Source organism: Nicotiana tabacum, chromosome 22 (assembly GCF_000715075.1).
Source record: "Nicotiana tabacum cultivar K326 chromosome 22, ASM71507v2, whole genome shotgun sequence".
NCBI lineage: Eukaryota > Viridiplantae > Streptophyta > Magnoliopsida > Solanales > Solanaceae > Nicotiana > Nicotiana tabacum.
The window spans coordinates 75,823,065-75,895,153 of record NC_134101.1 but is presented as its reverse complement, the minus strand read 5'-3'; the positions used below and the strand labels follow the sequence as shown (position 1 = coordinate 75,895,153).

Here is a 72,089-nt window from a genome sequence, read left to right as displayed (position 1 = left end):
CAAAACAGGTTTTCTATGCAGGTATGCACACAACTAGGACTTTACTACATTGAACACCTGTGGTAATAGCCTTACTCAGAGTTCCCAAAGAGAATACCAGTCAACTAAGTCAATAGAGATGTTAACATGAATAGGAAGGCTTAGTTTAGTTTCATTTAAACCTAAGGGGCATGGTATCTAATCATGACAATGCACAGTGTATCAAACTTTCAAATTATCAGAACCAGCAATACTCAGGTTCATGAGTGAGGGCCATCTAGACAATGTTATCAAATGGTCATGAAATAACAAGTAAAGACACTAATTTTACAGTTGACCATGGCAGGACAAACAGAATATAATAAGTTATCATTTTAGGCAAGTAAGCATGTGTCACGACCCAATTCCCGCAATAGATCGTGATGGCGCCCAACGTCGATGTTAGGGGTGAACTATCATCTGAATTATTCATTTTATTACTTTTGAAATCATTAGATTTTATTAAATAAAGAAATCTATGCATTGAAAATTACGGGTACATACATTATTAGTAAGACATAAAAATAAAAGGTGACAATATTATACAAATCCATAAACATCTACCAGAATATCCCAAAACCCGGTGTCACAATTGCATGAGCATCTACTAGAAATTACAAACTAATACAACATCTGTCTGGAATGTAAAATAAAAAAATAATATAAATAAATATGATGGAGACTCTGTGTGTTGTGGGTCGTAACATGGGATGCATCTTACCGTAAAGTCTCCTCAATAGTTGCGCCCTTGCGCCCAAATGACCTCCATAAATATACATGCACAATAAGTGCAGAAGTATAGCATGAGTACGTAAATTAACGCGTACCCAGTAAGTATCTAGCCTAACCCTGGAGAAGTAGTGATGAGGGGTCAACATCGACACTTACTAGTGGTCCAATAAATTAATGCATTAAATTATAAATGAATAAGAAACATAAAAGTAATAATGAGGTAAGAACTGTAACTAGCAAAAATCCTCCAACACTATGACAATATAAATTTTTCAAATCTCATATTTTATCTCAACAGATACGAAATGTCAAGTGCTATCTCAAATAGATAAGGAATATCATATAAATGCCAGGTCTTAATCAAAGGAAAATCTCATGAATATTCGGACTCCTAGCGATATTGCGCACGAGTTATGCCGAGGTCGTACTACCCGATCCAGAATAGTGTGTACACTATCGAGGGTCAACCAGTGCGAACCATAGATGCATCCCAATATACTGCTGAGGTGTTTGGCCCGATCCACAAGAAGAGAAGAAATTTATCGAATTACAGGCCACGTGTTTGCAACACAAGAACAGGAGCATAAAGTAAACATGACTTTTACCAACAATCAAATATCTTCCCAGACAACTCAAGGTAATGAAGCTCGGCCTAACATAATCCCAAATCAATTTTCAACTATAAATTCAATTAATAAAACTAACAAATTGAATTCAAATAATACAAATATTACATGATAAAATCCTAAGTCTACCCGGACATAAACATGTTGCTAGTTATGTACGGACTCTCGTCACCTCGTGCGTACGTAGCACACACAACTAGTAGCACATAACAATTTAATACTTATGGGATAGTTTTCCCCTCACAAGGTAAAACATGAGACTTACCTCACTCTGAAATCCGATAACCCGCTCTAACGCCTTTCTAACACATCAAACTGATGCCAAACTATCCAAAACTAATCAAACAACGTGCAAACTAATCAAAATATACTCTGATACTCATAATTTAATAATTAAAAATAAATTCCCAACTCCTCACGAAATGTCAACAAAGTCAACCCCCGGGCCCATGCATCCGGATTCCAAATATTATCGAAAATAAATATTACCCATAAATTATATAGTATATATCCAGAAAAACATCCAATTTTGTCCATGAATTGGCCCTCAAATCAAGTTACTATTTCATAACTTTGGAGCTTAAAACCCCAATTTCTACAATCCAAACATGGATAAATATGATAGCCAACAAAATTATCATGAAAAAATATCAAAATAAAGGTTAGATATTTATCCCCCTGTTGAGACGAGAACAACGCCGCAAAAATCACCCAAACGAAGCTTTAGAACTCAAGATATGCTCAAAATACTAAAATGCCCGGTATGCCCATTTAAAACACTTTCTAGGTGATTTTTGTTCTTCACCTTCACGGGACACCTTTGTGTTCGCGAAGTTTAATTTTTCGCATTGAACAGTCAACCCATAAATCCTTCTTCGCGTTCATGGGACCTCTCTCGCATTCACACCATAAACTAACAATCTTTTCTGACACGGTAATGGGCATAACTCTCTCATACGACCTCAGAATTCGATGATTCTTATTGCTATGGCTCCGTAATTATGATACGGATCTAATGGTTCAATCTAATCACAAATAAAAGGTCGTTTGATAAATATAGTACCCTTTATGCCCAAAGAAATGACGCTGAAACATCAAATAATAGTGTGACACACCCCAAACACATCTGAAATACACCCGAGGCCCCCAGACCCTGTCCAATCACACAAACTAGTCCCAAAACATAATACAAACCTATTCGAGGTCTCAAATCATACCAAACAACATCAAAACCATGAATCGTACATCAATTCAAGCCTAATGAACTAATGAACTTTTAAACTTCTAAAACTTATGCCGAACCATACCAAATCAACTCGGAATGACCTCAAATTTTTTATGCAAGTACCAAATGATACAACGGGCCTTTAACAATTCCCGAAACCATAATCCGAATCCGATATCAATAAAGTTAACTCTGAGTTAAACTTATCAACCTTCTAAACCTTCAATCTTCCAGCTTATGTCAAAAAGCATCAAATCAACCTACAGACCTCTAAATCCAAATCTGGTCATACACCTAAGCCTAAAATCATAATCGTAACAGAACCATCAAAAATCCGATCCGATGTCGTTTACTCAAAAGTTAAACCTTGATCGACTCTTCTAACTTAAAGCTTCAAAAGTGAGAATTATTCTTCCAAACCAACTCTGATCTTCCCGAAAATCTAATCTGACTACATGTTCAAGTCTGATCGAGGCCAAACCTACACCACTATATAGTAGCAAAGAGTGGTCGATGAAGTTTTACCCGATGAGGTCGGGATAGATTTCCACAGGGAGTTAATTTGGTTTGGAGTCGGGTATCTAACTAATCTAGATGTGCGTGTTATTTCCAATTGCACTTCCAAGCATTGTTGTGATTGGTTCTATTCTAAATTTATACTATTGTATGCCAAGTGTAAGCTAAGTACAATATTTTTGGTGAAAGTTTTCAAGTGTTAAAAGGCACTAGGGTAGTGACTTTCGCCTAGGTGAGTATCTAATGGATGTCAAGAATTTAGGACAATCTTGTTACGATTGGGGTCTTGATATAACCATCACACATAAGTGCTCACTCTATACCTCTCGGTAGTTTGAGTGACTTTGCCTGATTTGGCTTTCTCAAGCCCAAATGGGTGTTCGCGCAATCCAAATAAAATTGGCTCAAGTCGGGTATTACTATCTCTAGGTTTAACCCTTTAATCGGGGCTATCAATCTCTTGAGTTCACCCCAATTCCTTGTTAGCCTAATTTTCCTAGACTTATTCTCTCTTTCTCAAGAAGAGCCTAAGTCATAAAGGTATGAATCAGTGTTTGCAACCACTAATTCTACAATTTTAGCATGAATTAGGCTAAATATCACTAACCCATAAATAATTAAGCCCTAAAATTCAAGACCCATTAAATACCCACACTAGGATTGGGTCACCACCCTAGCTATGGGGTCTAGCTACTCATGAATACAGCAGAAATCAAAGGTGAAGATGAAATATGAGCCATAATATTAAAGTACAAGATGAAAATCTAAAGTTTGAAGGTAAGGGGAAAAACCAGCCGTTCGCGTGCTCTGCTCTACAAAACTTGACCTAAAAATGTCAAAAAGATCTATTTATACACAACTAAAATTTCTGGACAAAAATGCCCCTGCGGAGTATTCACAGACGCGTAATTCTGACCGTGTCCGTGCTTGAGCTTTCGCAGCCGCATAATAATAAGCGCGGTTCGTGTTTTTTCAATACTGGGCTTGGACTGGATTAGGTTTCGCGGACAGCATAAATACATTCGCGTTCGCGTTAGCTTCAATCGTGGCCACGATTATATTCGCGGACCGTGTTCTTCAGTTAGGTTTCACTTGCCAAGTCCTTGAACCTTTTATCACGCTCCCGGCAGAATTTCCACAGCGTCCGCGCCTGATAACTTTGTGGCCGCGTAATGTAGACGCGAGCAGCAGTGGTGTTTCTCTGGATTGCAGCTTCTCTGAACCTCTATCTCGCTGACCGCGGAATATTATCCGCCTCAGCGGTGAACCCTACGCGACGGCGCTTTTCCATCGCGGTCCGCGGTTCAGTTTTAGCCTTTGGCTTGTGCAAGTTTGACTCCTTCATGAGCTTATTTTGGCTTCTTTGCCTCATTTTGACTAAACCCTGCAAGCAAGCATATTATGTTTGTTTTTGGGACTACCTTTAGCATTTTTTTAACCCAAAACCAAAGCAAAAGAGAGCAAATAATAGGCTAAAATACCTAGGTGTCAACTCCCCCAAACTTAAGCTTTTGCTTGTCCTCAAACAAACAAGGTAATTCCCACCTCCATAAGAAAAAGAAAGGAAAATCTCAGCTGTCCTAAGGTGACTTCATCAACATCAATTGGAACTAACAATTACCCTCAACACAAATGCATTATCAACAACATTATGCTACGACTTTTTGAGTTTCATAGGTCTAATATGACACAAGAGCATCAAGAGTTGACTCAAGTCATCAAGGAACCTCGCTCTCACGTAGGTCGTTGTGGATCCTAGAATTCTTCTCCTCTAATCTCTATGAGCTCATCTCACCTTATAGAATGTTACACTCAAAACCGGGATTGTAAAGAAGTGCGCTCATCACTCTCAAAAGAATGCCACAAGTCCGACTCTAAGTACCATAGGCTTGCCCCTCATGTAAATCACCACTAATGTAAGCTCACTCAACTTGAAATCCTATAGGGCTTTAGCGAGATGTAATGAAGGCTTTTTTGATCAAGGTCAGACCTAATGAACTACGATGGTGTCATCTTTCCTTAAACACTCTATTTTCTCAATTCGGCTCATGCTTTCTTGACTCTTTGAGTTATTTTCTTCTTCCTTGCGGGAACTAGAGAGATACTTTGTCACTCTTTCTTCTTTATGATGATCATTTTTCTCCTTTTCTCATCATTCTAAGCCTTTCAACATTGTTTTCTTGAATCCTTTCAACCTTTGCTTTTCTTTTGACATACTTTTTTTTAATCATCATTTTTATATACTTTTCTTTGCCTTTTCTTTTCATCAATTCCTTTTGTTCTTTGCATTATTCATCACTTTGAGATTCCTCGTCTCTCCCCCAAATTTATATTTTTTTATTATTGTTCATCATGAATGCTAAGGAAAGATTGGGTGCCAAGAGAGGGTCATTATAGAATGGATGGAGTCTTGTAATATGGTTATTGAATGAAAAAGGCTTAGGCTCAAAGGGGTTGACTAAGGACATCATAGTGGCAGGATATGGAAGTTTCTAAATTCACATGGAACCAAGGAGAGACTATAATCACTTCTCAAGTCGAGCTACACTTAGAATTTCGCCTAGAAAAATATCCGGGGCAAGTTCTAGACTTGTTGGCACGGGACTTGGACTTGCAATGCAATACCTCACCTCTCAAGCTACTGGATTATTAAAGAGAATAGAGTCGATGCCCACAACAACCTTAGCTAAGATTGAAGATCACAGATGGCTCACAAAAACCATTTGATGATAGTTTTAGTCAACTCAAGAGTCTAAAGGTCACAACTAGAGCTAATCTCTTCAACCAACTTGTCTCTAACCATGAGGTCAAAGGTAAATGTGTTGGTACCAAGTGAAGCCTGCTTGAGACACTTTTATTCATTACTACTATATATCAAAACAGAAAAAAAAACAGACTCAATCCCTTAAGAAGGTTATCACGCCATCTATCGTTGGGAAGAGCCACCCGGTTCACACAAATTCCACCTTTGGAAAGAACCGTGGCATTAAGAAAACCAAAGGCTTATTGATCACGAAAAATTGTAGAAAAAAGCTACAAATTCAAAAAGAAACTACTAAATGAAATAAGAAGCTAAGCTATTAAGGATAATTTCAAAAGAAGTTATAAAGTAAAATATGGAAAGTAAACTGAATATGTACAATAGGGGATTGAAACGAATATACACAAAATGGGGATGAATATATACATGGAATGGTAATTTTATATACATACCAAAAGTGAAAAGTACGAAAATAAAAGTAGAATAAGTAGAGAATAAAGAAAAATAGTATCAAAGTTATTACAGACTAATCATAAAAATCATCATATCAAAATAAGGCCACCCCCAAAATAGAAATTAGCATTGTCCTCAATGCTAAAAGCAAAAATAGAATAGGGGAGGGATAGAGAGTAAAGAGAACTCCCTATGAGGCCTCTGTCTGTATGGGGTCACTGGTGGGGTCCTGTGGCTGGCCAGACTCATCACCTCCCTCAGGGTCCTCCAGCTCAATCTCCAAGTCCTCCGTCTGGGGTATCACCACTCTCCTCACCGGCTCTCTGTCAGCCTCCTGCTCTGGTACCTGTGCTGGCTGAGCTATCTGTGCTGCATGGGCAGTCTCTCCCATAAGGAGAGCTAGAGGAATATCGCTGGCGGAAGTGAGCTTTCCTTCTTCAACTCTTCTTGACCCTTCTTCACTTTCCTCACCTATTTACCCAGCTTCTTGATTACCTTATCATGCACACCCAGAGACTCCAGAATCTTCTTTTGGTTTTCAAGAATACTCTTCAATGATTCCTCCACTGATGGAGGCATCTAGAGCTGTGTTGGAACTGCTTGAGCTGCTGCTGCACTGGATAAGGCAGATAGCTTTGATGTAGCTACCTGCATCCAGTTGTTGATGCCGGCCAAAGTTTGATTTACCCTCAGTGCAGTCTGAGGGTAAGCTGGTGAAGAAGGCACTGATGGTGGGATAGAAGTGGATGGCCTGGAGGATGGATGTGACATGGCAGCAGATGACCCCTCGGCTGTGGAAGGCACGGACCCGGTGGCCACTACCCCTGGCTCTTCAAACTGGCCAGTAGAGGTGGTGGATTTTCCCTTGGACTTGGGGTTGCCTGGACCCTAAAGGTTGTACCAGGAGAAGGGACTTTTTGGCTTCACCTTCGTATCAAAGTGTCTCCTCTCAACCCGCTGGTCCTCTAGGTACATAGTGATGAAATTGGGGTAAGGGTAAGACCATTCTTCCTTCCCGGATGCCTTGGATATATTCTGGGCCATGAGGTTCCCCACATTTATCGGGTACCCTTCCATGATGGACGCTATGAGGATCGCTCGGGAAAGTGGAATGTCACTATCATGCTAGCACAGAACAAGGCGGCTGCAGACGAAGGTGGACCACCCTTTTGCTTGAAAGCTAAGGGTGTTTCTCGCAATTGAACTCCCGGTGTAAGCCAGGGCGGTGTTGTCCCTGGTATGGCTATTACCTCTATTAACCATGGATGGACTGCTTCATCTAATGCCAACTTCTGTATGTATAGAGCAGCGTCTACATCATCAAACCCGGCATATGTATTCAAAATTTTGCCATCGAACCGAATCTTCTTGTTTCGTACCTTAGTCACATGGTTGCCCTTTTTGGTGTGGGCAACATTGGCATAAAATTCCTTGACTAGGTACTCATTTGCTTCCGGCAACTTGCTAGTGAAGAATTTCCTTCCCACTCTTTCATAAAATTGTCTCTTCTCATTCGGTCTGTGAGGGAGAAGGTCTCTTTCTATGAAATGACGCTCAAGGGTGAGCGTCCTTTGTGGCCACCATTCCTGAAATTTGTGGTAGGCCTTCTCACTCACAAACCGATCTTGCCACACTGCCTGCTTCCTTGATCTACTCAACCCCCCTCATGTGTATCACCTCCTCTCTCGTCATCCGGAACCTCTTTTTCATCATCCATATCAATAGGAGCAGCTGTTGAGGCCGGAGTTACAGCAGGTGGGGGAGGAGGTGCTGAAGTCTCACTATCTCCTTCTGATCTATCATCCGACTCAGATGCGGAGGTGGGTTGATCGATGAGACGGAAAGGTTGAGATTGCACCTCGGGTTATTGTTCAGATTCTCCCTAGGAAATCTCCCGGGAAGGGAGGTATTCACTAATGTCCTAGGAGTCAGCCTGAGGTCTCACAGGTGGTGCTTTTTTGCCAATAGTCTTATGAGGTGCTAAGGATGCAATCTGCTTCTCTTTGCCTCGGCCGCGGGAGGATTCTCCCATCCCTTTGGATTTGTCGGGACTATCACGAGATCATACCATTATCTGCACACATATTTAGTGAAAGATCATTAGTATTGTGGTTCAATGAATTGGCAGAGGATAGCAGATGAAATGATCAAAGTGTTTCTCAAAATAGGATTCCGCTGACAGCGTAAAAGAGGCGCGGCCGCAGAAGGGTCAACGCGGTCCACGTAAAAATGAGCGCGGTTCGCGAAAGAGTTGGGATCAGACTACCAACTCTCTGAACATTGGATTCCACTGATAGCAAAAAAAAAAAGGGCGCGGCCGCGGAAAGGTCAGCGCGGTCCGTGTAAAAATGAGCACGGCCGCGAATGAGTTAGGATCAGACTACCAATTCTCTGAACAATTAGCACCAAACGGAGTCACGTGCACTACCTCAAAGGGACCACTCCAGTTTGACTTGAGCTTTCCCGGAAACAGTCGTAACCGGGAGTTGAATAGAAGAACCAAATCACCCTCTTTGAATTCTTTGTTCCGGGCATATTTTTCATGTAAGTACTTAATCTTGTCCTTATACAAGGGCGAGCTGGAATAAGCATGAAACCGGAATTCATCTAATTCATTGAGTTGCTCTATCCGAAGGTTGGCTGCTACGTCCCATTCAAGGTTTAACTTCTTGAGCGCCCACATGGCCTTCTGCTCTAACTCAACCGGAAGATGGCATGCTTTCCCAAATACCAACCGGTACGGAGACATACCAATTGGAGTCTTGTACGCAGTTTTATAAGCCCACAAAGCATCGTCAAGTTTCTTTGACCAATCTGTCCGGTTTGCATTTGACAGTTTTTGATAATATGCTCTTTATCTCCCTATTGGAGACCTCAACTTGTCCACTAGCCTGGGGATGATAAGGGGTTGACACCTTATGATTAACACCATACTTGGAAGGCAAAGTGTCAAAAGCCTTATTGCAGAAATGAGAACCCCCATCACTGATGATTTCCCGAGGGGTGCCAAACTGTGTGACGATATTTTTCTTTAGGAACGCCACCATACTCCGTGCCTCGTTGTTGGGCAAAGCTACAGCTTCAATCCACTTGGAAACATAATCAACAGCAACCAGAATATAAGTGTTACCACAGGAACTCACAAATGGCCCCATGAAGTCTACCGCCCACACGTCAAAAATATCGATCTCAAAAATAGTGGTGAGAGGCATTTCATCCTTCTTGGAAATTCCACCAGCTCTTTGGCATTCATCACACCTCTTAATAAGCTCACTTGCATCTTTATACAGGGTAGGCCAATAAAATCCACAGCTAAGAACCTTTGAAGCAGTTCTCGCCCCACCATGATGACCACCGTAGGGCGAGGAATGGCAAGCATCAAGAATATTCATTTGCTCCTCTTTCGGGACACATCTCCGAATCACACCATCATTGCAAATCTTGAAAAGATAGGGCTCATCCCAATAATAATCCAAGTTGTCCCGTTTGAGTTTCTTCCTTTGGTTAGAAGAGATCTCACTCGGGACAATGTCGGTCACAAGAAAGTTAGCCACATTGGCGAACCAAGGCATACCATTCAAAGACACGGAGAAGAGTTGTTCATCCGGGAACGAATCATTGATTTCGAGGCCATTGTGGGCCCTTCCCTCCTCTTCTAAGCGGGACAAGTGGCCCGCCACTTGATTATCACTTCCTTTTCTATCAATGTTTTCAAGGCCAAACTCTTGAAGCAGAAAGAACCCATCTCATCAACCTAGCCTTTGAGTCCTTCTTGGTCATCAAGTAACGGAGTGTCGCGTGATCGGTGTGCACAATCACTTTGGCACCCATGAGATATGGCCTGAACTTTTCCATGGCGAAGACAATGGCTAATAACTCTTTCTCGGTCACCGTATAATTTACTTGGGCATCATTCATCGTTTTTCTTGCATAATAGACTGGATAAAATATCTTGGTGACCCTTTGCCCCAAAACATCTCCTACCGCAACGTCACTAGCATCGCACATGAGCTCAAATGGTAAGTTCCAATTGGGTACAGTGATGATGGGAGTGGTTGTCAATTTATACTTGAGAAGCTCAAAAGCTTTCATAAAATCTTCATTGAACACAAACTTTGTATCCTTTTCTAGCAGCTTGCATAAGGGGTTCACCACTTTTGAGAAATCCTTAATGAACCTTCGGTAGAACCTCGCATGCTCAAGAAATATACTAACTCCCTTAACGGAAGTAGGAGGAGGGAGTTTTGAAATAACTTCAATCTTTTCTTTCCACTTCAATACCGTCCTTTGAGATCTTATGGTCGAGGACAATGCCCTCCTCAACCATAAAGTGGCATTTTCCCCAATTAAGCACTAGGTTGGTCTCTTCACATCGGGCCAACACTTTGTCAAGATTATCCAAGCATTCTTCAAATGAGTTCCCCACAACACTAAAATCATCCATGAACACTTCGAGGACGTCCTCCACCATATCCATAAATATTGCCATCATACACCGCTGAAAGGTAGCCGGTGCATTACACAAATCAAACGGCATCCGTGAGAATGCAAATATGCCATACGGACATGTGAAAGTGGTTTTCTCTTAGTCCTCCGGTGCAATGAGAATCTGGTTATATCCTGAGTACCTATCCAAAAAGCAATAGTAGGCACACCCGGCAAGCCTGTCCAACATTTAATCAAGAAAAGGCAATGGAAAGTGGCCTTTGCGGGTCACTTATTCAGCTTTCTATAGTTCATACATACCCTCCATCCGGTGATAGTACGAGTGGGGATCAACTCATTTTTCTCATTTGTGACCACAGTCATACCCCCCTTCTTTGGCACACATTGTACCGGTGAAGTCCATGAACTATCTGAAATTAGGTGCACAACCCCTGTATCAAGCCACTTGACAATTTCCTTCTTGACAACCTCTTGCATATCCTCGTTCAACCTCCTTTGATGCTCCACGAAGGGTTTGGCATCATCCTCTAGTATAATTTTGTGCATGCAAAAGGCGGGGCTTATACCCCGAATGTCAGCCAAAGTCCATCCAATTGCCTTTTTCCTTCTTTGAAGCACCGCAAGGGTGGAGTCTACCTGCATGTTAGTTAGGCAAGTAGAAAGAATAATAGGTAATATGGAAGAAGGGTCTAAGAATTCATAGCTGAGGTGTGAAGGCAAAGGTTTCAACTCCAATATTGGTGGCTCCTCGATTGAGGGCTTTGTTGGTGGAGTCTTTCGGTTTTCCAAGTCCAATGAAAGTTTATGGGGCCCATATAAGTAGTATCCCATTCTTTGCAACACATTTGCACATTCAACCAAGCCTTCATTTTCATCATCCTCATGGTTTAGCAATACAACTTCCAAAGGGTCTTCCACATTGATCATGGCATTCGTGTCATCAACTATCACCTCCGTCACAAGATCCACAAAAGAGCAAACTTCATTGCTATTTGGTTGCCTCATTGATTTGCACACGTGGAATATAACTTTTTCATTGCCCACTCGGAAGGTGAGCTCCCCTGCTTTCACATCCACCAATGTCTTCCTTGTTGCTAGGAAAGGTATCCCTAAAATTATAGGTACCTCATAGTCGACTTCGCAGTCGAGAATCACAAAATCAGCAGGCAAAATAAACCTGTCGACCCGGACTAGAACATCATCAATAATACCAAGCGGCCTTTTCATTGACCGATCCTCCATTTGTAATCTCATGGAAGTAGCTCTTGGTTGCCCAATACCTAGTGTCTTGAACACGGAATATGACATCAAATTAATACTTGCTCCCAGATCCCACAAGGCTTTTGCAAAATCGGCTCTACCAATGGTGCATGGAATTGTAAAGGCATCGGGATCTTCAAGCTTTGGAGCCATCGAGTGCACAATGGCACTAACTTGATGAGTCATTTTGATGGTTTCACAATTCATATATCTCTTCTTAGTTACCAAGTCCTTCATGAACTTGGCATATCCCGGCATTTGTTCAAGAGCTTCCACCAAGGGCACATTGATTGATAAACTTTTCATCATCTCAATAAACTTCTTGAATTGGTTTTCATTATTTTGCTTTGCAAGCCTTTGAGGATACGGTGGAGGAGGCCTTGGCAAAGGGGCCTTGGCTTTAGGCACTACCGTTTCCGGTATGTCTATCACGTGTTCCCTAGACGGGTTCACATCATTTTGAGTCTCCTCCATGTTGTCATTATTATCGATCCTCACTTCATCATTCACATTATCATCATTGGCTTGAACCTTATCATCTTCTTGCAACATAACATCTTCATTCACAATCTTCTTTAAATCAGAAGTACTTGCATCTCCACATCTACCGCTTCTTATGGTCACTGCTATAGCATGGCCTGTATGGTTCCCTCCCTTCGGGTTTACTACCGTATCACTTGGTAGTGCCCCCTTAGGGCGAGTATTCAATGCTTGAGAAATTTGACCCACTTGTACTTCCAAGTTGCGAATAGAGGTAGTATGGAAGGCTATTTGGGGATCAGAGTTAGCATTCCTTTCCAGCATTTGTTTGAACATATTCTCTATTCGCCCCATCTCATTGTTTGAAGAACTTTTCCCTTGAGACAAATATGGAGGAGGATTGTTTGGTTGTTGATACATCGGGGGCCTTTGGACACCCGACCCCCGGTTGCCTTGATTATTATTATTCCAACCCCCTTGGTTTCCATTTCCGCCCCAATTGTTATTGTTGTTCCCCCAATTCTGATTATTGTTGTTTCCATTATTCCAATTCCCTTGGCCTTGGTTGCCCCAATTTTGATAGTTCCCTTGCGATCTCCATTGTTGATTTGGAGCATTGCTCCGTTGACCTTGGTAGTTATTGACATATAACACTTCCTCACTTTGATCATCATAAGAATCGTCTTGATTGTCCCCACTACCACTTTGCTCATATTGATCTTGATTGTTTTGCACTTTTTGACCACGTTGTTTCCTCCTGTTGACCATGACATTTACCTATTCCATGGAATTTACTTGCTTTGTCCCTTGAACTTGCTGAACTTGGGCCTTTGCTAAGTGATTCATAGTAGTTGTCAACTCGGCTATGGCTTGTCCGTGATCATGAAGTTCCTCGTGAAGATGGATGACATTAGGGTCACCCTGAGGAACATTTGCCCGACTCTGCCAAGCTGAAGATGTGTCAGCCAACTCATCAAGTATGTCACAAACCTCGGCATAAGACGTCTTCATAAAATTTCCCCCAGCTAGCTGATTCACCACACACTGGTTGGTCGTGTAGATGCCCCTATAGAATGTTTGCTGAGTCATTGCTTCAATCATATCATTATTTGGGAATTCCTTGACCATTTTCCGGTATCGCTCCCAGATTTCATGTAGGGGTTCATTAGGTTCTTGTTTAAAGGCTAAGATCTCATCCCTCAATGCTGCCATATGACTCGGTGAGAAAAACGTGGCTGTAAACTTTTCTGCCAACTCATCCCATATGTGTATGGAGTGGTTAGGTAGCCTATCGAGCCAGTCCAAAGCTTTCCCTCTAAGTGAAAATGGGAAAAGTCTCAATCTTAGAGAGTCCTCCGACACATTCGTCTGCTTGCTCCCCCAACATGTGTCTACAAAACCCTTTAGATGCTTGTATGCGTTCTGATGAGGAGCTCCAGTGAAGAAGCCCCTTTGCTCCAATAGGGTCAGCATGACATTTGTAATTTGAAAATTGCCCGCCCAAATTCAGGGCGGGACAATTGCACTTGCGTAACCTTCGTTGGGTAGCACCTGGTGTGCTACTCGTGGAGGAGGTGGGGGAGGGTTTGGAATGTTTTCATTAGCCTGGCGGCCTCTTCTTTGGACTTGAGGTTCTAGATTAACCTCATCCTCACCATTCTCATCTACCTCCTCCCCCGGAAGAATATGTCCGAGAGCATCATTATGAGCCATTTGGTACCTAAAGCGATAGATACACAAAAAATAGAAAAACAGAAGGAAAGAGAAAAACAAAACAAGACATGCAAATAGTTAGATAGATAGTAAACACCATCTAACTCCCCGGCAACGGTGCCAAAAAGTGATCGAGGCCAAACCTACACCACTATATAGTAGCAAAGAGTGGTCGATGAAGTTTTACCCGATGAGGTCGGGATAGATTTCCACAGGGAGTTAATTTGGTTTGGAGTCGGGTATCTAACTAATCTAGATGTGCGTGTTGTTTCTAATTGCACTTCCAAGCATTGTTGTGATTGGTTCTATTCTAAATTTATACTATTGTATGCCAAGTGTAAGCTAAGTACAATATTTTTGGTGAAAGTTTTCAAGTGTTAAAAGGCACTAGGGTAGTGACTTTCGCCTAGGTGAGTATCTAATGGATGTCAAGAATTTAGGACAATCTTGTTACGATTGGGGTCGTGATATAACCATCACACATAAGTAATCACTCTATACCTCTCGGTAGTTTGAGTGACTTTTCCTGATTTGGCTTTCTCAAGCCCAAATGGGTGTTCGCGCAATCCAAATGAAATTGGCTCAAGTCGGGTATTACTATCTCTAGGTTTAACCCTTTAATCGGGGCTATCAATCTCTTGAGTTCACCCCAATTCTTTGTTAGCCTAATTTTCCTAGACTTAGTCTCTCTTTCTCAAGAAGAACCTAAGTCATAAAGGTATGAATCAGTGTTTGCAACCACTAATTCTACAATTTTAGCATGAATTAGGCTAAATATCACTAACCCATAAATAATTAAGCCCTAAAATTCAAGACCCATTAAATACCCACACTAGGATTGGGTCACCACCCTAGCTATGGGGTCTAGCTACTCATGAATACAGCAGAAATCAAAGGTGAAGATGAAATATAAGCCATAATGTTAAAGTACAAGATGAAAATCTAAAGTTTGAAGGTAAATCTATTATAAAATTGCCCAAAAGGGGAAAAACCAGCCGTTCACGTGCTCTGCTCTACAAAACTTGACCTAAAAATGTCAAAAAGATCTATTTATACACAACTGAAATTTTTGGACAAAAATGCCCCTGCGGAGTATTCGCGGACGCGTAATTCTAACCGCGTCCATGCTTGAACTTTCGCGACCGCATCATAATAAGCGCGGTCCGCATTTCTTCAATACTGGGCTTGGACTGGACTGGGTTTTGCGGACAGCGTAAATACATTCGCATCCGCGTTAGCTTCAATCGCGGCCGCGTATTATGTTTGCGTACCGCGTTCTTCAGTTAGGTTTCACTTGCCAAGTCTCTGAACCTTTTATCACGCTCCCAGCAGAATTTCCACCGCGTCCGCGTCTGATAACTTCGCGGCTGCATAATGTAGACGCGGGCAGCAGTGGTGTTTTCTCTAGATTGCAGCTTCTCTGAACCTCTATCTCGCCGACCGCGGAATATTATCCGCCTCAGCGGTGAACCCTACGCGGTCGCGCTTTTCCATCGCGGTCCGCGGTTCAGTTTTAGCCTTTGGCTTGTGTAAGTTTGACTTCTTCATGAGCTTATTTTGGCTTCTTTGCCTCATTTTGACCAAACCCTGCAAGCAAGCACATTATGTTAGTTTTCGGAACTACCTTTAGCATTTTGTTTTACCCAAAACCTAAGCAAAAGAGAGCAAATAATAGGCTAAAATCCCTAGTTGTCAAAGTCATAATACATGAAGTGAAGCTACGCAAGGTCTCAAACCGCCGAACGACATGCTAGAGCTCAAAACGACCGGTCGGGTCGTTACATTCCCCCCACTTAAACATACGTTCGAGGAGTGCAATCTTTGAGGTAACAGAGGTGGTGGCCTCGCAACTATTGGTTGTGCTTGCTTTGCCACCGCCTCTTCAACTGGATTTTCTGACACCTTTGCATTTTCTGATTCCGCTTCTATGGTGGCCTGTTTTTCATGAAAAGTCACTTACTTTCTCTTTTTTGATGGGACTTCTTCTAACTGTCTCCCATTCCTCAGTGACACAACATTAATAGATGCCTTAGGATTAGCCTTAGTTTCGCTAGGAAGAGCTCCAACTGGTCGAGTATTTTGGGCACAAGCAAGTTGCTCCACTTGTCTCTCCAAATTCTGAATAGCTGTTAAGTGGGCTACTGCTTGGGCCTACTGGTCAGCCATCAATTTCTTTGGATCTCCTCAATGTGACTCATTGAGTTCGTGGGTTTCTTGGCCTGTGGTGGTCTATATTGTTGTTGAGGAGCTTATGGCCTGTACTGATTACCTTGATTTTAACCCCAAGAAAAGTTTGGGTGGTTCCTCTAGTTAGGATTGTAAGTATTCTCATACTGATTTTTTGGCCCCTATTTACAGTACCCACAAAACATACAAACTCTGGATTTGCTGGGCATAAATCACTCGTGTGACCCTCTCCACATACTTCACAAAATATCTGACCATGTTGCACTGGCTGAGCTTGTTGCTTATTAATAACCAAGGTCATCTTATCGACTTGGTTGGCCAATGTGGCAACCTATGCTAATAATATAGAAATAGTGTCTAACTCGAGAATCCCTGCAGATTTTTGAATTGTGTGTCTTCCCCTCTCTCCTTGCCAGTCAGGATTACTTTTGGAGAATTTGTTCAATAATGCATAAATCTCATCAAAGCTTTTCTCCAATACTTGACCTCCCGCTGCAACATCTACCACAAATTTTGTCTTTGGATATAGCCCTTCTATGAAGGTGTGAGCCAACGCTTCATTCGTCTGGTTGTTATAATGACAATCTCTGAGCAGCCCCCTAAAACTCTCCAATGCTGAATATAAAGACTCACCCGACTTCTGTTTGAAGGCTACTATCTCACTTTTGATCTTTGTAGTTTTGCCTGAAGGAAAGAACTGTGCCAAAAATTTTCTTGCTAGTTCATTTCATGATGTACTGGAGTTAGCCGGTTCCGCCTTCAACCACCTTTTTGCTTCGCCCAACAGAGAAAATGTGAGTACCCGAGGTTTTGGAATATATCCTCCCAGGATAGAACGATTTAACTTACCAGTGTATCGGTACCTAAAACTCTGGTGATCGGCGAACCCATAAATTGCCCGTTTGCATTGAGCAGATGGATCATGCTCTGTTTCAGCTTAAAGTGCCCAATGATTCTGGGCTTCACAATGATAGAAGTGACATTAGCAATGCTAGGCATCGCCATCTCCTGAACAACTATATGTTGCTCGTCTGCCATGTCCACAGGTAATTGAACAAGTTCCTGAAGATTATCTACGTCCCTTGCTTGTCTCAACCTCCTGTGAAATGTCCTCTCAAGTTCGTGGTCGAAGCCTTGAAGTCTATCTTGGCTCCTTACCATTCGCATTCAAACAAAGTTCCTGAGAGCAAAGCAATCAATAACAAACCTTAGACTTGATGAAATAGACAACAAAAGTATAAGCTAGTAAAGTAGGCAATATTCAAGTCCCCAGCAACGGCGCCAAAAACTTATTGCTCCCAAATGCACACGCAAGTATACGTGGTCGTACAAGTAATAAAATGATAAGTCGAGTGTCGAATCCACATAGACTTGTGTTAACAACCTACTAATTTTACCAAGAAGGTTATTCAGTAGAGTCAATCAGAGTTGAGTAGTTTGATTGTAACTAAGCAATGAATGTAATAATTAACTAATTATTCTAGTAGAAAATGGTTGTTGAAAATTCAGTAGAGATGAACATTCCAGGGTTGTGATCGATTTACCAATCCTATTGCGTTCTAATCAACTCCCCTATCATATAGTTCTCTCATGGTTGCTTATTAATTGAGTAATTGCTTTTGCAGTATTCTCCCAAATTACTACTTGCCTATTCAAAATAGATTAATGCCTATATTCCTATGGAATCATTCTATTAAGAACGCATTGAGATTACAATATTTAATTAAGCATGGTGACTAGATATATTTCCTATCCTAACCACAAATCCCCCTCCCCCCCAACTCAGAGTTAAGATCATGACCTCTTCAATTCTTCTCTAATCTAGACGTAGCTTTCCTAAGCATAGCATAGATAGTAAATAAAACCTAACTGTTGGCCAGACAATTAAGAAATTAATCACAGAATTAATGAAACAACCATATATTAGCGAACTACAATCAAGGTCAAGTCAATTTCAAACAACAATACTCATGGCTAAATCACAACCCCATAACTTATGAGTTTTAGCCACTTATGATAAAGTTAAACAACTTCACAAGTGTTTGAATAGTTGAAAATACTAAGAAAAATGAAGAAAAATTGAGAATCCTTGCTCCCGAGTGTTCTGTGTGCGTGTTTTCTTTTCAAAGTGGCGTCTCCCCCTCCAAAATAGGTTTAGACTTTTTTTTATATGAGTTGAGGTGTGTAGGGCCGTCAAAACCTTGTCCCGGACTAAATAAGAGCGAAACACGTCACCCACCGCCCAGGGTAGCGCGTCGCGCTAGCCTTGGCATTGGACTGTGCCAGAAATGTTTGGGAATATAAGTTGTGCCCCGCTGCACTGTCCGGTTGTTTTCTTTTGTTCTCTTTTTGCTTCAATTCATGCACTTTCATCCCACATTGCATTCGGGTGACTCTTACACATACAAATACCATGAATTAGAATAATTTATTACATTACATATTCGAAATTCACAAAATATAAGTAAAATGTGAGGTAATATGCATATAAATATACATACTTTAAGCCCCGAATATCACATAGTATCATCTCTTTCAGAATTTTCTTCATGAGGACTGTCATGACCCGGAATTTCCACCGTCGGGACCGTAATGGCGCCTAACATTCCACTTGCTAGGCAAGCCGACATTAGAGAATTATTAAGCCAATCCTTATTCAATTTAGTAAATAACAACAAATAAGCTAAAATGAAATACAACGAATGCGGAATAATATAAAAACTTTATTAATTACTACCACCCGGATCCGGAGTCACAATTCACGAGTTACTATGATTTACTGCAAACTAAGTCTGAAAAGGAAAAATACAATGTTTTGAAGTAAGAAAACATTAAATGATAACACTAGGAAGAGACTCCAGGGTCTACGGACGTCAACAGATCTACCTTGGGTCACCTGACAGCAAATCCAAGCTGCTAAGCCTCACGATCAGCTAGCGCCGGTACCAAAATCTGCATAAAAAGTGCAGAGTACAGTATCAGTACAACCAACCCCATGTACTGGTAAGTGTCAAGCCTAACCTCGACGAAGTAGTGACGAAGCTATGACGAGACACCTACATAACAAACCTGTGCAATTTAACAATATATGTACAAATAACAGCTAAACATGTACTATTGGGAGGGGGAAACTTGCTGAGGGGAATACGAGATAGAGAACTACAGCAAAATGGTAACTTGAACAGCCAATATACTATGAACCAATAAGAACAAGTAAACATAATAAAGAAAAAATGCGCGGCATCACCCTTTATGCTTTTACTCTCAACCTCACCATAAGATCAATAGAAATGGCACGACATTACCCTTCGTGCATTAACTCTCATAACATGGCACGACATCACCCTTCATGCATTAACACTAACAATGTGGCACGACATTACCATTCGTGCATTAACACTCACAATATGGAACGACATCACCCTTCGTGCATTAACACTCACAATATGGCACGGCATCACTCTTCGTGCATTAACACTCTCCCTTATCATAATGCAATAAACAAATAACAACAGGGAGATAGAATAACAAGTACAAGCCTTACTTCAATATTTGGTTCCACAATATCAACCTCAACTTCGAAATCAATACTCAATTATCACCAGAAGATCCGTAAACATGATAAGAACGATCAATTTAACAATACTAGTCTAAACATGGATAACATGAACAAATGAAGTTATAATTGCAAGAAACCAAGCCCCGCCTGCATGCTTTAACCCGACTACAATGCATAAGTACTTGTCACCTCACATATACGTTGTTCCCCAACATTTAAACATGTAGCAAATAGACAAACAAGTCCTATTCCCTCAAGTCAAGGTTAACCACGACACTTACCTCGCTCCAAAGGCCACTCAATGCTCAATTACCGCTTTTCCTCTAGAATCCACCTCCAAACCACTCGTATCTATCCACAAACAACTCAATAATATCAAAAATCAATTACAATGCATTGCATAAATTTAGATTCTCCAAATTTTCTCCCAAAAAGTCAAAAATCGACCCCGGGCCCGCTTGGTCAAAACTCAAGGTTCGGACCAAAATCCATTTACTCGTTCACCCCCCGAGTCCGATTATATAATTAGTTTCAGAATTCGACCCCAAATTGAGGTCTAAATCCCCAATTTGCAAAAAATCCCAATTCTTCCTAAATCCCTAGTTTTCTACCATGAAAGAACAAAGATTAGGGCAAGGAATTTAATGGGTGATGATAGAAATGGAAGAAAATGTGTTAAAGAGTAAAAACCTATGAATTGGTGTTGAGTTTTCCCTTCAAAATCGCACCTAGGCCGAGTTCTAATGGAGAGTTTATGAAAAATGGGTAAAATCCCGTTTTTGAAATGTTTTAAGGTCTGGACGTCAGGCCTTCTTCGCGTTCGCGATGGGCCTGCCGCGTTCGCAATGCGCAACATCCCACATGGCTTTCGCATTTGCGAAGGCTATTGCCCCTGGCCTTCGCGTTCGCGAGCCATTGCTCGCGTTCGTATAGAAGAACGAGTGTCCCCTCCCCCAGGTTCCTCAAGCTTCGCGTTCGCGAGAAGCTGGTCGCGTTCGCGAGAAGCTGGTCGCGTTCGCGAAGGGTAAGCCCTCATTCCCTCGCGTTCGCGACCTAGCTACTACGTTCGCATAGAAGAAAATCATCCTGCCCCATTTTACCTTTCGCGTTCGCGAGAGTACGTTCGCGAACGCGATGAAGGAAACAATAGATAACAGTTGAAGCCAAAAACCAGATTTTTCTAAGTTTCAAAACACTTGTAGCCTATCCGAAACTCACCTGAGCCCTCGGGGCTCCAAACCAAACATGCACACAAGTCCAAAAACATCATACAAACTTGCTCGCGGGACCAAAATACCAAAATAATGCCTAGAACTACGAATCAAATACCAAATCAAATGAAATTTTCAAGAAGACTTTAAAACTTCTATTTTCACAACCGAACGTCCGAATCACGTCAAACTAACTCCGTTTCTCCCCAAATTTCACAGGAAAATCATAAATATAATAATGGACCTGTACCGGGCTCCGAAACCAAAATACAAACCTGATATCAATAAGGCCAAACATCAGTCAATTCTTAAAATCATTAAACTTTCAAACTTTAAATTTTTCATCAAAATTTCATATCTCGAGTTAGGGACCTCAAAATTCTATTCCGGGCATACGCCGAGGTCCCAAATTACAATACGGACCTACCAGGACCGTTGAAACACGGATTTGGGTACGTTTACTCAAAACGTTGACCGAAGTCAACTCAAATTAATTTTTAAGGCAAAAATTCTTATTTTTATCAGTTTTTAACATAAAAAAGCTTTCCGGAAAGACGCCCGAACTGTGCACACAAATTGAAGAAGGCTAAAACATAATTTTTAAGGCTTCGGATCACATAATTAGGTTTCAAAATATGAGATGACCTATCGGGTTATCACAAAAATTTTGGGGTTCGGCTGTTGTTGCTATATTTTCATAGCCGATAACTTTTGATCTCTTTCCAGCTTTACCAGATGGGTTTTCATTTGATTTACATTTCATAAAATGGGGTTTTATCTTTTATGAATAATGTTTTTTGATTCCATTCCTAGCTCTGGTATTTACCATTTTATAATCTGCATTACATTAAGAGACTACAATTGGAGAATTAATCGATCACCAGTCTAAAAATATACCAGTTGCATCTAGGCAACAAGATAACTTTAACCCGAACTCAAACCTAGAAATTCATTCTAAGATATACATCATGGAAGAAAAACACCATTGCTGAAAGTTCCAAATAAATCAGAGAAAATGTGAAAAGATAACATTAACGTCCTACTCGACACTAATACAACAAACATAATCAACCAAAAAATTTCAAATAACACACCCAGGTACATATCAACTTTATTACCCTAAAAATCGAAAAAGATGTGAAAAACTTGTAACATTAACACATTAGAATTTCTCAATATTGGAACTCTGACAAAGAGGTTAATATCAACTTTCTCGCAAAAATCGACCTTCAAAAGGCAATGCAATAATAGAGAATACGATTTTATGCTCAAATACCTGAAAAACGAATGACGACGGTGGGCTTAAAATGTTCACAAACTGGAGAGAGTGGAGACAATGGAGAGCGGAGGCTGAGAGAGGAAGACTGAGTTTGACTTATACCTGTTAATCGGGCCGGGCTGACCCGTTTACAACCCGGTTCAGCCCGGGTCAGCCCGGTACTGTAGCGTGGGGGGCGGGCTGGGACGGGTTGGGAGGAGCGGGTTTCAAATGAACAGTTTTTTTATATCGGTGCACCGGAACCTCCTAAGCCCATTAACCCGTTAACGGGTTTTTAACGGGTTACAACCCGGTTCAGCCCGTTTTTTAACGGTTCTTTTTTTTTGACCGTTGCCAACGGTCAAATTCAAATATTGCAAATTATCCTACTATTGCAAATGGTTTAGTTCATATTTTTGAAATTTCTCTTTTACTATATAATTTGAAGAAGAAAGAAGGATATACTTCTGTTGTTGAATCTATGCTAGATAAGTTTAAAAAATATTTCTACCTAATTTCTCCTATTTACCTAATTGGTGCTATTTTAAACCCTTCTATTAAAATGGTCACTTGTCGCCAATTAATCACTGCTTTATATTCTTATATGGATATTGGACTAACTGAAACTCCTGATATTGACACTTGTATTTCTGATCTACACAAACATTTAAAAATATTATATAATTATTATGCTAATATTGTTGATGCTTCTTCTGCTGTAGATGCAAATATTCCTTCAAGTTCAGTTTCAATATCTGGGACAATGCTTTGGATGATAATGATGGTGTTGAAGATTATTTAATTTGGTTTACACTAGGGGAGCATCAACAAACTAGTAGCAGGAATATTGATGAACTTCAATTCTACTTGCAAAAGTCAGCAGAGCCCCGCACAAAGAGATTTCTACCACTGGGTTAGTGGAGGAGCAACTCAAATCAATTTCCTGTTCTTTCGGCCATGGCTCGAGACATGCTAAATGTGGCAATTTCAACAGTCGCATAAAAAAAGAACCTTACATATTGGTTTATGGTTCTGATTCAACCAATGTCGAAAATCAAGAACTTCATGTTGACATGGATGAACTTACAAAAATGATGCAAAGCATGTGATGTACTATTTTTTTTTCTTTTTTTATAATTGTTGTAAACTTTTACTTTGCAAGTTCAAAAATAACAAAATTATAAAAGAACTTGCAACTTAATTTGAAGTATTATATATTATTCAATAAAAATATCAAATGAAAGTTTTCGGAGCTTGACCCTTACATATTGCCTATTGGTCTTATTAAATAATTTTTTGTAGCCACTTACTTTCAAATTTTAATTTTAAAATTGTAAAATTCAAATTTAAAATTTAAAACTTTAAACTTCAAAATTTAATTCTAAGACTTAAAAGTTTGCAAACACTTAAGTATCAATAACATTGAATAAGAAAAATAAAATTTACTTAAAAAAAAAAAAAATTACACGGCCCGGTCCAGCCCGCTAAGCCCGGACGGACAAAAAAAATTCGAAAAAGTACAGCCCGCTAACTCACCCCGCTAACAACCCGCAACGTTAAACGGACGGGCTGATTTTTTTTTGTGTCCAGCCCGTCCCAACCCGCCCGTTAAACACCTATAGTTTGACTTCATATCAAAAGAGTATTAAATAACTCTTAAAATCCTTCTACTATATTTTAACTCTAGACCCTAAAGTTTTTAAAATTCTAATAAGGACCCTGCCCAACTTTAATCCCATCTTTAACAATTTCAGGCGCCGATGATAAAAGAAAAAGAAAAAGAGGGTCAATTCCTCGATTTAGGTTTTTAGAGGGTCAGAAAGCCAGTTCTTCTAGTAGTTTTTAACAGTTCTTTATGGATTCACAGAAACAAATTTTTAGATATTCTAATTTAGCTTGTGACCAAACTGACTCATCGGTAGATTTATTCACAATTCAAGCTACCCAAGATGGTAAAATTATATGGTCGAATTTGACAACCCAAATATTTACTACTTTTTGATTGCTTATTAATATTTTTAATTTCTGTACTAGAGGATAAAGAGAAAAGGAAATAAAAATTTCATTTACATTGCTTTGTGAATAAAATGCCTTGGCATGTATTGCTACATTTTTAAGATTCAAGGTAGGAATTATCAAAGTAAAATTGTCATTTAGTGTATTGAAATAAATAAAAAACAGTAGAGTGTTTACTTTATAGAGCTTTTATTTTATTTTTATTTTTTTGTGACTTGTGAAGGGCATAAATAGGTTCTCCAAGTTTACTTTATACGTGTTTAGCTACTAGGCCATGAAGGAATTTGAAAAGGAAACCAAATCATATTTACGCTGTATACAATACAACTAAGAAAATATTCATTGATATGACTAAAATTAGTTGGTAAATGGTATGTCTCCTAATTTTCTTTACAGTTAAGTGCATTTATGTTTAATGGAAAAAAGAACATTTAGATTTAAGTAAGCTCATTGAAATACTCAGTTTTGGCTTCATTCACATGCAAAAACCAAATTACTTGGTTGTTACTTACAAGTCATGATTAATGCGTAGCAAAAGACAAATTATTAATACTATTAATCTGTCCCCTAATGCTTGGCGACTTAACACTGTTTGTAAAGTTTAATTTAAAGAAAGATCAGTCAAATGTAAAGAAATCTCTTCTTATAGTGGAAATTAAAAAGGACAAGAAAGGTCAACCCTGAATTTATTTTGTAAATATCCATGTCTATCATCGTTATAATTTAATTGCACGGTTTGAGTTAATCATATTTGTCAATTATTTAATCTAAAACATGGAAAGCTTGTGATTCTGTTAAAAATTAAAGGATGTATATATTATTAATTACTAATAGATATAAAGAAGAATTTCAGTAGTACTATTCAGTCACCAAGAAATCATAATTCGACGTGGATTCATATTTTACTGGTCGTTGTTAATATCGTATTATTTTCAATTCAAACTATATATCCAAATGAATATTTTAAGAAATACAGTAGAGTTATACAAAACTTGAATTTAGAAGATATACAACAATTTTGTGTCCATTGACATAATCAGAATTAGTATGAGTTTAAGTTGTGTATACTTATAGTATCTAAATTTTTCACACAATCAAGTAAAATTAAACAATCTTATAATAACAGGTAAATTTGATAAGTTAATATAGAATAAAAGTAATAACCTAGTATGATGGATTAAATTTGATTATTAGTAGTAGTAAAATAAATAAATATTTAATGTGAGTTGGAATATTTTAAAGAATAAATAAATTGGAGAGAAGAAAGGAGAGAAGAGAGTGGTGGGTCATTGTGTTGAGGCAAATCCATGTGCCCACATGGCGTTGCTCTGTGCTCATAATACTCTCTTCTCCTTCTATAATCCATACATACAATTTTTCACCAGAAAACACTGAACTTCCCCACCCCTTTTAATTTCTTCCATTAGAATTAAAGGCGTTATTCAATTCTGTCTCTGCTAATAAACTTGGAAATTGAAAGCAAGAATGGAGAAGGGGAGTGAAGGGTTTGTAAGAGCAGATCAGATAGATTTGAAGAGTTTGGATGAGCAACTGGAGAGGCATCTTAACAGAGTAAGGACTATGGAGAAGAATAACATCAAGAAACCACTCGATGATTCTTGCATTAACTACACCACCTTTTCTACTACTACTACTGCAGTAGTGGCGGCCAGCAACCACCCCACAACCACCGCCGCTCCGACGAAGCAAAGATACGACTGGGAAATTGACACTTCTAAGCTAATCATCAAAAGTGTCCTTGCTCGTGGCACCTTTGGTACCGTCCACCGTGGCGTTTATGACGGCCTTGATGTCGCCGGTCAGTTTCATTTACTATTTTTCCTAAATAATTTTTACCCTAGTTTAACTGGTTAATTTCTTCACTTTTTTTTTTTATGTTAAGTTCAAATGTTAATGCTATACGGCTAATGCCAAAAAAATATAAATTAGCCAAATATCGATCACTATAATTTAAGCTCTTTCATGGTACCAGCTTACCTTATTATAATCAGTTAATTTAGCATCATTATAATGAGGCACTGCTAAAACTTCATTCACCTATTTATTATCTTTATTTAAGCACTGAGCATCAGCAACTTTTCATTTCCATGAATCCTGTCCTGTCCGTCTCTTTTTTTAATTTTTATTTCTGGGTTTTTTTGGGTTTGAGGGTTTGGGGGGGTTCCGTCCAGCATACAGAAAATGTTGACATTCTTTTTCCTTTTCATTTTTTTCTCGTAATCTCTAATTGATTAGCTAATTTAGATGGTTCACACACTGGTTTTTGTATAATTAACAGAACAGAGAGGTAAAAATGGGTCGTGCAAAAAAGTCATTTAATTTATGGCATAAGAATTATATATTTTTTTTCTTTTTCCTTTTTCCTAATTGGTGTTCGGGGTGTGTTGGGCGGAGGGGTTTTGGATTTTGCAGAATAGAGGTTCGTCAGTTTGAGCTTTTTCTTATGGAATCCGTGAGTAGCGGCACGGGTTTGGTTTGAAAGTTTTTGCAAGTTGCAGATGGCGGCATTAACTTTGGGTGGTCTTGCATTTGTTGCTGTATTTCTGAACTTTCATGTGATCCAATCTGTTATTTAAGTATTAAAGTAATCTCAAATTAATGCATGACATCTACAATTCTGGATCTCATTTTCCTCTTCTCTCGTTATTAATGCTATTCTTTTTTATTTTATCTACTAGCCTTTTGGTGATAGTTTGCTTGTCATTGTCACTGCTACCGGGCCTTAACATTGTCCAAACTTACTCTTTTCTTTTTTCTTTCCTTTATTTTGCCTGGTTAAATTTACAAAGTTTTGCACCATTTTAAAAGGAAAAAAAGAAAATAACTTTCTAGTTAACATGTGAATTACTTGGTGGCAGTTAAACTGCTAGATTGGGGGGAAGAGGGCCACAGGACAGAAGCTGAAATAGCATCACTAAGGGCAGCTTTTACTCAAGAAGTTTCAGTGTGGCATAAGCTTGACCATCCTAATGTAACTAAGGTGACGTTGAAGCTCTTCAACTCCTAATTTGCACGAATGATCTAGACCTTGTTATATTACTGCTTGTTCGCTGAACTTCATAGATTAATGTCTTGACGGTATGCTGAATTATGTGCACTGTCTCGTATTGAAGTCTTCACTTAAATGACCAGCGGCATGAAACAACTGTGGAGCTCCTATACCTTGTTTTAGTTGTATACACCACCTTATCTAGCTTTTAGATGATTAAACTATAGTATATGAAAGAGTTTGCTGCTACGATCAAAAGGAGGGAAAAATGGAAAAAAGAAAATGAGGAAATGACTTGAATTACGGATATTGTTTACACTATCATTTCTTTTTAAATCCTAACAAATTTTGATTTCTTATCAAGTTATGAACAGGAGATTTGCTGCACTTGAGCTGTCACATTCCCGTGGGAGTGCAGAGCTCTTAATTCTTAAAACATTATTGCCAAAACTAGATAAATCATATAGTACTCCAGGTTTAACTGAATAATTTATTCATTAATGGACCAGAAACCTTTACAGTAAAGGTAAAACTGTGCTCCTTAAGGGACTGTAAAAGTGATGTCAAGCTTTCGCATGTCTTTATTAGTAGAAAAAGTAACTCCAATTTGAAGTTCGTGTTCATTTTATTTAATGGCTACTGCATATTCACTATGTTATGATGATTGGATGCATACTTTTTAGTAGCATATGTCATGCATGGCTAACAGAGTTCGGAATTCTATCACTGCCCATTTAATTTTACTGGGTTCGAAATCTACTCTTTGTACTTATTTAGTGGATTTTTAACACATATACAGAGTCTGAGCCGAAGCTACTATGTTCGAATGAACGTATATGTTACATACTAGATCCGTCCCTGATGACTAAAGGCCAGAGGAATGTAGAAACTTTATTTGTCCTGGTACTCGTCTAATGTCAACTGCCAATCATTTGGAAGAGCACATTTTCAATGAGATACAACATATGGGCTGATTGTTGGCTTAGATGTAAAATTATTTTGTTATAAACTGTTTATCTTACATATGAATACATCTCTCTCATGTATAGTTCATCGGGGCAACCATGGGCGCATCTGGGCTAAATTTACAAACAGAAAGCGGTCATATTGGCATGCCTAGTAATATATGTTGTGTTGTTGTGGAATATCTTCCTGGAGGCGCCTTAAAATCTTACCTTATCAAAAACAGAAGAAAGAAGCTAGCATTCAAAGTTGTAGTGCAGATGGCACTTGATTTGGCCAGAGGGTAAGTGCACCTTGTTTCGTTTTCACATTTCTAACACCATGTCTCTATCGAGGATTTGTCATTTATCTGAAACCAGGTCAATTAATTGAACTTTGTAGGTTAAGTTACCTTCACTCTCAGAAGATTGTGCATAGAGATGTCAAGACAGAGAATATGCTATTGGACAAGTCACGTACTGTAAAAATTGCTGACTTTGGGGTAGCACGAGTTGAGGCCTCTAATCCTAATGACATGACAGGGGAGACAGGAACCCTTGGCTATATGGCTCCTGAGGTACTACATTTGAACTGGACTAGGATTTCCCTTTCCACAGATAGCCTTATATCTGCCTGTTTGTTCTCTGTTCATTTAAATGTTACTCTAATCACTTCTAACACCTATGGACTTATCTTTCCTGTTATCTCAGTATAACTTCAATGCACTTAAGCTGTTGATTCATTAATTCACTGCAGAATGAAATCTCTAGTGTTAATCCTCTGTGACAAATTTTGATTTCTCATTCTGTTTTTGTCTAGTCTTCGTTTACCTCTCCTGGTAGAGGAATGGTAAAGATTAGAGTACAGCCCCCAAAATCAAATAATGAACATGTGATGTAAAATTTTTGTCTGTTGATATGTATGCTTAAACTACAGGTTCTCAATGGCAACCCATACAATAGAAAATGCGACGTGTACAGTTATGGAATATGTTTGTGGGAGATATACTGCTGTGACATGCCATATCCTGATCTCAGTTTCTCAGAAGTGACTTCAGCCGTGGTTCGCCAGGTAAACTCTCCTAGTTTAGCACAAGTACATGAAAGAAGATAGAGAACAGAAAGAGAAGAACACATATGATTTCCTCTTGTATCTAAGCTTGTAATTATTGACACGAGAAGGAAGACGTTTTAATATTTGTTTAGAGTGTCCTTTGCTTATTATGGTTTGTGCTCTGTCACACAGAACCTGAGGCCAGAAATACCAAGGTGTTGCCCAAGTTCCCTTGCTAATGTGATGAAACGATGCTGGGATGCTAATCCTGATAAGCGGCCTGAGATGGACGAGGTAGTATCCATGTTAGAGGCTATTGACACATCTAAAGGCGGGGGAATGATCCCCGTCGATCAACAACAGGGTTGTTTCTGTTTCCGGAAGCATCGTGGACCTTGAATGCTCAGAACCCGTGCAGATATATATATAGAGAAGAGGTTAAATCTATCTCAATTACCAAATATTTCATAATGACCAGAAGCTCCTGGTGATTGTGGGTATTGGCTGGCAAATTGGGCTGCATTTCTCTTAGATGGTGTAAAGCTTATACCTTTCTTTTCATATTCTTCATTTCACTTGTAGTTGTTTGGTTTTACTTCTTTTAAATATAAATCTTCCCCGATATTTGACATTGGTGAGTTTGGCGATCGAGTGGGCTACCACCTTCTTCTATGTAAGATTGACATTTACATAACATAATATGTAAAAACAAATTGAGGAAATGTGCGGCTACTTGCACAAATAAAGCACTATTGGAAAGTTAAAACCGAAGGTATAATGATAATCAAATTTCTCATACATATATTTTGGTAAATAAGCACAATGTGTGTTTATTTATATCATTTCCTGTATATAAAATTAAATGAAGTGAAATAAATTCTATATGACTTTTCCGACTTTTTTTTTTCTTTTTAAGCACCATATGACCTTAGAAAAGAGTGGTTTTTTTTTTTTTTTGTAGATTTGTGCAGCCATCTGGTTTAAGTAGTAGCAATATTTATCAGACATCTGATGACTTGGTTTTGGAAGCGCTGAGTTCAACCTCTTTTTCATCTTCTTCGTTCCAATTGGTAGTGCGGTAAAAAGCTGCATAAAGGATGAGCTGCACCAATCCAGATACTGTTCCCAGACCATTGGGTATCTATTTTATAATCAGGAAGAAAATTAAAAGACATGTTAGTGACTTTAATTCGTAGTACATAATTAAATATGTTGGCGAGTATAATTACCAGGATATAGGGATCAAATTTGAGGAGTGCATAGCATGACCAAACAATGCCATTAGCAAAGTTTGCTATTGACAAGAAAAATGGCATGTATTTGACACTCTTGGTAGTGATAACTTTCTTCTGCTCAAAGACAAAATTGAGAACAATTAATATATATGGTTGTTAGTCTCTGGTTACATATTCAATGGAAAATTGATGAAAGTGAACTTCTTACCATGACTGTCAATGGTGAGGTGTACATAAGTACATTGAAAACTATAGCGACTATTCCAATAAGCATGGATCTTGACTTGGTACCGTGGAGGAATGTCAGTGTGACGAAGATAAGGATTGCCATGAAGATTGCTTCAATTATCAAAGCAATAATGATCTTGCGCTGTTATCAAAATAACAGAAAGGTTAAGAGTAAGAGTATAAATTGATTGTACTATTTGCGGAGGCAAATCCAAGTAGGTTCATAGATCGATCTGCCTCTTACTCCTCGTTAATTTACTACTACTACTACCTAAACTAAAAGGAAAGAAAGAGTACATACACGCTTTGCCCAATCGGAGTAGACGAAGAAAATGGCGACATAGAACAACTCTAGAGCGAGACCAAAGCCATTGATGGTGATAACCAGAAGGCTGTCAGGATGAACGAAGGGCATACCATAAAACACCCACACTGCACAATTTAGCACTGTTGCAACATATGGGTCTGGCTTGAATTCCATCACCGACTTTGCTTTCACAATTTTCAAAAATGTTGGCCTGCAAAAAACAGCAATGCAAAGCTAGGAGTTGTATGTATGCATGAGACTTGTTAGAATGTTTCAAATTGTTTTAAGAAATGAGTTGCTGTATATTGTCTTGGCTTGGGTAATCCTAAACTAATGAGAGATAGCTGTAATTTGCCGTTAAGTTAAATTCAAAGTTCATTTTTAGCATAAATTCAGAGCCAAATGTATCTGTGTTATTGGTTGATATTGGATTATTTATGTTATATTGCTCACTCTCCAGATGTCTAATTCTATGCATGTCTAGAGAACGAGGAGAATGGTATTAGAATGTGCCAATATTGGTTGAAAGAAGGGAATTTTGTCTTCTTATATTGTCTTTGCCATACTAAACTCACTTCATGAGTTACCTTTTTAAATTTAGTTTGACGCAATGTCATTTTTTAACAAGATCATTAAGAGGGAACTAAGGTTACGTATATGCAATGATGAAGCAAATTAATCAAGGTAGAGAGAACTTACGCAGGGGAGAGGAAGAGGAAGAAAGATATGACATTACCTGCATGATTTAATACATAATAAGAAGAGTTAAATTAAGGAATTACTATAATATTTCCTTTAAAAAGATAGTTGGAGGAAACTAACTATAAGAAGGTTATATAGGAACGAACCAATAATTCCTACAATAGTCCTAATTGTGTTTGGATCGGCCATCTCTCTGATTTATATATGAAAATCAGAAAGTGATTACGAAAAGTTAAGAAGAAGAAATCAAATCCTAGGAGATGGAAAATGGGGATGGAAAAGCAAAGCAGTGAATTTTATAATCATATACAAATATGAAGTTGGATATATTGAAAAGCAGAGTAGCAATTTGCATGAATAGTATGGAGGCGGCTGTCTCTGATCTTATTAGTATTATTTAGACAGCCCTCCAAATAAACAGCAACACAATGGTTTTTTTGTTTGAGCAAATTATCCTTTTTATAGGCTAATCTTGAGAGGTAATCCGTAATCCTCAAAGGCTGATCCTTGCTTGACGGTTTCCCTCCCACTCAAGTGATCGATTTGGCTCTTTTTTCGGCTATTTTCAACCTCATGCATGCACGTTATCCACTAATATTGCAAGAATGTTGGCTATTACTAGTTTGTTGGGCATATTATTTTTGTTTATCTTGGCTAGGATTGGAGCCGGGTTATATTGTTACATGCCTCACATTATGTGGATAGGAAGTAATTGCTTTTTTAATGCAGAGGTGGATCCAAAACTTAAAATTGATGGATTCTTACTGTATGCAATCTCAACTTAATATTTAATAGTAATAACTAATTTCATAATTAAATATTTATAGATATTTAATAATAAACATATTACGCCCCAAAACTGAATTCTATTTTCTTAAACTAAAACGTCAACATCTAGCCTAAAAAAATATTAAACAATTCACTTTTTGGAAATTTCTTTCAATAATGTATTACTAAGAATTAAATCAAGTTGGAGACTTATATATTGTTGAAACAAGGAGTTTATAAATATAATGGCATACAATTACAAATTTTAAAAGTCAAAGATTTACATAATAGGTGACTCTCGGGTTCGAGGCCTGGATATGGAGTCGTATTCGTTAGGGAGTATTTTACCCCCAATATATTAACCATTTGTGACAATTCTGCTTTCCAAGCAATACCATTAGACAAAGCGAATATTGTTATAAAATATAACTCAAAGTAACAATATGGAACAAGGAAAAACAAGCTAAGAGATATAGAGAGAAAGAGAGGAGAGATTCTTATTTCTTCTTCAATTGTGTGTATTTTTCTATCTATTACAAGACCTCTATATAGGCATGAAAAGTGAAGAAAATATGTCATTAAATATGTCATTAAACATAAAAAAAATATGTCATTGAATATATCATTAAGCATTTGAGATGAAGATCATGGAGGAAGAGTAGACATCCACCATAATTTGATATTTCTTATAACGCTCCCCCTTGGATGTCCATAGATAATGTGTCTCGTTAAAACTTTATTAAAAAAAAATCCTAGTGAAGGAAAAAGAGTACACATGTTCAGGAATACGCTTTTTGGTTGCCTCATTAAAAACTTTGCAAGGAAAACCCAATGGGACAAAATTGTCACGACCCAAAATCCAATTAGTCGTGATGGCACCTAACCCAACCCGCTAGGTAAGCCAACTTTCAACTATCCAATCCCAATAACAATTATTAAAGAAATTTAAGTAAATAATTATCTTAACCTTATACATTCCCTAAGAACTGGTAAGTACAAATCATGAGCTTCTAAGAATAGAGTATACAAAGAGAAAATGAAATAAATACATAGTCTGTTTGAATAATACATAAACAGAGCTTTTATAAATCTAAGGCTACCCTGAACAAAAGGCAGCTACAACAGGAACGCATGTACATCTTCAAGTCCCGCAACCATCGAGCACATCAACAACAACAGCCAACATCTGCACGCAATGTGCAGAAGTGTAGTATCAGTACAACCGACCCCATGTACTGAGTAAGTAACAAACCTAGCCGTAGGTTGAAAGTAGTGACGAGCTTCCACCAAGGTCGGGTCCAAAACCAATAGTCCACAACAATCCATTACAACATAAAGCAAATAATACCAGAAGTAACTTAGGGATAAAATACCCAGCCAAATCATGATTTCAAAAATAGTAGTTCTTTCTTTCAAATACATCAATGAAAAACCAAATCGTTTGCTGGAGTTGCCAAAAATATGAATAGTTTGAAATCAATAAATTTCTCCCAAAATCTTGTCAATAATAAATAAGATGTTTTATTTTCCTTCCGGATAATCTGTGTAAAACAAATGCATCACTATGCCCATCTGTCAAAAAATGTGTGAGAAATCATGAATGATGTGATGTTGTACAACATGAGAAAAAATACATCTCTATGCATGTATGTCGTGTGTGCATGCCAATATAATGCAACTCAATGATAAAATCATAAACAGCCCCTCGGGCAGAACATCACTCATATACAGCCCCTCGGGCAAACCTCACAGTAAATCGGGCCACTCGGGCATACCTCACAATCACTCTTGCCACTCGGACATACGTCACAATCACTCATGCCTCCCAGTCACTCAGCACTCGGCACTCGCACTCAGTAGGTACCTGCGCTCACTGGGGGTGTGTACAGACTCCGAAAGGGCTCCTTCAGCCCAAGCGCTATAATCTGCACGGACAACTCACGTGCTATAATAATAAAGTATGCTGCAGGCGGGCAGCCCCGATCTACACTCATCCTCACAAATCAGGCCCTCGGCCTCACTCAGTCATAAATATGATGCAGGCGGGCAGCCCCGATCCACACTCATCCTCATAAATCAGGCCCTCGGCCTCACTCAGTCATAAATATGATGCAGGCAGGCAGCCCCGATCTACACTCATCCTCACAAATCAGGCCCTCGGCCTCACTCAGTCATAAACCTCTCAAGCCACTCGGGCATTTCAGTAAAATAGGGCATTCGGCCCAAAACATTTATATGCATCAAAATAGAGTTATAAAACTGAGTTATGATATGCAATGAAATGAATATGATTGAGTATGAATTTTCAATTTAACACAATAATTCACAGCAATATGACCTCTGTGGATCCCAATAATACTGGCACATAGCCTCAACATGATTTTTAATATGCTTTTCAGCTCAATTTCTTTAACACATAAAATCGCATGAAAAATGCCAAGATTATTTAACTATAAAATTCCACATAAACAATTATGTCACAATTTCTATAGTGTACGCCCACACGCCCATCACCTAGCATGTGCGTCAGCTCCCAACAATTCACAAAATACATATATTCAGGGTTCATACCCTCAACTCCAAGATTAGAAGAGTTACTTACCTCGAACAAGCCGAATCCAATGTCGAGCAAGCTAAACAATGCTCCAGAAATCTCATTATGCGCGTATCAACTTCCAAATGGCAAGAATCTAGTCATAATTAATTTGATTCAGCCCACAAAATTTATAGGAATTAATTCCATATCAAAATACTAATATTTTCACAAAATCCGAAATTACGCCCCAAAATCACCAGTGGGGCTCACATCTCGGAATTCGATAAAACTCACAAAATCTGAATCCCCATTCAACCACGAGTCCAACCATACCAAAATTACTCAAATCCGACCACAACTCGACCTTTAAATCCTCAATTTAAACTAAGAGAGTTTTCAAACTTTTTTAACTTAATTCACCAATTAAATAATAAAAACAACCATGGATTCAGGTAATTTAACCAATATTGAGTTAAGAACACTTACCCCGTTGTTTCCTCTGAAAATCTCCCAAAAATCGCTTCAATCCGAGCTCCAAATCGTTAAAAATGAAAAATGGGATGAAGCCCTATTTTCTGAACTTAAACTTTCTGTCCAGACCTCTCTTCTTCGCGAACGCGACAGGTCCCTCGCGTTCGCGAAGCACAAAATGTGCTTCCCAACATTTGTTCTTCTCGAACGCGATGCTTAACGGAGCCCTTCTTCGCGAACGCGAGCTCCCCTTCGCGAACGCGAAGGCAAAAACCCATGCCCACTATGTTTCCCTTCGCGAACGCGATACCCCATACGCGAACACGATGCACAACCCAGCTTCTCTTCGCGAACGCGAGACCCCCTCGCAAACGCGAAGAGTAAATCCTGCCTGCCACAAATTCCTCTTCGTGAATGCGAGGGCCCACTCGCGAACGCGAAAGAGAAAAATCCAAAAAATGCAGCAACAGATATCAACAATCTCACCAAGGCCAAAAATGATCCGTTAACCATCCAAAACTCACCCGAGCCCCTCGGGACCTCAACCAAATATACCAACAAGTCCTAAAATATCATACGGACTTAGTCGAACCCTCAAATCACCTCAAACAACGCTAAAATCATGAATTACACCCCAATTCAAGCCTAATGAACTTTGAAATTTCTAGTTTCTACAAACGACTCCGGAACCTATCAATTCACGTCCGATTAACCTCAAATTTTGCACACAAGTCATAAATGACATAACGGAGCTATAAAAATTTTCAGAACTGGATTCCGACCTCGATATCAAAAAGTCAACCCCCCGGTCAAACTTTTCAAAAATTCAACTTTCGGCAATTCAAGCCAAATTTCACTACGGACCTCCAAATAATTTTCCGGACACGCTCCTAAGTCCAAAATCATCATACGGAGCTATTGGAATCATCAAAATTAAATTCCGAGGTCGTTTACACATAAGTCGACATCCGGTCACTATTTTAACTTAAGCTTTAAACCTTGGAACTAAGTGTTTCAATTCATTCCAAAACCACACCGGACCCAAACCAATTACCCCGGCAATTCACACAACAATTGTAAAGTATAATTTGAGCAGTAAAGGGGAAAGCGGGGTTGTAATACTCAAAACGACCGGTCGGGTCGTTACATTCTCCCTCATTTAAACATACGTTCGTCCTCGAACGTGCCAAGAGTTGTTTCCAAGCCATCAAATCACTGTTCCATCTTTCCACACACGTACCCGAGGGTGAACCCAAGTCACCCTATCCCACATAGGCTTGACTACACAATGCAACTGAAAATCATTAATTTAACCTTAGCCCATAACCCTTGGAGTTTTAATTTCCAACCTTAAAAATTTCTTTCAAGACACGAATCTTACATTTACGTACTGTATAAGTCCGAATAAGCTGCATCGAGCTATAACTATAACCATGGATATAATCACCCAGTATATTACACAACTCGCATGCTCGTAGCACCATTCCCGATCACAGTAATTACTCCAAACCAACCAAGTACTAGTATAAAACCTCATATCAAGCCAAACCTCGTTCCAAAACCTTCATATACTGCCAATGATGAAAGAAACAATCAAAAACTCATAACCACTCATCAGATCAACTAGCCATGGAGCTCTCTCGCCCAACCAAAACTATAACCCTCTTGAATATACCATAATCAAGCCTGATAGTACCCATTCCAGGTCCAATGACCTTATATTACTAAACATAACTGCTCCACAGATATACCGCACCAATATAACTCGGAGCCACAACTCGTGCCATCCGTGCACTAATACGCAACAATTCAAATGCACCCAGTCATGGAAAATGACTCAAATGAGAGAACTGCACCGCCAGATTAACAAGTACTTCCACAACGAAACGTTGAAAATTCATCATACACCGTAGAACCATCACTCGATTCTAACACGAGGTTCATATTATATACTCCGAGCCACCCTGCTCCAATTTAATAACGACGGAGAGGCAAATGACAAAAATACCACACAAAAACCCGAAAGGACATAACCATTACGCTATAGATCATGCAATACCCAATTACTCATCATACTCAAATTTCGCTATAAAGCTCAAATAGAACCACACCATCTGTGCACATAACCAATGAATCACAACTCCTCGTAGCATAAAGGAATAACTCACAGATCATTTGAGAACACAAATAAGTTCAACATCAACCAAATGACACATCCCTCAATAATAGCAGTATGGACCCAACCATTCCGGCTCAGTGTAGAATACACATCTTAATTGGGCCTACCTATAGACCCCCAAATCAACTCGGGTTACCCACAAATAGATAAAAATTCTTCCGAAAATCCATAATGACTGAATCATAACCCATTCTATCATATGGCTAGCTCAGGCCACAACTTCACAGTCCACAACCATGAAACAATCTGCTCCTGAGAACTCCCAATCTCCAAATCCATAGAACACACGAATCACCATATTTGATTCCATCTCCACCGCCCGAATGCCTAATAACTCTCTCATACACGATCATCCCACGAGAAATACTTTAAAAGTTCTTCTGTGCCAATTGATAAAATTTGAATATCAGCAGTCTATCAACCATGTGAGTACCATAATACTAATTTATACCTCCGTAAGTAAAAATACAATGCGCCTTCTGAAGTCCGCCCCTTTTCTCATACAACACCAAGTAGTAATAGTATTTATCTAGTTATTTGAAACCGTCCATGTTGTCCAACATTCGTTACGTTCTCTTCAAGACTGTACTGCCACCTTGTACATGAAAATCTAGCTTTCGTACAACACGTAACATCTATATTGCCATCATGTGAAAAGCATAAGAATCTTATTATCAACTTTGAGTCACCAATAATTTACATATCATTTTTGTTAGAAACCTTTCTCTTGCATCTTTCCAGGAGGAAATTACAATACCTAACACGTTCTCCACACCGGTAGAAACCATCAAGAATACTTTGAAATCTATTTGCACATAATCAAGCCCTTAAAACTAAATTCCTCTAACTCGACCAAGCCACGCAGGTCGCCAAGTCCAGGTGTATTGCCACAAAGCACCTGTAGAAAACCCCCACATCATAAGCACTCAAAGAACCGATCATATCCATTACCATACTGATCCAACCTACTACCAAGCTGTCCTATTTCTCCAAGTCCCTCCGAATTTGTCTTCAGATTGATACTTCTTCTTGCTAAAATACCATGATCTTTAACCACAACTTACCCCACAAACATTAACATAGAACCACAACGCCCTACGGCCCATAAGCAACTATATTCTTCTTAAGAACCTTCAAAGATACTACAACTATAACACTCATTCTGAGAATACCTTATGTGAATTTGAAATTGTTCTTCTTATCTTCCTTATACAAATATATAGAATCCATAGTCATATAGAATTTTCGCAAGTCCAGGCACCATCAAACGCAAATCTCGGATTTTTATCCATACCCAAGTCCGAAAATATTCTCACTTGCTATATATAATTCTCAAACCCACTGAAATTTTCTCGGGAGTCACCCATTTTGCTCAAATCTAATTGCACTGTCCAAATGGGCCATAAGACACGTGCCCCATTAGCACCACAACACTCAAAGAAGTAACTCTACTTTAACACCACATATCAAATTCATACTTCGTGTGCACTACATCATTCACCAATAACAACTCACTTATCCCGCGAATTTCATTTACTCATACGTGAAATATAATCCTTAACCAGGAATCTCCTTCTTCGAGTCATCCTCGATCTCAACTTCTGCAAGTAATAGCTAACCCACAAGTATGGCTCCGACCAAAATTAAAATTTAACACCTAACCATGAAATCAAATGGTCAATAGCAGACTCCCCCACTTGGCTCAAAGCCATAGATTAAAACATTCCATAACTCACAATACCAATAGTCTCTTACTGCCATAATGTCACAGTCAGTCCAACGAAACTTCTTCCCAAAGTTCATACAACGCCAACCATAAAAATACCTCAATCATCTACTAAGCTCGTATTCATCCTCTTAACACACAAGTCAACTTTCTCAATCAGATTCAGATTCAAATCTCCACCCATACACCCTGTCGGCAGAAAAGAAACTCTCCACTCACATCATAAGAAATACTCCTACATAGATTACTCCGCAGGGGATAATCCACCTGCTTAGCCTCAATCTGGTATCTTGTTATATCTTTTCGCAGTCACAATTACTATGCAATCACTTAGTCAATCTGTGTCCAAACTCATTACCCAGACATGAGAATTTAATTTACCCCAAAATTTAACAATATAAAAGATCCTTCAAAACATTCATACTCGAGACTGTACATCACATTAAAACGAAAATCAAGCACCCAATGGCCATTTCTTTACATTTCAAGGAACCATTTCTTGTCACATTCAAAAATTCTTTACACATCCTGCGGTCACATCATACCCATCATACCGCCATTCCACCGCTCATCGAGCCACAAATTCCACTGTATGGTCATTACCGGACATATGAGTCCAATTGTACAAGTTATAACTGAAGCTGCCGAGCTTAAACTACGGTCTAACCATGGCCTCAAGTCCTCTAGACTGGCCCACCACCAAAACACAGAATACTCACCTCGAACCTCGTTCATAGAATCACAATCTAGCGATGCACAGCTGATACTGAGTGCTTATGTGCGCATACGAATACGTGGAAGTAATTCAAAAAGTTTATATCTCAAGCTGAATCAATCTCGCACGATAAGGAAAGAAAAATGGGAAGTATATTTCCTAAATGCCCTGTAGCCTCTTGAAGATAAGTATGGACGTCATCATACCGATCCGCAAGACTCTACTAGACACTTGCTCATAACTTGTAGAACCTATGAACCTAGAGCTCTGATACCACCTTGTCACGACCCAAAATCCAACTAATCGTGATGGCACCTAACCCAACCCGCTAGGTAAGCCAACTTTCAACTATCCAATCCCAGTAACAATTATTAAAGAAATTCAAGTAAATAATTATCTTAACCTTATACATTCCCCAAGAACTAGTAGTACAAATCATGAGCTTCTAAGAATAGAGTATACAAAGAGAAAATGAAATAAATATATAGTCTGTTTGAATAATACATAAACAGAGCTTTTATAAATCTAAGGCTACCCTGAACAAAAGGCAGCTACAACAGGAATGCAGGTACATCTTCAAGTCTCGCAACCATCGAGCACAGCAAGAACAACAGCCAACATCTGCACGCAATGTGCAGAAGTGTAGTATCAGTACAACTGACCCCATGTACTGAGTAAGTAATAAACCTAGCTGTAGGTTGAAAGTAGTGACGAGATTCCACCAAGGTCAGGTCCAAAACCAATAGTCCACAACAATCCATTACAACATAAAGCAAATAATACCAGAAGTAACTCAGGGATAAAATACACAGCCAAATCATGATTTCAAAAATAGTAGTTCTTTCTTTCAAATACATCAGTGAAAACCCAAATCGTTTGCTGGAGTTGCCAAAAATAAGAATAGTTTGAAAATAATAAATTTCTCCCAAAATCTTGTCAATAATAAATAAGATGTTTTATTTTCCTTCCAGATAACCCGTGTAAAATAAATGCATCACTATGCCCATCTGTCAAAAAATGTGTGAGAAATCATGAATGATGTAATGTTGTACAGCATGAGGAAAAATACATCTCTATGCATGAATGTCATGTGTGCATGCCAATGCAATGCAACTCAATGATAAAATCATAAACAGCCCCTCGGGCAGAACATCACTCATATACAGCCCCTCGGGCAAACCTCACAGTCACTCGTGCCACTCGGGCATACCTCACAATCACTCTTGCCATTCGTGCATACCTCACAATCACTCATGCCTCCTAGTCACTCGGCACTCGGCACTCGCGCTCAGTAGGTACCTGCGCTCACTGGGGGTGTGTACAGACTCCGGAGGGGCTCCTTCAGCCCAAGCACTATAATCTGCACGGACAACTTACGTGCTATAATAATAAAGTATGCTGCAGGAGGGCAGCCCCGATCCACACTCATCCTCACAAATCAGGCCATCGACCGCACTCAGTCATAAATATGATGCAGGCGGACAGCCCTGATCCATACTCATCCTCACAAATCAGGCCCTCGGCCTCACTCAGTCATAAACCTCTCATGCCACTAGGGCATTTCAGTAAAACAGGCCATTCGGCCCAAAATATTTATATGCATCAAAATAGAGTTATAAAACTGAGTTATGATATGCAATGAAATGAATATGACTGAATATGAATTTTCAATTTAACACAATAATTCACAGCAATATGACCTCTGTGGGTCCCAATAATACTGGCACATAGCCTCAACATGATTTTAATATGCTTTTCAGCTCAATTTCTTTAACACATAAAACCGTATGGAAAATGCCAAGATTATTTAACTATAAAATTCCACAAAAATAATTATGTCACAATTTCTATAGTGCACGCCCACACGCCCGTCACCTAGCTTGTGCGACATCTCCCAAAAATTCACAAAATACATATATTCAGGGTTCATACCCTTAACTCCAAGATTAGAAGAGTTACTTACCTCGAACAAGCCGAATCCAATGTCGAGCAAGCTAAACAATGCTCCAGAAATCTCATTATGCATGTATCAACTTCCAAACGGCTCGAATCTAGTCACAATTAATTTGATTCAGCCCACAAAATTTATAGGAATTAATTCCATATCAAAATACTAATATTTTCACAAAATCCGAAATTACGCCCCAAAATCACCCGTGGGGTCCAAGTCTCGGAATCCAATAAAACTCACAAAATCCGAACCCCCATTCAACCACGAGTCCAACCATACTAAAATTACTCAAATCCGACCACAACTCGGCCTTCAAATCCTCAATTTAACCTAAGAGAGTTTTCAAACTTTTCCAACTTAATTCACCAATTAAATGATAAAAACAACCATGGATTCGGGTAATTTAACCAATATTGAGTTAAGAATACTAACCCCGTTGTTTCCTCTAAAAATCTCCCAAAAATCGCTTCAATCCGAACTCCAAATCGTTAAAAATGGAAAATGGGACGAAGCCCCATTTTCTGAACTTAAACTTTCTGTCTAGACCTCTCTTCTTCGCGAACGCGACAGGTCCCTCGCGTTCGCGAAGCACAAAATGTGCTTCCCAACATTTGTTCTTCTCGAACGCGATGCTTAACGGAGCCCTTCTTCGCGAACGCGAGCTCCCCTTCGCGAACGCGAAGGCAAAAACCCATGCCCACTATGTTTCCCTTCGCGAACGCGATACCCCATACGCGAATGCGATGCACAACCCAGCTTCTCTTTGTGAATGCGAGACCCCTCGCGAACGCGAAGAGTAAATCCTGCCTGCCACAAATTCCTCTTCGCGAACGCGAAAGAGAAAAATCCAAAAAATGCAGCAACAGATACCAGCAATCTCACCAAGGCCAAAAATAATCCGTTAACCATCCAAAACTCACCCCGAGCCCCTCGGGACCTCAACCAAATATACCAACAAGTCCTAAAATATCATACGGACTTAGTCAAACCCTCAAATCACCTCAAATAATGGTAAAACCATGAATTACACCCCAATTCAAGCCTAATGAACTTTGAAATTTCTAGTTTCTACAAACGACTCCGGAACCTATCAATTCACGTCCGATTGACCTCAAATTTTGCACACAAGTCATAAATGACATAACGGAGCTATGAAAATTTTCAGAACTAGATTCCGACCTCGATATCAAAAATTCAACCCCCCGGTCAAACTTTCCAAAAATTCAACTTTCGGCAATTCAAGCCAAATTCCACTACGGACCTCCAAATAATTTTTCGGACATGCTCCTAAGTCCAAAATCACCACACGGAGCTATTGGAATCATCAGAATTAAATTCCGAGGTCGTTTACACATAAGTCGATATTCGGTCACTATTTTAACTTAAGCTTTAAACCTTGGAACTAAGTGTTCCAATTCATTCCAAAACCTCACCGGACCCGAACCAATTACCCCGGCAATTCACACAACAACTGTAAAGTACAATTTAAGCAATAAAGGGGGAATCGGGGTTGTAATACTCAAAATGACCGACCGGGTCATTACAAAAATCTTGTAAGGGAAAAAGAGTACACCGTGTATTAACTCCCCCTGATGAGAGCATCAATTCACATCCTTGAGCCTTCGCATCCCAATCTTGTATACTAGTTTCTTGAAGGTTGACATTGGTAGAGATTTGTTGAACAAATCAGACATATTATCACTTGAACGGATCTGTTGTACACTGATATCACCATTCTTTTGAAGATCATGTGTGAAAAATAACTTTGGTGAAATGTGTTTTGTTCTATCTCCTTTTATGAATCCTCCCTTCAATTGAGCTATGCATGCTGCATTGTCTTTATACAAAATTATAGGTAGTTTGTCACACTTCAAACCACATTTGTCTCGAATTAGGTGTATTACAGACCTCAACCATACACATTCTCGACTTGCTTCATGAATAGCAATTATCTCAGCATGATTAGATGAAATAGCCACGATTGATTGCTTAGTCGATCGCCAAGATATTGCAGTGCCTCCACATGTAAACACATAGCCAGTTTGAGATCGAACCTTGTGTGGGTCAGATAAATACCTAGCATCGGCATAACCAACAAGATCGGGACTGCAATCATTGCCATAAAATAAGCCCATATCGGTAGTCCCTTTTAGATACCGCAATATGTGTTTGATTCCATTCCAATGTCTCCTTGTAGGAGCAGAGCTATATCTTGCTAAGACATTAACTGAAAAAGTTATGTCAGACCTTGTAGTGTTATAAAGATACATTAGTGCACCAATTGCACTAAGATATGGTACTTTAGGACCAAGAAGCTCTTCATTCTTTTCTTGAGGTCGGAACGGGTCCTTATTCACATCAAGTGATCGAACAACCATCGGAGTACTTAATGGATGGGCTCCATCCATGTAAAACCGTTTCAATACCTTTTCTATGTAGGTAGATTGATGAACAAAAATCCCGTTTGCCAAATGTTCAATTTGCAAACCGAGACATAATTTTGTCTTTCCGAGATCTTTCATCTCGAATTCCTTCTTTAAATAATCAATTGCCTTTTGGAGTTCTGTAGGAGTTCCAATAAGATTTATGTCATCAACATATACGGCAAGTACAACAAACTCCGATGTTGTTTTATTTATAAAAATACATAGACAAATGAAATCATTTATATAACATTCCTTTAATAAATATTCACTAAGGCGGTTATGTCACATTCTTCCTGATTACTTTAGACCATACAAAGATCTTTGCAATTTGATTGAAAACATTTTCCTGGACTTTGAATTATGTACGTCGGGCATTTTAAATCTCTCGGGAATTTTCATGTATATATCATTATCAAGTAAGCCGTATAGGTAGGCTGTAACCACATCCATTAAATGCATGTCAAGATTTTCATGGACAGCAAGACTAAAGAGATAACGGAACGTTATAGCATCCATAACAGGAGAATACGTCTCTTCATAATCGACACCAGGCCTTTGTGAAAATCCTTGTGCAACAAGGCGTGCCTTATATCTTTTTACCTCATTTTTCTCACTTCTTTTACGTACAAAGACCCATTTATAGCCAACAGGTTTAACACCATTATGTGTTTGGACTATAGACCCAAAAACTTTACGTTTCGCAAGTGAATCCAACTCAGATTGGATTGCGTATTTGTTGACATTCTCCAACAGATTGAGGTTCAAGATCCTCATTATCTTGCATAATGCTAGATGCAACATTGTATACAAAGACATAATCCACCACTATATTCAATCGATTCAAATTTGTCTCAATATCGATTGGATTTATTGATAGTTCCTTATTTTCTTGAGTCTCGGGCTCATCGATATCCTCATGAATTTTAGGATTGGTTAAATCATGGGTTTCTTTATGAGACTCTTTTGTAGTGTCATCTTGATCATTTATTTTCCTTTTTCTAGGATTTCGATCCTTAGAACCCAATGGTCTGCCACGCTTTAGGCGTGCTTTTGACTCATTAGCTATGACACTAGAAGATTTTCTAACAGGGACATCAATACGGATTGGAACATTCTCTGCAGGGATATGTGATTTCGTTATCCTTTTCAGATCTATAAATGCATCTGGCATTTGATTTGCTATTTTCTGCAAATGAATAATCTTTTGCACCTCTTTTTCACAAATAGAGGCACGTGGATCAAGATGAGATAATGATGGATTTTTCCACAAAATTTCCCGTTTGATTTCACCAATTTCTCCCCTAATTTTGGAAAAAATGCCTCATCAAATCGACAATCTGCAAATCGAGCAGTGAACAAATCTCCCGTTAATGTTTCGAGGTAGCGAATAATGGAGGGCGATTCAAACCCAACATATATTTCTAACCTTCTTTGGGGACCCATCTTGGTGCAATATGGCGGTGCTATAGGCACATATACAGCGCATCCAAAAATTCTTAGATGGGATATATTAGGTTCACGACCCAAAACTAATTACAACGAGGAATATTTATGATAATTTATCGGTCTGAGACGAATTAGCATTGCTGCATGTAAAATTGCATGACCCCAAATAGAAGTGGGTAATTTTTTTTTTTCATGAGTAACGGTCTTGCTATCAATTGCAGACGTTTAATCAAAGACTCTGCAAGGCCATTTTGAGTATGAACATGAGCTAAAGAATGTTCCACTTTTATTCCAATTGATAAGCAATAATCATTAAATGCTTGGGATAAAAACTCGGCAGCATTATCAAGTCAAATAGACTTAATTGGATTATCGGGAAACTGTGCCCGTAATCGAATTATTTGTGCCATTAATTTTGCAAATGCCAGGTTGCGAGATGATAATAGGCACACATGAGACCATCTAGAAGATGCATCTATTAAGACCATAAAATATCTAAACGACCCACTAGGTGGGTGAATAGGTCCACAAATATCCCGTTGTATATATTCCAAAAATGCAGGGGACTCAATCCCAACCTTTATTGGTGATGGTCTAATAATCAACTTGTCTTTATAACAAGAAGTGCAAGAAAACTCATTATTTAAAAGAATCTTTAAATTCTTTAATGGATGCCCATTTGAGTTCTTTATAATTCGTCTTGTTATAATTGATCCAGGATGTCACAATCGATCGTGCCAAAGTACAAAAGTATTGGAACTAGAAACCTTTTGGTTTATGATAGAATGTGCCTCAATTATACTAATTCTTGTCCAATACAGGCCACAAGATAAAGATGGAAACTTCTCAATAACCCTTTTCTAGCCAGAGACATTCTTGGTAACGATGAAATATTTGAGATTATTCTCATCTATTGTCTCAATATTAAATCCATTTCGATAGATATCTTTAAAACACAACTAGTTCCTCTTGGACTTGGAGGAGAACATTGCATTCTCTATGATAAGTATTGTTCCCTTAGGCAGAGTTATATTAGCTATTCCAGAGCCTTCAATTAGATTACTGCTACCAGAAATTGTAGTAACATCTGCCTTATACATACTTAAATGAGAGAAATATCTTTTCTCTTTGAATATTGTATGTTTTGTACATGAATCAATTAAGTAAATATTTTTACAATTGAACTTTGATTCAAGTTTTGAAAGATATCCATATTTGCTTCCCATGGTTTGACATACAAAAAAAGTATATGAATAAATATTAGTATTTTTAGAGAAAAGGGAAAAGAAATAAAGTTAAACCAATAATTCAATAGTGATCTTTTAATGCATTTTCTAGCAAATTCTAATTATTATACAAATAATTACGCAGCAAAAATAATACAATTATAAGTACATGAAAAAATATTAAGGGTGAAGTAACAAAAGTTATTCCAGGGTGCTTGTAAACCTCTTCTTAAAGAGAATTAAAGTAACGTAAAGGAAATCAAAAGGAATTAAAAGATCAGTGAGACTAGGACACTAATTACTTAGATATTACTCCTTGTTTGTGAAATTTATGAAATTTAGGAAATACATATATTTTTAAAAACTACATAAGAAGTATTATTAAGTGCAATAAATATTACAAGATGTTTACTCATTAGATACTACGAATAGGAAAACATAAAAATCAAAATGCTCAATCATCTTTAACCATAGATCCATCACCGATCGAGTGGTTTATTTTTCCATCAGGCTGCTTAAACAAAACTGCCACATCCAAGTGGGTGATGTCAAATTCATTGTCATAGACAAAATTAGCTTCAGGAGCTTTATCCTTTAGAGATGCTTGATAAAGCTCAACCAAATGTTTTGGTATGCGACAAATATTTGCCCAATGCCATTTTTCCACCGCAACGATAATATTCAGTTTCTGAACCATTTTCCCTTGGCCCTTTCCACTTTTGGTGGTTATTTTTCTTTGGGGGGTGATTAACACGAGGAAAATTTCTTCTTTGGCCATGGCCACGACCACGAACAGGGCCACGACCTTTTCCATACTTAGAATAATGGGAATACACCTCATTTACTTCAGGCAATGGTGTAGACCCAGTGGGTCGATTTTCGTAATTTCTCATGAGCAAGTCATTGTTTCGTTCAGCCATAAGGAGAAGAGAAATCAACTCAGAATACTTCTTGAAACCTTTCTCTCGGTACTGCTGTTGCAAGACCATATTGGAGGCATGAAACATTGTGAATATTTTTTTCAAGCATATCATAATCAGTGATAGTATCTCCACAGAGTTTCAATTTAGAAGTAATTCTGAACATCGCAGAATTATATTCAGAAACAGACTTAAAGTCTTGGAGCCTCTGATGAGCCCAATCATATCGTGCTTGTGGAAGAGTTACCAACTTTAAGTTGTCATATCTTTCCTTTAAGCCATTTCACAAAATAAGTGGATCTTTGACTGTGAGATACTCTATCTTCAACCCTTCATCAAGGTGATGACGCAAGAAAATCAAGCCCTTAGCACAATCTTGGGTAGATGCTTTATTTTTGTCTTTAATGGCATCTCCAAGACCCATTGCATCTAAATGGATTTCAGCATCCAACACCCATGTCATATAGTTCTTGCCCGAAATTTCAAGGGCAACAAACTTTATTTTCATAATATCAGTCATAATTAAAAGAGGAGAAAGTTATACTTTAGTCTTCTCAAAGAGCTTCTTGAGACGGTAGAGTCTCGTGCTGATAACGTGTTATAAAATATAACTCAAAGTAATACGATGGAATAAGGAAAAACAAGCTAAGAGATATAGAGAGAAAGAGAGGAGAGATTTTTATTTCTTCTTCAATTGTGTGTATTTTCCTATCTATTACAAGGCCTTTATATAGGCATGAAAAGTGAAGAAAATATGTCATTGAATATGTCATTAAACATAAAAAATATGTCATTAAGCACTTGAGATGAAGATCACAGAGGAAGAGTAGACCTCCACTATAATTTGATATTTCTTATAACAAATATTTCTTTATTTCTTGGAGTATTTTGTATGAGATTATGAGGGGGAAAAAAGAAAATAAAAGGTATGGATAAGAAAATAGATACTCGAAATCAGAGAGCTCCGGAGACAATAATGCTATCAATTTAGATGAAAAACTTGAAAATAAAATAAAAGGTATGACAGAATAAGATAATTGTGTATATTGGGGGTTTGGGGGGGGGGGGCAGGGTCGCTTATGTTTCTTTAGTATATCTTAATTTATATGCATATGGACTTTGGGTCCGTTTGGGTCGGATCGATTCTCTTCTAATTGTATCACTATTTATTAGATTAAAAATAAAAAATACAAAAATATAGAATAAAAAATATTGCACATGAAACTTAGTTTTCCCGGCAATTGTAACTTTTGTGCGAGTAGGTGAAAGTCTTGTGATTCTTGTGTTAAAAAATATAAGTATATAATTTTGATAAAAAAATAGTTATATGACCACTTATAAAATTTACCCTACATATTTCACTACTGGGTTCTTTGGGATGATTTACCTAACAGAAATAGATATTATTTTGCCAATATATCATTGTCCTTTATTTTTTAGCAGTTTCGGTTAATTATTATCCATGTTGAAATACTCGTAGTTGTTAACTTGTTATTGCATAGTAAGTTGTAACTGAATTAAGAGGATTAGTTAGTTTAGGAGGTTAGCTGAATTAGATAGATTACATACACACACACATACACACACATAATTAATTAAATATTAAATACAGTACCTATAATTTGGATCTTAGCTAAAACCGACCGATTTCGGTCGATTTTCTAAATAAATATTTTTCTTAAAAAAAATTAAATTATATTACCAACCGATTTCGATCGGAAATATTGTGGTCAAACGGTCAAAGGTCACTTAAATGTAACGACCGATTTCGGTCGGAAATTTCCAAATTAGTTCTGTCAGGGACGGACTTCTACCCCATTTCCCGCTTTTCTCTATCTCTCTTCCATTTCTCTTCTTCTCCTCCTCTAGTCGTGTTTCCCCCAAAACTCCACCCAAAATCAACTCCTATCTCCCTTCTCAACCAAAATCAAAGCCCCTAGAAGTCTCCCTCCCCTCCCCCGCCACTGTTCATCACCGACTTCGCCACCACTGCTCCGCCACCACCAATCATTGCCCATCCTCCGTCACCCAAAATCAAATCCCCTCTCTTTTCTTTCAAGGTTAGTTATCTCTATTTTTAATTTAAGTAATTTTAATTATTTTAATTGTATAAATTAGGGTTTTAGTTAATGTTTAGTTAGATTTAGGGTTTACTCCTATTGATTATGTTTATGCTAGCATTTTCTATGTTAGAAGATTATGATTATGCTAGGTTTAGATAATTCTAATTCTTTCAATTATATTGATTATGATTATGCTAGGGTTTAGGATGTAGTGCCTTTGATTTAAGTTTTATTAATTATGATTAATACTAATTGAGTTGGTTCCCTATTATGAGCCTACCCAGATCAGAACTAAACTAGTTGATTCTCTTTGGCAGGCCGGCTTGTTGCAACCTTCGCATTTCCTGCTCAGATCCCAAGTCTCCAAGTGGGCCCTCTTGGCCACCCACAACCTTGGGGTCACATAGTATTTTTAATCCATTCTAACTGAATGTGTTAGTCTAATTATGATTAATATTGGGGTTAGCTAATTTTAATTTATTTAATTATATTGCACTTTAGTGGTCTTATTAAATTTTAAAAGAACTTATTTAGGGATATATATGAACTTTCACATTAATAAGCACTCAAATTATTTAAATTTACTATATTGTTACTAAAGTTTATTATGTAACTTAAACTATAAATTAATTTGAATAATCAATTAATATAACTTGTAATTTAATTGTTCTTTCTGTAGATGGAATTCGTAGTTGGATGTATAATATGAATTATACTAATTGTCAATTTTTAGGGAGGAATTTATAGAAGGGGTTAATGAATTTATTAGGCATGCAATGTCGCTTGAACCATTTCAGTTTGGAGGGATGATTAGGTGTCCTTGTGTGAATTGCAAGTGTTTGCATTTTTTGGGATCAGAGGATGTTAAGACTCATCTTTATAAAAAGAGATTTATGGATAATTATTTTGTGTGGAATAGTCATGGAGAGGTTGATGGTAGCGATGGTGTATTTCATAACATAGTTGTTGGTAAAAGTACTAGGTCGGTGGGCAATAACGTTTAATATCCTAGATACCATAAAATAGTTGGGGATACTTTTGGGATGCGCTTCGAATTTGAACCCCATGAAAGTGTCGAACAAGCTCCTAACGAAGAGGCAAAATATTTTTATGAACAGTTAGAGGCTGCTAGTCGTCTACTATATGAAGGGAATATGCACTCTAAGTTGTCTGTTGCAGTTAGATTATTAAGTATCAAATCAGACCAATATTTCTCAAGCGGGAATTGATTCTTTCATTGGCCTTATGAGTGAACTAGTTGACCCAACTTTCAATATACCTGAAGATTTCTATAAGGCTAAAAGATTGGTTTCTAAGTTAGGACTCTCGTCTATGAGAATCGATTGTTGTGAAGATGGTTGCATGTTATATTATAAGGGTGATGCATATTTAGAAAGTTATAAATTTTGTGAAAAACCTCGTTTTAAGCGGGTTTCCAGCAAGAAGAAGGTTGCTGTGAAGTCGATGCATTATTTACCTATTATTCCTAGATTAAAGAGGTTGTATGCATCGATGAGTTTTGCTCCTTATATGAGATGGCACTATAAAAATAGAAGGACACCCGGTGTTATATGTCATCCTTTAGATAGGGAAGATTGGAAGCATGGTGATAGGACGTATCCGAATTTTGCTAGTGAACTGAGGAATGTTCGGTTAGATTTGTGCGCGGATAGTTTCATACCATTTTCTATTTCTGCAATACCATATTCATGCTAGCCAGTCTTATGTTACGCCGTATAATCTTCCGCCTGAAATGTGCATGACTAGTTCATATATTTTTTTTAAATGGTGTTATTCTCGGTCCCCGCAATCCAAAGAGTTTGATTGATATATATTTGCAACCTCTGATTGATGAGCTAAACCATTTATGGTATGATGGAGTTGAGACATATGACATAACAACTAAGTAAAATTTCAACTCGCGTGTTAATTTAATGTGGACCATTAATGATTTTCCTGCGTATGGAATGTTGTCCAGCTGGATGACTGCTGAAAAGTTAGCTTATCCTTACTGGATGAAAAATGATAAAGCGTTCACATTAAGACATGGCCGAAAGCAGTCATGGTTTGATTGTCATCGTCAGTTCTTGCCAGTTGATCATCAGTTCAGAAGGATGAAGAATGCATTAAAAAAGAATACAGTTAAACATGATTTGCCACCTCCAATTTTGTCCGGTGAGGAAATTTGGGGAGAGGGTTTAGAACTTCACTAATGTTACCGAGGCTCCACCTTCTAGATTACCTGGATATGGTGTTACTCATAACTGGACAAAATAAAGCATATTTTGGGAGCTGCCATGTAATGACTCGGTCGGTCATTTTGAGAATATCAGCCCTGATCCCCATTCATTTCTCCCTCTATTTCATTTTGTGGTTATGTGACTTGCCGGGGCGCTTGATGTCAGGTTCAGGTGAGTTTCGGAGTGAAATGGGATACTTAGTCCCTAAATTAGAAACTTAAGTTAAAAAGGGTGACCGTAGTTTGACGTGTGTGAAGACGACTCCGGAATGGAGTTTCGATGGTTCTAATATATCTGTATGGTGATTTTGGTCTTAGGAGCGTGTCCGGATGTTGATTTGAAGGTCTGTAGGTTATTTCGGCGTTCATTGGCGAAAGTTCAAAATTGATGGAATTTTGGAAAGTTTGACTGGGAGTGGACTTTTTGATTATCGGGGTTAGATTCAGATTTCGGAAGTTGTAATAGGTCCGTAAAGTCAATTATGACTTGTGTGGAAAATTTGGTGTCAATCGGACGTGATTTGATAGGTTTCGACATCAGATGCAGAAGTTAGAAGTTCTAAAGTTCATTAGGCTTGAATCGATGCGCAATCCGTATTTTAACCGTTGTTTGATATTGTTTTTTGCCTTGAGTAGGTCCATTATGCGTTTTGAAACTAATTGGTATACTCGGACAGGGTCCCGGACGCCCCGGGTCTGATTCGCTAACAAATTTGGACTTGTGCTTTCTCTGAAAACTTTTGGCTTCTGGTGTCTTCGCACCTGCGGAGGGAATGGCCGCAGGTGTGGGCTCGCAAATGCAAGCCATGGGTCACAGAAGCGGTATTGGCCTAGCCTATCTGGGATCGCAGGTGCGATCATATGTCTGCTGAAGCAAACTCGCGGATACGGAAGTCCCCCTCACAGAAGCGGAACTGGGAAGCAGCCTTGGGGCTTGATCTCAGGTGCGATCTTTTTTCCCACAGAAGCGGTCTCGCAGGTGAGAGCCCTCATCTGCAGAAGCGGATCCTTTGGAGTTAAGTAGAGGCCGCACCTGTGATGGATTTTCCGCAAGTGCGGCAGTAAGGTCGCAGGTGCGACATAACTGGGCAGAAAAAAGGGATTTTCGAGGGTTTGATTCATAATCCATTTTTGGACCTAGAGAGCTCGGTGGGAAGATATGTTTCGAGGGTTTTTCAGAGATATCATTGGGGTAAGGAATCCTAAATTTGTTTGGTTAATTTACATGAATCTATTCTTAATTTCATCATTTAATTAGTGGTTTGAGTTTGAAAATTGGGGAAAAATGGTAGAAACTTCTTAGGCTAAAATTTGAAGAATTGAAAGGCGATTTGAAGTCGGATTTGAATAATTCTTGTATGATTGGACTCGATAGCGAATGGATATTCGAATTTTGTAATTTTAGTCGGGTTCCGAGACATGGGCCTGGGTCGACTTTTTGGGGCAAATTTTCCAATTCTTGCTAAAATCATAATTTCATCATGTAGATTAGCCTTCTATAGTTATATTTATAGTATGTAATTGTTTTTGGCTAGATTTGAGCCGTTCAGAGTTGGAAATCGAGGGAAAGGCATTCTTATTGATTGATTGAGCGAGGTTTGAGGTAAGTGACTTGTCTAACCTTGTATTGGGGAAATTCCCTTAGGATTTGGTACAGTTATGGTAAATTATAATATGCGAAGGGTGTGTACGCGAGGTGACGAGTGCGTACTCGGGCTAAATGTTGAAAACCGGTTTTTGCTAAGTGGTTTCCTTTTATTTCCTTAATTGAGTTACTCTAGCATGTGTAGTCATCATGTTTTGCTTAATTTCATATGTCTATGTGTCTTATATCTTATTTGCAAATTGCACAACATGCTTAGTTGAATTACCTGCTTCCTTAATTCCGTATTCATTATTTAACTATGGGATTCTTTGCTTGAAATATCATTGTTTATTTGTTACGTTTTGGTTTTCGTGATTATTGTTGAGGTGATTGTTGGGTTATGGCATGAGGTTTCTGTCGTACGGATTGTTATTGTGGCACGAGATTTCTGCTGTGTGGATTGTTATTGTGGCACGAGGTTTCTGCCGTGCGGTTGTTATTATAAGGAAAGATTGTGAGATATTTACTTTTGGGACTACGAGACGGTATCTCAGGAGTGCCCCGCTTGATTTCCTCTATTTGCTATATTGTTATTGTTGTTGTTATTCCTTAACTTGTAAGATTCTTGCTTCCTTATGTGTTGTATTTGTCTTATTGATTCCGTGTTATTACCTTCCGTAGATTTCTATTGTTACACTTCCCTGTCACTTTATTATACCATTATATCTTCTGTCTTGTTTCTTATCATTCCCAGTAGGGCCCTGACCTGACCTCGTCCCTACTCTACCGAGGTTAGTCTTGGCACTTACTGGGTACCGTTGTGGTGTACTCATACTACGCTTCTGCACATGTTTTTGTTTAGATCCAGGTGCATCCTATCAGCCTCGATATTAGAGTGTTGTGTTGCTGTTTGGAGACTTCAAGGTACACATGTCCACATCCGCAGGCCTCGGAGTCCCCTTCTACCCCGTCTTTCTTTGATCCTTTATGTTTTGATAGAGTGTGATGTTTAGGATATTTGCAACATTGTATCTAGAGCTTGTGACTTATATCTACTGGGTTTTGGGAGATGTATATACTTTGAGATGCAGTTTTTAATTTATACAGTTGCTGACATTTTGAGCTTTTAGGTTATTATTTCAATTATTCCGCATGCTTCTTAGGCTTACCTAGTCTAAGAGACTAGGTGTCATCACGACATCCTACAGAGGGGAATTGGGGTAGTGACATGCCCTATTAGAAAGATAATCTTTTTCGACACAATCTTGATGTAATGCATTTTGAGAAGAACTATTTTGACAATTTGTTCAACACAGTGATGGATGATAAGAATAAGACAAAAGATAATCCGAAGGCTAGACTGGACTTACAAGAATATTGCAGGCGACCTGAATTATATTTGCAATCTACAAACAATGGTTAGGTGTTCAAGCCCAAGGCCATCTACACATTCACTTTGAAATAAAGACGACATATTTGTGAGTGGGTTATGAACCTAAAGATGCCCGAGGGCTATGCTTCGAACTTGGGAAAACGTGCCGATATGGTTGAAGGAAAGCTGACTCATATGAAAAGTCATGACTGTCATGTCTTCATGGAAACTTTAATCCCCATTGCATTTTGTGGTTTGCCTGAAAATATCTGAAAACTCATCACAGAGATAAGTTTGTTCTTCAAAGACTTATGTTCTACCACATTAAGGGAAGAAAACCTATTTCAAATGAATCAGAACATTCCTCTAATCAGTAATAAGATGAAAAGGATTTTTCCATGTGGTTTATTTGATGTAATGGAACACCTTCTAATTCACCTTGTACACGAGGCGTGACTTGGAGAGCCGGTTCAATGCAGATAGATGTATCCATTCGAGAGGTAATGATCAAACCTTGATTCATTCTTGTAATTTTCTTTAACGTTATCGTCTAATATGACAATGTGCAGGACTATCGGCAAGTGTAAACGATTTGTTAAACTGAGGAATAGGATTGAAGGATCTATATGCGAAGCCTATCTTGCAAAGAAAACTGTCCATTTTTGTATTTACTACTTCGAGAGTCATGTTCCATGTGCTAGAAATAGGCTCAATCGACACATTGTTGTGATTGAGAATAATCCATTATATCCACCAATGTACATATTCAATCAACCAGGCCGAGGTTTTAAAGATCGATCAAAAGGGGGCTTAAGTAGTATGGATTACAAATCAGCTTCAAATCATGTATTGCTAAATTGTCCGGAAGTTCAACCCTTTCTTAAGTAAGTGTTGACGTAATATTAATTTACATGGACTATTATTTAATTAGTTTGATGCAACTAAGAAAATTTTCTATGTATCGCTCAGTGACTTCGTGAGTCAATTTGGCCATGATGCTGTATATTCTACATTTGAGGCGTGGTTTAAAGAGTGTGTAAGTGCAGCTTATATACATGCTCACATGTGAATATGCATACTTGGCCACTTGTGAATATACTTGCTCACTTTGTGATTTTTTTAACACTACATGTAGGTTAATAATCAAAACAATGGTGTTAATTAATTTTAGAAATATATATCTTGGGGACCTGCACCTACGGTTATAACTATGTCTAAATATTTTGTGAATGGTTATAAATTTCACACCGAGGAATGCTCAAAGTATAAAAACTGTAACGACCCGGCCGGTCATTTTGAGAGTTGTAGCCACGTTCCCTTATTTATTGTTCATTCCCTACTTAATTATTATTATGTGACTTGCCGAGGTAGTTGGTTCGGGTCCGGGGAGATTTTAGAATGAGTTGAGACACTTAATCTCAAGGTTGGAAGCTTAAGTTGAAATGGTTGATCGGATGTTGACCTAGACGTAAACGACTCCGGAATGGAATATTGATGGTTCTGTTAGCTCTGTTGGGTGATTTTGGGCTTAAGAGTGCGTCCGGATTGCGAATTTGAGGTCCGTAGTTGAATTAGGCTTGAAATGGCGAAAGTTGAAAATTTTGAAGTTTGACCGAGAGTGGACTTTTTGGTTATCGGGTTTGAATTGGGGTTCTGGGTGTTGGAGTAGGTATGTGGTGTCATTTGTGACTTATGTGCAAAATTTGAGGTCAATCGGACGTGATTTGATAGGTTTCAGCATTGAATGTAGAAGTTAGAAGTTCAAAAGTTCATTATGCTTGAATCGATGCGCGATTCATGGTTTTAGTGCTATTTGATGTGATTTGAAGGATCTACTAAGTTCATATCGTATTTTAGCACTGGTTGGTATATTTGGTTGAGGTCCCGGGGGCCTCGGGTGGAGTTCGGACGATTATCGGATCAAATTTAGAGTTTGAGAGACTGCTGAAGCACCAGGTCTGGTGCAATCGCACCTGCGAAGGTTTTGATCGCAGGTGTGAAGACGCATGTGCGCACCAGCCATCGCAGATGCGGCTAAGAGTGGAGTTGGGCAGTGCTCGCAGTTGCGAAGGATTTGCCCGCGCCTGCGTGGTCGCATGTGCAAAGTGATGAGCGCAAAAGCGGAGTTGGCCAGTGGAGGAGTTTGCGCAGGTTCGATGGGTATTCCGCACCTGCGGGAGCACAAATACGGAGGCAGGATCACAAAAGCGAAGGGAGCCTTTGAGGCATGTCCGCAGAAGCGGAGGAATTTCTGCAAAAGCGGAACAACATGTGCAGTTAAGTTTTTCGCATGAGCAAAAAGGGCTGAGGCAGTTTTTCGTGATTTTCATAATTTTGAACATTTCAAGCTCGGGGTTAGGCGATATTTGAGAGGGCTTTTGAAGGGATTCTTGAGGTAAGTCACTTGTGGTTAAATTTATTCAATAATTATGTTTCCCCATTGATTTCCCACCTAAATTGTGTGATTTTGAGGTGTAATTTTGGAGTTTGAGGCTAGGGATTTGGAGAGTTTAAATTGGGGATTTGGTGTTAGATTTTGGTAAATTTGGTATGGTTGGACTCGTGGTGGAATGAGCTTCTGGATTTTGTGACTTTTGTTGGGTTGCAAGACGTGGGCCCAGGGGCCGACCTTTTAGTTGACTTTTTAACTTTTGATTAAGAACTTAGTATTTTTTTTTATGGAATTGATTCCTTTAGCTCGTGTTGATTGTATCGAACTGTTTGTGGCTAGATTCGAGGCATTTGGAGGCCGTTTCAGGAGGCAAGGGCTTGTTGGAGTTGAGTTTCGCACAGTTTGAGGTAAGTAACACTTCTAAACTTGGTTCTGAGGGTAAGAAAACCCAAATTTCGTGTTATGTGATTGGTGTTGAGGTGACGCACGTGCTAGGTGGCGGGCATATAGGCGTGCGCCATAAGAATTATGACTTGGTCGATTCCATGAAACTGAATAGTTGATTAATCTTGTTGTTGCCCATATTTTTACTATGTGTTAGAGCTATTGAGTTGTCAGTCATGTTAGAAATCCTTCTTAGGCTACATGTTGGTATTGTTGGGCCCTCAGAGGTCGTGTAACATGTTGAATTATTTGTGCTAATTGCTATTTGTACTCGGTCACAGATATAATTTGCATATTATGTCTCGGTCTCTGTTGTCTTTTACTTGATACATCATATCATTATTGTTTGGGCTGAATAACATGATTCTGGTGAGCCCGAGAGACTGGAGAGATTAGTAACTGAGTGAGACTGAGGGTCTATTGTGAGTGATGTTTATGGGATCGGATTGCACGCCACAGCAGGCTTTATTAATTCATGCCAGTATTTGGCTTATTATAGCGTTTGGGCTGGATCGGCCCCTCCGGAGTCTGCACATCCACAGTGGGCGCAATTGCTAGCAGTTATTTACATTCGGGCTGGATCTGCCCTGGTTTATTTGCATTTTGGCTTGATGTGCCCTGTTTTACTTGCATTTGGGCTGGATTTGCCCGGGGCTGTGTTGCATTTTATTGCAAATTTGAAAGCATGTCTGAATTCTTAGACCTTTATTTGTTTAATTATGAATTTCTAAGTTATCATTGTCATATTTTCTGTAACTTTCTGTACTGTTAAATGTTAAAAACGGGATGTAATATTTGAACTCATCACTACTTTCAGTCCAAAGATTAGTTTTGTTACTTATTGAGTTGGGTGTACTCACGCTACACCGTGCATCTCGTATGCAGATCCAGGTGTTTTCGGTCGCGGCGGTTGCTGATTTGCTGAGTCCAGACCTTCAGAGATCATCAAGGTAGCTGCTTAGCTTCCGCAGACCTTGACTGTCCTCCCTTATCTTTCTGTTTACTTGTTCAGAGTTACTTTTTTGTCGGCTTACCAGACTATGTCATTATGTAGATGCTCATGTACTCAGTGACACCCCGTTTTTGGGAAGACTTAATGTATTGAGTATTGATATTCTATCCTATTTTTATGAGATTTTTCCTTTATTTAGGCCGGTTTAGCGTATTTCAAAAATATAATTGTTGAAAATGTCTGAGCAGTCGGCTTGCCTAGTACCATGATAGGCGCCATCGTGACAGGTTGGGTTTTGGGTCGTGATAAATTGGTATCAGAGCCTAAGTTACATAGATCTCACGAGTCATGAGCAGGTTTAGTAGAGTCTTGCGGATCGGTACAGAGACGTTTGTACTTATCTTCGAGAGGCTGCCGAACCCTTAGGAAACTAGGTTCTTGTATTATTGTCGTGCAGATTTGTTGATTCCAGGAACTAAACTTCTATTATTCTATTCTCTCACAGATGTCTAGGACACGTGCTACCGAATAGGATGGACAACCACCAGCATAACCGGCTAGGGCCACGAGAGGCCGGGGTCGCGGTAGGGGCCGCGGTAGGGGCAGAGGTGCAGCTCGTACAGTAGCTAGTGCACCACCTGCAGATCCACCAGTTTCCCCAACTCAGGAGCAGGTTCCAGATGTGGTGGAGCCAGTGGGGCCAGCTCAGGCACCAGTTGTGCCCATTGTGATTCCACGCCTTCAAGAGGCTTTGGCTCAGATTTTGATAGTGTGCACCATCCTTGCTCAAGCGGTTTATGTTTAGACCACGCTAGCCACTTCAGGGGGAGGTACTCAGACTCCTGCCGCCCGTACTCCAGAGCAACTGATGTAGGGACTTCAAACACTAGGGGTATTGCCAGCCCAGCCAGTTGCAGTTTCTCAGGCCCAGGTGAGTCCTGTTATGACTGATGATGAGCAGAGGAGACTAGAGAGATTTGGGAGGCTCCAGCCTCCATCATTCAGTGGGGATGGGTCAGAGTATTCCATGACTTCTTGGATAGGTGCCAGTAGATTCTTTATATGATGGGTATTCTCGAGACCAGTGGGGTCTCGTTCACTACTTTTCAGTTTACTAGGGCTACCTTCAGATGGTGGGAGGCCTATGAGAGGCCCAGGCCAGTCGGTGCAGCACCCCTTACTTGGCATGAGTTCTTCGTTCTCTTCTTGGAGAAGTTTGTGCAACTGACCCGCAGAGAGGAGCTGCGCAGGCAGTTTGAGCAGCTACGTCAGGATGGCATGTTTGTGACCCAGTATGAGATGAGGTTCTCAGAGTTGGCTCGTCACGCAGTTTGGTCGGTTCCCACTGAGAGGGAGAGGATTAGGAGGTTCATTGATGGCCTCTGCTATCAGTACTGTTTTGTTATGACTCGGGAGAGTGTCTCGGGTGCTACGTTCGATGAGGTGGTTGACATTTCTCGGTGTCTAGAGTTGGTTTGTAGTTAGAAGCGTTAGGTGAGGGAGGCCAAGAAGCCTCATGGCTCGGGTGGTTTCGGCGGTGTTCCTTCTGGGGGGGTCAGTTCCATCACAGTAGGGGTCATCCTTATAGGGCCGCTCATATGGCTCATCCAGTTCACCGTGGTGCGTCATCCAGCCATGGTTCATACAATGATATGCTAGGTAAGTTATCCCTCAGTGCTCTCCCAGCTCATAGTTCATCTCGTGTGCCTTCAGTTCAGGGTTCGTCTTCACCGGGTTCTTCTGGTAGTTATTTCGGTTCTCGAGGTCTACCTTAGTGTTTGCCATCATTTTTCGAGAGGGGATGTTTTGAGTGTGGAGAGTTGGGTCATGTGAAGAGGTTTAGTCCCCGCCTTACGGGAGGGCCAGTTCAGTAGAGGAATCAGGCCACGACCTCTTAGTTACTTTACCACCCGCCCAGCCAGCTCGGGGTAGGGCTTAGGTAGCTAGGGGTTGCCTAAGAGGGGGAGGCCGATCAGGTGGCGGTCAGGCCTAATTCTATAATATTCCTGTCAGGCCATATGTCATTGCTTCGGACATAGTGTTCACAGGTATAGTCCCAGTATGCCACAGGGATGGCTCTATACTATTTGACCCTGGTTTCACTTATTCGTATGTATCATCGTATTTTGTCCATTATCTGGATATCCCCTGTGAGTCCTTAGTTTCATATGTTCATATATCTACGCAGTGAGCGATACTATTATTGTGGATCGTGTATATCGGTCATATGTAGTGACTATTGGTGGATTGGAGATGAGAGCTGATCTCTTATTGCTTAGTATGGTTGATTTTGACATGATCTTGGGTATGAATTGGTTGTCTCTGTGTCATGTTATTCTAGATTGTCACACTAAGACTGTGACGTTGGCGATGCCGGGGTTTCCAAGGATTGAGTGGGGAGGTTCTCTAGATTATGTTCCCAGCAGGGTGATTTCGTATTTGAAGGCCAACAGATGGTTGGGAAGGGATATTTATCTTATTTGGCCTTTGTAAGGGATGTTGGTGCCGATACCCCTACTATTGATTCTGTTCCAGAGGTGCGAGACTTTCTGGATGTGTTTCCTGCAGACCTGCCAGGTATGCCGCCCGATAGAGAAATTAACTTTGGTATTGACTTTGTGTCGGGCACTCAACCCATTTCTATTCCTCCGTATCATATGGCACCAGCTGAGTTGAGGGAATTAAAAAATAATCTTTAGGAACTTCTTGCTAAAGGGGTTTATTAATCCTAGTATGTCTCCTTGGGGTGCACCAGTTCTGTTTGTGAAGAAGGATGGTACTATGCGGATGTGCATCGACTATAGGCAGGTGAACAAAGTTACAATCAAGAACAAGTATCCTTTGCCACATATTGATGATCTATTTGACCGACTTCAAGGAGCGAGAGTGTTCTCTAAGATTGATTTGAGGTCTGGGTATCACTAGTTTAAGATTCGAGACTCGGATATTCTAAAGACAGCATTCAGGACCCATTATGATCATTATGAGTTCGTTGTGATGTCTTTTGGGCTGACCAACACCCCATCATCATTCATGCATCTGATGAACAGTGTATTTCAGCCTTATCTCGACTCGTTTGTTATAGTATTCATTGATGATATCCTGATGTACTCTCGTAGCCAGGAGGAGCATGCCCAGCATTTGAGGATTGTGTTGCAGCGGTTGAGGGAAGAGAAGCTTTATGCCAAGTTTCCCAAGTGTGAGTTTTGGCTTAGCTCAATGGCGTTCTTGGGGCACGTTGTGTCCAGTGAGGGAATTAAGGTGGACCCAAAGAAGATAGAGGCGGTTCAGAGTTGGCCCAGACCGTCCTCAGCTACGGAGATTTGAAGCTTTCTCGGCTTGGCCTGTTATTATCGTCATTTCGTGGAGGGTTTCTCATCTATCACATCTCCTTTGACCAAATTGACCCACAAGAGTGCTACTTTCAGGTGGTCGGATGAGTGTGAATAGGGCTTTCAGAAGCTCAATACTACCTTGACCACAGCTCCAGTTCTAGTTTTGCCTTCAGCTTCTGGCCCTTAAGGTGTAATTTTGGAGTTTGAGGCTAGGGATTTAGAGAGATTAAATTGGGGATTTGGGTGTCGATTTGGTGTTGGATTTTGGTAAATTTAGTATGGTCGAACTCGTGGTAGAATGAGTTTCCGTATTTTGTGACTTTTGTTGGGTTGCGAGACGTGGGCCCGGGGGCCGCCTTTTGAGTTGACTTTTATATTTTTGATTAAAAATATAGTATTTTCTTATGGAATTGATTTCTTTAGCTCGTGTTGATTATATCGAACTATTTGTGGCTAGATTCGAGGCATTTGGAGGCCGTTTATGGAGGCAAGGGCTTGTTGGAGTAGAGTTTCATACAGTTTGAGGTAAGTAACACTTCTAAACTTGGTTTTGAGGGTAAGAAACCTCGAATTTCGTGTTATGTGATTGGTGTTGAGGTGACGTACGTACTAGGTGGCGGGCATGTAGGCGTGCACCGTATGAATTGTGACTTGGTCGATTCCATGAAACTAAATAGTTGATTAATCTTGTTGTTACCCGTATTTTTACCATGTGTTAAAGCTATTGAGCTATCAGTCATGTTAGAAATCCTGCTTAGGCTACATGTTGGTACTGTTGGGCCCTCATAGATCGTGTTACATGTTGAATTATTTGTGCTAATTTCCATTTGTACTCGATCACAACTATTATTTGCATATTATGTCTCGGTCTCTGTTGTCCTTTACTTGATATATCATATCATTGTTGTTTGGGCTGAATAACATAATTTTGGTGAGCCCGAGAGACTGGAGAGATTAGTGACTGAGTGAGACTGAGGGTCTATTGTGAGTGATATTTATGGGATCGGGCTGCACGCCGTAACAGGCTTTATTGATTCATGCCAGGATTTGGCTTATTATAGCGCTTGGGCTGGATCGGCCCCTCCAGAGTCTGCTCATCCACAATGGGCGCAATTGCTAGAAGTTATTTGCATTTGGGCTGGATCTACCCTAGTTTATATGCATTTGGGCTGGATCTACCCTTGTTTATATGCATTTGGGCTGGATCTGCCCTGTTTTACTTGCATTTGGGCTGGATCTGCCTTGTTTTGTGTTGAGTTTTATTGCAAATCTGAAATTATGTCTAAATTCTTGTACCTCTACTTGTTAAATTATGAATTTCTGAGTTATCACTGTCATATTTTCTGTAACTTTCCGTACTGTTAAATGTTGAAAGTGGGCTGTAATATTTGAACTCGTCACTGCTTTCATTCCAAATATTAGATTTGTTACTTATTGAGTTGGTTGAACTCATGCTACACCCTGCACCTCGTGTGCAAATCCAGTTGTTTTTGGTCGCGGCGATTGCTGATTTGTTGAGTCCAGACCTTCGGAGATCATCAAGGTAGCTTCTTGGTATCCGCAGACCTTGACTCTCCTTCCTTATCTTTCTGTTTACTTTTTCAGATTTACTTTCTAGTCAGTGTACCAGACTATGTCATTATGTAGATGCTCATGTATTCAGTGACACCCCAGTTTTGGGATGACTTTATGTATTGAGTATTGATATTCTATCCTGTTTTTATGAGATTTTTCCTTTATTTGGGCTGGTTTAGTGTATTTCAAAAATTAAAGTGTTGGAAATGTCTGAGCTGTCGGCTTGCCTAGTACCGTGATAGGCGCCATCACGACAGGTTGGATTTTGGGCGTGATAAAAAAAACAATAACAGTGGGGTGTGTGTTAAATGTGGTAAAGGCAACCAGTATGGGGAAAATGATTATTATGATGTGATCAAAGAGATTCTAGAATTATCATATTCAGGTTGGCCAAATAAGAAGATCATATTTTTCTGATGCAAATGGGTTGACCAAACACCTAGAAGAGGTACAAATGTACACTCGCAGTATAACATAATTGAGGTTAATAAAAAGAGGGAGTGCGATTATTATGATTCTTTTATAATTGCAGAATATATTAGGCAAGTGTATTATGCTCCAAATCCATTATGGAGGGATAAGTCCGATTGGTTGGTTGGAATCAAAACTAAGCCTATGGAAGTTGAGAATGTGCTAGATGTTGCTTACCAAAATGACATCTCAATTCTTAACCAAATGGTGGACGATCAGTTAGAAAATGATTTGGAGCATCCTCAATGCATATTGGAAGAATTTGATATGGAGGAAATAACAACCATAGAAAATGAGGACGAAGAATCACCTGAGAAAAATGAAATAAGTGAAGAGGAAGAATTTTCGGACGAGGAAGAATATTTTGAAGACGGCTAGTATGTTAGTTTTTTCAAGCACTCTCAGCTTATATAAATTTATATTCTCAATTCTAACATTTTCTTTAATTTATGAAGATGACCGGTAGAGGTCGAGGTAGGTCTAGGAAGGATAAGAGGCCTATTGATCATGAGGATAGTGCTACACCCTCGCTTCCTTCCACTCCACACTTGCATCCCTCCGCTGCTGATGGGCACACATCGTTTTCACCACATCCATCTACTCGTCAGACTACCTACCATTCACCCTCCCAGCAGTATTCTTACCATTCTTCACCACAGGGCTATACCCCGCTTCCTCTACATAATTCTGCATATAGTTACATGGCTACACTAGGTCAGCAGTCACAGGGCCATATGGTGATATGCCCGTCATCTGCTTTATTTGCTTCACCACCAAGTGGATCGCATCCATCTAGATTATAGCCATCCGGATCGCAGCAGGGGTCTGGATCGCAGCAGTGGTCTGGCTCACAGCAGGGTTCTAGATCACATCTATCTTCATCAGTGACCCTGTCTCCCTCTCCACAGAGTGCGTCTCCTAGCATTTCTAGACTTAGCCTTCGGGATAGTAGCGTTGAGTCAGATTACGGGGAGTCTTAATAGCCGTCGCCGGGGATCTAGAAAGCAAACATGGCCACTCGCTCCTACCACAATAATAGAAACTCATGGATTATGGACAGTGGAGCGTCCCATTACGTGACAGATAATCCACCCAATCTCACCTCTGCAACTGAGTTCTCTGGAAATGAAGAAATTATCATTGGAAATAGTAACGGTATTCCAATCTCACATATTGGACACAGTACTCTTCACTCTAACTCCACTACTCATCCATTCACACCTCACCAAGTCTTATGCTCACCAAAAATTAAACGTAACTTAATTTCAGTTGCACAATTTTTCCGTGAAAATCTAACTTCTATAGAATTTTTTCCTTATTCGTATCTTATTAAGGATTTGAGCACGAGGGCAATCCTACTTCAAGGGCGGAGTAAAGATGATCTTTATGAGTGGCCAGCCTTCAAGCCTTCCTTCATACCACAACTACAAGCTAACTTTGCAGCCCAATCGTCTCCAACGCTCCATCTTTGGCATGCAAGATTTGGCCATCCACAGCCACGTATCACTAAAAGTTATATTTCAGCATTTTCTCTTCAAGTCAGTCGTTTACCGTTTGTAATTCATGTCTCTGTAATAAAAGTCATTGTCTACCCTTTGGTGAAACATCCATTGTTAGTAGTCGGCCATTTGAAATTATCTATTCTGATATATGGGGACCAGCCCCTGTCTCATCTTTTAATAACTTTCACATTTATGTTATTTTTGTTGATTACTTTACAAAATATACGTGGCTTTATCCCATCAAGCATAAATCTGATGTTATTCATATATTCACCAATTTTAAAAATTTAGTCACTAATTACTTTTCCACCACCATTAGCACATCATATACTGATGGAGGTAGTGAGTACATTGGCCTACAATTAATTCTTCAAGCTTCTGGAATTCAACATCTTATAAGTCCACCATACACCCCTCAACTTGTTGGTTCGGCTGATCGTAAATACCGCCACATTATTGAAACAACGCTAACCATCCTTCATCATGCTTCTGTACCTATCAAGTTTTGGTCCCTCGCAATCCAAACAACAGTCTACCTCATCAATCGACTCCCTACCCCTCTCCTTAAAGGCACATCGGCATTTCAGAATCTCTTCCAACGTGATCCCAATCCACACAAGCTAAGAGTCTTTGGATGCCTCTGTTACCCTTGGTTAAAACCTTATACATCGCACAAACTTGACCAAAAGAGTCGTCCTTGTGTCTTTATGGGATATTCCTCTTCCACAATCAGTTATGTATGCCTTGATCCCTCTAAAATAAAGTCTACATATCTTGTTACGTGGTGTTTGTTGTATCCATCTTTCCATTTGCATCAAATAGTAAGTCACTTACCAGTAGTTCCTCTTCCACAAACAGTTATGTATGCCTTGATCCCTCCAAAAACAAAGTCTACATCTCTTGTCACGTGGTGTTTGTTGTATCCATCTTTCCATTTGCATCAAACAGTAAGTCACTTATCAATAGTTCCTCTTTTCCAGCTCCCTCCTGGTTAGGACCTTCCCCTGAACCTGTAGCTCCCTCTTTACCTCTGCCTTCATCACTTGACTCCCCCTATTCCCATACCACCACCTAACCTTCATTCTACGGGTTCAGATCACTCTCCAGTTCCGCCATGTACAAGTCCCCCTGCTGTCAGTTCTAATCAGGTATGTTATTCTCCTACTGTATCAAACCACCCTCGTCCCCCTGCTACAGAACGACCTCTTGTACCTTCAAACTCCTTACTACCTAACATCTCTGATCTTGCCCAAAATCGACACTTCTTCTAATCTGTCTTCTCATGGGCGCATTGTCACACGTTCCCAAAATAACATATTTAAACCAAAACGCATAGTTGACTACCTGGCCACATCGTCTCCAGTTTCATTTTCTTTCACCCAAACACTGTCAAACAAGATCAACAATACCCTGAGTGGTGTGCAACCATTCGTGAAGATACAGTGCCCTTATGCGCAATAATACTTGGTCTCTCGTTCCATCTAACTCGACTCAAAATGTTGTAGGTTGCAAGTGGGTTTTTCGACTCAAACATAAAGCTGATGGTTCTATTGAGCGCTACAAAGCCCGTGTTGTGGCCAAGGGCTTTCATCAACGTCCCGGCATTGACTTCCATGCTACATTCAGTCCTGTGGTTAAACATAGAACCTTCCGTCTAATTCTTTCTCTTGTTGTTACTAACAGGTGGCCCCTGCACCAACTCTGATGTCAATAATGCATTTCTACAAGGCCAACTTGAAGAAACTGTGTTCATGACTCAACCACAAGGCTTCATTGATCCACAGCACCCAGATTATGTTTGCAAACTTCACAAACTTATTTATGGATTGCGTCAGGCTCCACGTGCATGGTATACTGATCTAAGGCAGTTTCTTGTCTCATGTGGCTTCAAACGAGCTTATTCAGACAATTCAGTGTTCATCTACAACTCTCTGACAGTGTTTCTTTATGTGCTCATCTATGTAGATGATACCATAGTTACTGGCTCATCGTGCTCTCACATCACCTTTGTGATCAATCACCTTGTCCAACGATTCTCCATCAAAGACCTAGGCTCACTACACTTCTTCCTCAACATTGAAGGTATCCCATTCGACCAAGGTCTCCTACTTACTCAAAGCAAATTTGCTGCTGATCTTCTATCTCGTTTTAACATGCTTAATGCCAAAGGAGTGTCTACACCTATGTCATCCTCTGAATCTCTTCTTCAGAATGATGGCTTTCCCTCTGCCAATGCTACTGAATACCGCCAAGTTGTTGGAGCTCTTCAGTACCTCACTACCACTCAGCCTGATATCTCCTTCGTCGTTAATTAATAGACTTGTTCAGTTCATGCATCGCCCATCCATAAAACATTGGCAGGCTGCCACGAGGTTGCTTCGTTACCTCAATCAAACCATGCACCTTGGAGTCCATATCAGACCATCCTCCTCCGCTAAGTTTACAGCATATGCAATGCAGACTGGGGAGGAGATCTAGACACTCGTGCTTCGCATTCAACGTCAGCCTATATTGTGTTTCATGGAGACAATCCAATTAGTTAGAGCTCCAAAAAGAAGCGTACCATCGCTCGCTCCTCCACCGAAGCAGAATACCGTGCAGCTGCCTCTACTGTTGCGGAACTTGACTGGCTTGTCCACCTTCACAATGAGTTGCGCCTTCCTCCTCAGCATACACCTTTGGTTCTCTGCGACAACATAGGTGTTACTTATCTGTGCAAAAATCCGGTCTTCCATAGCCGCATGAAACATGTTACTATTGACTTTCACTTTGTCCGTGACCAAGTTGAAAACAAAGCTGTCTAAGTGCGTCATACATCCTCATCAAACCAGCTTGCAGATGCCCTTAAAAAGCCACTGCAACGTCGGGCTTTCACTGAGCTCATCTCCAAGATCGGACTCAGACAAGTGATCCCGATCTTGCGGGGGCATAAAGAAGATAACGTTGATATAACGGATAATGATTCCTTAAAGACTTGAGACTAACCAGATTGTATATATCATCTCAACTGCTTCCCTTATTTTTTGGTATTTCACTCTATCACAACTATGTATCTATGTATTATAAATTAATGTTGAATATAATGAAACTACAGTTCTTCCTCGCAACTATCAGCCCTTTTAGTTTGCAACAAATTTTTCCAACATGCGAAAAATAACTACAATCACAAAAGAATAAAGTAACTTATTAATCAATTGTGAGTATTATGTTTCTCCCATGATTCTTCTCTCCTGATTATCTCTGTGATTCAAGAGTTGGAGCAGCGTGGTTCTCGAACATAGGATGATGCAGACTTCATTTGATTTATTTGATATCCATGAATGTTACATTGTGAATCTTCTTGAAGTATTTGATTATCAAGAAGTATGTGACGCATCTTTGATCTCTTTGTGAGTATTCCATATTTCATGAGTGTATGAAATTTAGAGATGCTTTTTCAATGGAATATGTAACCCTTTAGGAGTGACCTAATATCAGGGTATAGTGAAAGTCAATAGCAAAGTTACGGAATCTCTTGGTATAGTGAAAGTCAATAGCAAAGTTACGGAATCTCTTGATAATGCATCTCGAGAGAGGCAAAGTTATATGTTTACCTTGATAATCAAGTGGCTCAATTATTCAATGTGACTGCTTCAATCTCTTCGGTTTTTGTTTTTATATTTGTAAAGCCTTTTGTCACGTCCTTAGTCTTGAACCAAGCACACGTGCGACACTTGACAACTTGCTCACGATCCTGCTATGCCAAGTCAGCCTAAAATACTATATTCAAGATCGCTAAGAGATTGTTAGATAAGAAAGACAAGAGAAATTTACTAAATGAAGCTTTTTATTGTAGAGAACTTGATTGTTTTTGCTTGATGAGTTACAAATAAATACATCACTTTATATACTAGTCTCCTAGGGGCTCGTGAGTAAATAATAATTATTACAAAAGGCCCTTATTATTTACAAGTAAGTCTTTTCTCTAGAATTTTTCACATAGCTAGAATATTCCGACTACCCATACACTACTAGAAATCAGCTAAATACCGACCAAAAAAATCGACCAAAGTTGGTCGGGTATCGCCAATTACCGACCAAACCGCGACCATTTATGTGTGGACGGTATTTTGACGGTCGGAAAGGCATACCGACCAACGTTAGTCGGTCAATTAAATTCAAAAAATAAATATTGCAAAAAAAACCGATCAAAGTTGGTCGGTTTTTAATTATGTGATCAAAAGATTCACCATCTAGGAATCGAACCGGGGTCTGTATTGTGGCAAGATACTATTCTACCACTAGATCATTAGTGCATTTTACTTTAAGACTGTCTTTTATTTGATTTATACTCTTTAATTGTATTTTCGCACGAAAATAACCGACCAAAGTTGGTAGATTTTATTAAAAAATAAAATTACCGACCGAAGTTGGTCGATTTTTTAAAATGATCGGCCGAATTAACCGATTTTTTAATATTAATTTTTATTTATTTTAATTAAAAAATCGATCAAAGTTAGTCGGTATCTTGAAAAATAAATTTCGCGGGACTCAAAAATAGTTTTTCGTATTTTTGTGCCAAACGAAACCGATCAAACATAAAAAAAAATTAAAAATAAATATTTTGAAAAACCGACCAACTTTGGTCGGTTTTTTGACCGACCAAAGTTGGTCGGTCGATTTTTGTCGAATTTCTAGTAGTGGCCATTTCATAGGGTTCTAAGGTCCTCCATGAGAAATCTCCATATTTCTCTAAAACCTTCCAACATGTGCTAGTCTATTTCATATATAAGCTTTCCATATAGAAATTAATATATGCCATATAGAACCTACGTGGCATGATGATGTGGCGGGTCATGACACTCTCTCCCACCCAATTTTGTGCAGCCCTCAGCACAAAACATTGACACGTATGTGCGCACCTTGCCTTGGCGTCGCCAGAGATCTTTGTCCATTAGCCATGATGCCCTATGGAGCGGTTCGCTTTCCCATGTCACAAGGTACTGTGACCTTTTTTCTTGCCCCGTTTGTACTATGCACGGCTAGCAATGATGGCCTCGATCCTCCGCTCATCGGATGTATCTTCTTGCTCTTGGCCTGAATCTCCCCATGACTCAACCAAGTCTAGTAGCTTCTCAAGCATCGGTCCCATGCTTCCACTCCCTATTTGGCTGCCCTCCATGGTCCTAACCTTACTGGCAAACTTGACCCCTCTGCTTGGTGCCTTTTCTAAATCTGATAGTATGCCATCACTTTGTAACTCGCCACCCACTGCAACTATGTCCGCCCAACTTTTTCTTGCTGCCGCCATGCTCCATTTGCATAGCGCCAAGATAGGCTTTAGAATCCCCTACTTTTAGCTTAGATACCAAGCGCATCCCCCCAATGTAGGCGGTCTCTCATGTGTCACCCTTATGTGTCCAATCAAAGTTCTCGATCATTGATGCAAGCTTCCCTAACTCTGGGCATTCACTTGCCTGATGTGATCCTTTACAGAAGTAGCACCATCTCTTAGGCACGTACTCATTATCATTTTCTGGCCCCTTGCCGCTTCTCTCGGACCCCTATCCGTTATGGGATGGCGTCTTGCCATTGCCCTTGTATACCTCGGCTATGCCTTTCCCCTTGTCACTGTCATGATCTCCCACACCCCTCTCGGCGTTGCCTTCTTTGGATTTGGCAGACTCCATCTTGAAGTCAACGAGCGACTCGGCTACCGTTATGGCCTCGTCCATGTTAGCTACTTGATGTCTTCTTAACTCCTGTTTTGCCCAATTTTGCAACCCACACATGAAGTAGAAAAAGAAATCTTCCTCAGACAACGACGGGATTTGCAGCATTAAGGTAGTGAACTCGCGCACATACTCCTGAATTGTAG

At 39.4% G+C, this 72,089-nt stretch overlaps 2 protein-coding genes across 2 annotated transcripts; one reads left to right on the top strand and one right to left on the bottom strand.

Annotated features, from left to right (window-relative positions):
• Positions 1-25,726: 25,726 nt before the first annotated feature.
• On the top strand, positions 25,727-30,262 carry LOC107797106 (serine/threonine-protein kinase 52). The gene is made up of 6 exons (XM_016619967.2): positions 25,727-26,280; positions 27,341-27,462; positions 28,521-28,717; positions 28,816-28,990; positions 29,350-29,484; positions 29,659-30,262. Exons 1-6 carry the CDS (start codon positions 25,947-25,949, stop codon positions 29,863-29,865), a joined length of 1,170 nt encoding a protein of 389 aa, XP_016475453.1. The 5' UTR covers positions 25,727-25,946; the 3' UTR covers positions 29,866-30,262.
• Positions 30,219-32,367, bottom strand: LOC107797107 (bidirectional sugar transporter SWEET5-like). The gene is made up of 6 exons (XM_016619968.2): positions 32,085-32,367; positions 31,936-31,972; positions 31,231-31,447; positions 30,910-31,071; positions 30,696-30,815; positions 30,219-30,607 (listed from the first exon to the last, which is right to left on the bottom strand). Exons 1-6 carry the CDS (start codon positions 32,125-32,127, stop codon positions 30,467-30,469), a joined length of 720 nt encoding a protein of 239 aa, XP_016475454.1. The 5' UTR covers positions 32,128-32,367; the 3' UTR covers positions 30,219-30,466.
• Positions 32,368-72,089: the final 39,722 nt, after the last annotated feature.

Coding starts and splice junctions, on each gene's coding strand:
- LOC107797107 (XM_016619968.2), bottom strand. CDS start 32,127: ATGGCCGATCCAAACACAATTAGGACTATTGTAGGAATTATTG. Junction 31,448..31,935: donor TTCCTCTTCCTCTCCCCTGC/GTAAGTTCTCTC, acceptor TGTTTTTTGCAG/GCCAACATTTTTGAAAATTG. Junction 31,072..31,230: donor ACTCCGATTGGGCAAAGCGT/GTATGTACTCTT, acceptor TTTTGATAACAG/CGCAAGATCATTATTGCTTT.
- LOC107797106 (XM_016619967.2), top strand. CDS start 25,947: ATGGAGAAGGGGAGTGAAGGGTTTGTAAGAGCAGATCAGATAGATTTG. Junction 28,991..29,349: donor TTGGCTATATGGCTCCTGAG/GTACTACATTTG, acceptor CTTAAACTACAG/GTTCTCAATGGCAACCCATA. Junction 29,485..29,658: donor CTTCAGCCGTGGTTCGCCAG/GTAAACTCTCCT, acceptor TCTGTCACACAG/AACCTGAGGCCAGAAATACC.